The 72,089-nt window shown below is 40.2% G+C and overlaps 1 long non-coding RNA gene across 1 annotated transcript; it reads left to right on the forward strand.

The window, feature by feature from the left end:
- Nucleotides 1-28,824: 28,824 nt before the first annotated feature.
- LOC123619091 (uncharacterized) lies at nt 28,825-45,269 on the forward strand. The gene is made up of 3 exons (XR_006727629.2): nt 28,825-29,232; nt 38,969-39,075; nt 44,601-45,269. It is a non-coding gene; the product is annotated as an uncharacterized LOC123619091 (long non-coding RNA).
- Nucleotides 45,270-72,089: the final 26,820 nt, after the last annotated feature.

The raw sequence follows: 72,089 nt of genomic DNA on the forward strand, positions 1-72,089 counted from the left end.
GAGAAACATTCTAATATCATTATCATCACCTGTTTATTCTACTTACTTATCGTGAGACTAAATGAAAAGTTATTTGAGCACTGTACAAAAAGGTCCCTTCACAAACTCAAAATTTTACTACTAGGGATAGAATTATTTTTCTTTCTCAAATTAAAACTTTTTTCAAAACACTGAGAAGAGAGGCAATCTATAAAGTCTTGAAACCTCAAGTTTTTATTTTTGGCATGTCTTAGGTCTGCTTATTTTTTTTTTTTTATATGTTATGACCATTAGGGAATTGGAAAAAGGATTAGAGAGCCTAAAAATACTATAGGCTTATAAATCCACTTAGCTTGAGAATGACTTTCCAAGGCAACTGGCCATTCCAAAATAAATTTGCAAACACTATCCTTACCAAAAAAAAAAAAAAAATTAGAATTTGGCGCAGTAAAAGAATTTGGGCCATATCAGCTTGTCATTCCAAATTCTAAAATATTTAGTCTTACTTAAAGATAAATAGCAACAATCGAACTTAAGCAGCTAAGAAAAATAAACATACAACTTCTTGAAAATGCACAAATAACTAGATGGTTTAAAAAATGTTATCAGAAGTGTCTTTACGACTAACAAGGTCGAAATTAAACAGTGACCACAGAGAATGTTTGTTTCTGGTGTATCGCTGTCCTGACAGGGTCTGTCCATTCTGAGGGGAGACGAGAGTCCGCGTTCATGACACTTGGGAGCCATGGATGGAGAGATCCCAGCTGTCTGCCAACCCGAACCTGGCAGGTCTTTGGCAGTGTGATCAACAGCATGTACTTTGAGATAACCAAGACTTAGGGAGAAGGTAAGATTTGAACTGAGCCTTATAGAATGGTTGGAAGGGATTCTATTATTTACTTCAGCTGCAATAATTTTCCTTCTTCCCATCTCTCCACCTTCCCCACACCACCAGCTTCCACATACTTCAAGGTGATCACGGAGACAGGTGATGCTAGGGGAAGTCAGTTTGACTGCGGAAGGCATTGACATGAGAGTGAGCAGAACAAAACCAGGATCGAGGGGGACCCTGGGACTGATGATCATTTCATGAGTTGACCTTGTCTTTCCCAAGTTACTTGATTAAACACACACTCTGGAACTCGCCTCAAATTCAAATCTCTCCATTGTCAACTGTTACCTGTGGCCCTGGGGCATGTGTCTGCTGTTCTTTGACAGGGTAGTTTTTACATTTGTAAAAAAAAAAAAAAAAGTCATAATTGCATTGTGTGAGGCTAGATGATTTATTATTAAAACAATTATTGTTGTTTTTTGTTTGCAATATGCCAAATACATTTCCCTGGGAGATAGTTTTGTTTATGCCCTAATATTTACTTTGCATTTAGTGTCTTGATAAATTCAGCTATAGCCACGGGTGTCACCGACCTATGTCTTATGATACCCTATTAAATCTTAGACTTTTTTTTCCAAGTCAAGAATAAAAAAAAAAAATCTCAGGAACCTCTATTTCTGGAGTTTAATTGAGTAATCACTTCAAGGAATATCTGAGGTTGTTTTGTTTACTGGAAATGGCTTAAGAGAAAACATTTAAGACATATTTCTTTTCGGTTTGCTATATCTTGCCAATATCCAGCTTTCTCCAAATGAAGATTTATTCTCCATAAAAGCATTAATAACTACAGAATTCAACCAGAGTGTAACAATTTAAATGATTGTTATGAAAGGATATTTGTGATAACATTTTTAAAATCCAAATTTCTAATCATTTCTTGTTTCCTTAAAATTCATAGTGTTTTTGAGTAATAATAATAAAACTGGAATTTTTGGTTCTCACCACAAGTAATGATACCTCAAATAGGAATTATAGTATGTAAAACAAAAATTTTGAAGACACTCTGAGTTTTAGAGTGGCAAAAATTTTAAAAATCAAAATCTTACTGGGCTGTTTTGACTTCTGTTTTCTCCCACTGATAACATAAGTATGAAGGAATTGACTGGGTGTGTCTGATGTTACACAACTAGTTAACACAGGAGAAGATCTACTAGCCTTAGATACCTGGATTCAGCAAACAGAACTTAATTCAAAATAAGAAGAACAAGATAATGCATGATTGCCCTTTTTTTTTTCCTTTTTAATGTCTAAGGTTGCTGTTGTAATAACGGTTGTGGTTATTTTCCCAGACAAACATGAAATTTTTCTGGTAACCTGTCCAGCTCTCTGCCTTCAAAGCTGAACACGTGTCATAGACCAGGCTGGTCCTGTTCCTCATTCCACAAACTGTAGTGGTTGGTACAGAGGTGGGCAAGTGACCCAATTCTTACCAGAATTCTTCCCCAAGTTTTTTTGATATTTTTCATTTTTGTTTTTGTTTGTTTTCACTGTGACTAACGGGAATACAATTCTTCCTTCCTAGGTTGTTAAAGCTTGACTCCATGACTCAGGATGAGCAGTAAAGGACTGACCTTGGTTAAAGAAGAGTTTTGTCCTTTGCCCTTGACTCCAAGGAAGTAATCTCTAAACTCGTGCAATGTTCTGCCTGATATTAGCATCTTTGTTTACTTAGGGGTCTTCAGCCAGGCCAGATAGTCTATGTCAACAGTATAATTTTTGGTGAAGGGCATTGGGTCGAGTGGTACCAGCTCAAGTTCTAGAAAGTCTTGAGCTTAAGATCACTCATGTGGGTGATCAGCTTGTCTACAGATGACCAATTCCTAATCAAAACTCTGGACAACACAGCTCAGGTGAGCTTCCTGGCTGGAAGTGTTCTGTGCATGTTCCTATCCATGGTCACTGGGAGTAATATGGGCTATCCACATGATTCCACTGGAACAGGACACATGGAAACTTCATGCTTTTGCTAATTTTAATCTGTATCCTTTCACTGTGATAAACCAGAGCTATGAGTATAATGACTCTTCTCAGTATTATGAGTTTTACCAGTAAATGATTGAAACTGAGGGTGGTCTTAGGGACCTCTCAAACATTCTACAGGGCATTGGGCATATGTGTTCACTGATAGAGGAAGGCTCAGAGAGAGAAGCATAGATAAGAGGTATGATGGATGAATGGCAGGGATAAGAGAGAGAAAATGCTATCATGTGTCTGGTTCTAATTCTTGAGACCCTTGAAGACACATTATTAGTTACTTCCTTCAATCTGTGGATTATCCCAGTGTATAATTATTCAATGTAAAATGTATAAAAATACCTGCTATAAAATAATTCAATCCATCTCCCTCCCCCTCTTCAAATAGTTTATATTGCATTTCTGAAAGGTTTTCAATTATTATGGCATTTTTCAATTTCAGTTATATTTAGCGAAAAATATATCATTTCTCATCCGTAAGGAAGTGGATGTGATTAGTAGTGAAATGGGAAACAAAATAAAGCCTTGAAAGTATTTGCAGACCCATCAAGAACGTTATTGAAAAATGTACTCATTTAAAGTAAATTAATCTAGAAATGTGGATGTCATTTTGACAGATAATTTGAAACCTTAAGTTATTCCTGAAGTGCTGTTAAGAATGAGAGCTTTAAGAACTGAACTTAGTCTAGTCTACTAGCTTTGTACTTTTTGGAAGACTTTTCTGATATATAATTTTCTACATTCTGAGCTCTCAACATTAGTTTTTGAGACAAAAGAGTGAGTTCCATCCCTCTAGGGATCTAAAGTGAAACAGTAGTAATGCTGATCAAAAGAGACTATTTTAAACCCAAAGAGACTATTTTTATAGGAAACGCTACGCTCTCCCACCACTAAATACTACCTATTGACTCACAGAGGAGTAACTTGCAAGTATACCCTCTATAACCAACATGAACATGGAAACAGTTACCCTGTTGCTACTTATCATTCTATTGGTGGAGAAAGGACCACATTCATTAGGTACCAGATACCAGTCCAGAAATGGCAATGAAATTTCCACTAGTGTATCAGAATTCCTTGAGTATTTTGGAAACAAAAGGAACTTCCTTAGATAAGATATCTACAAACATTTAAAGCAAAAATCATATTTGATGTAAGAGATCAGGAATACTCCCTTCAAAGGGAGGAATAAGACAACAAATTCCCCTGTTACCCTCTCTAGATTCTTGGCAGCACCCTACTTGCCTAGACAGCGAGAAAAGGAAATATGAATCCCAATTATTGGGGATGAAAAAATTGTCATGATCATAGACAGTATAATTTGGGGGGATAGAAAAGGTAGAAGAATTTTGGAAATATGATAGAAGGTCAATATTTAAATACAAGTAGCTAATTGTGCCCCTAACTATCAGCAAGGATTAATCAGAAAATGTATCCTTGAAAGGACTCCATGCCCAATATCCACCTGGTGTCAAAGAATAAATTTAAGAAAATAAATGAACAACCTGTGTGGAGACTATAATAACTGAGAGAACACAAAACAGACTTAAATAAATGGGGATATATTTCACAGATGGGAAAATTCCTAAAGAGATCAGTTATCCCCAAACGATGCTAAAATAGTCATTAAAACCTCACCAGTTTTTTGAGTTTTTTGGGGTTTTTTGTTTTGTTCTGTTTTTTTTTGTTTGTTTGTTTTTGGGGTTTTTTTGGTGTTATAGAGTTAGTCAACGCATATGGAGCTACCTCATGCATCTTGAAGAATCAGGGCCCAAAACAGCTCAGGTGATTTTGAAGACAAAGAATGAAGAAGCAGCAGACATCCATTGGATAAGGAATTATTTTAAAGCTATCACATTCAAAATAGTGCTCTGGTGATAAACAGGTAACAGGATAAAATCCCCAGAAACAGACCCATACAGACATGGAGTGTGGAAGAGTGGTGGTCTTACAGTGGGCAAAGGATGGGCTTTCCACCCAAAAGAAAATAGATACAGATATCTTATACATATACAGATACAAAAACCTTCAGATACTAAAATCATGAAGCAAAGCTTTAAAATTCTTAGACAAAAATGGAAGAGAATGTATTTATTACATCATGAGAGGAAATATTTTCTTAAACACAGGAAGTACCAGTCTTAAAAGGATTAATGAATCTGATTAAATTAAACCAAAACCCTTCTATAAAAACTCTTCTCTTTGTTTATAGATACCCCCAAATATTTTTTAAATGCTCTACTTTGAGATGACATGTTTTAACACTTATTAATTCATATCAAGAATGTATTAGAAAGTTCTACTAGTTCATCAAAGAGAAATAGTCCAGAGAAAAATGAACAAAGGGTATGAAAGGTCAATCATGAGAGAAGAAATCTGAATCAACAAGAAACATTGGGGAAAAAATGCACTCTTTCCCTTTGCTTGGTAATCAGGGAAATGCAGATTAAAATGACAAAGACAGGTTGTTTCAAACTCATCAGAGTGTCAAAAAATTTAAAAAAGAAGAATCCAGTATCACCAAATATTGGAGAAAATGTAAAGAAAAGGGAGTCTTCATATACTGTTGTAGGACCTGTAAAATAGAACCATCCAGGTGAAGAATAATATGACAATATGTAACAAAGCTGAAATATGCAATCATTGTGATCAGCAATTTCACTCCTTTATGTATACAGAAGAGAAAACCTTTCCATGTGCATCACAGTGTATGATAGTGAATAACTGGAAATGACCTGAATGTGTATCGACAGAGGAATGAATCAATATGGTTTATTCTGACAAGGAATATTATACAGCACTAAAAATGAGTAAGGTAGATCTCCCAGTAGTTCATCTATCTCTTACACCGTCCATTCTCTCCTTCCACCACACTGGCTGCCTTCCGGGGATTTATATTAATGTTTCCTCTTTTTGGAACATTCTTTCCCCTAGACATCCTTGTGGTTCATTCCTGGGATTTATTTGGTTTTCTGCTCTCATGCCACCTCCTTGGAAAGATCTTGTGTGAAGACACTATAGCACACTGCACCTCCCCGACCCATATCATCCTCTGACCTCCTGTATATGATCCTGGTCTTCTCTTCGCCCTACAAGAAGATAAGCTGCATGGGGGCACTTTGATTTGTTCACAACTGTAGCTCCCTTCCTAGAAGGGCATCTGTCACTCAGGTGACAGTGTGTAAGTATCTGTTGAAGCCATACATAGATGTCCAAGGACATTTGGAGGTTTCTGAGCTCCCTTCGTGTGATCCCCATCCTCTCTCACTCTCAGAGTTTTCTGTGGCATCAGACCCAGCAGACCTTCCTTTCTACAGCAAACCCTCTCCCAGGGCACTGGATGAGCAGAGAAATGAGGGGCTACAGGGCAGCCTGTGAAACCCTCCATCTTCTTCGCTCCTCCATAGCTTGCTCTCTGGGTCCTTCTGTGGGGCTGCAGTGCACGTGGACAAATGATTCATCTAGGAACCAGGCTGTGCCCAGTCTGAGGGTCCTGGCTGATGGCACACATGGGAGCACGAGCAAGAGAAAAAGCATGTGATCAGATCCCAGTGAACTTGTCTGCTTCACCATGAATGTTTTGCACTACCATTTATGTTGGAAATGATCATCAAAAGCCACAGTCTAGCATGATGCTGACATTCGAGGGTTGAGAACAGAGAGTCATTAAGTTTTAGACAAGAAGATGATGCTCAGTGACTGCTCTTCTCCAGGGGGTGTCCTTCAGGGCACTGCAGGGTGCTGATGCAACTGCATCCCGGGAACCTCAAAGCCTCCTCGCCTCTCCTTTGACCAAGGGTTCCCCTCGTCTTCTCTGGGGTTGGCTGGAACTATGATCGCCTTGTATTCTTAAGTTAAATCATTACATTTTCCTTGAATTACTTGTGTTAGTGGAAAGAATAGAGCCTCTGAGATCAGGTGGACCTGGGTTTGAATTGTGGCCACATCACTTTCCGATCATGTGGCCTCAGGCGAGTTGTTTAATTTCTCTTGATCTTCCCTTTATCCACCTACGTATCGGGGTTATAAGCATCTCCCATCTCTGGGCTTTGGGGGGGGGTGGATACAATGAAATAGCAGTTTTAAGATACCACACAGTTTCAACCTGGACAAGTAAAAGCATACTCTCTGGTCCAGCCTACATCTTCCCTTTCTCTCTCTCTCGGGGTATTAATAATTCTTCTTAGTCTAAATCACATGTGACTGCGTTTACATGAAAGTTCCTTTTGCAAGACTGGTGCTTCGAGGACTTGGTGTTTCCCCAACTAGATGACTTCTTTCCAGCCACATGTGTGAGTGAAACTTACTAAGTGAAGAGCTAAGAATGAAACGGTCTGGGAAGAGAGCCTGCGGCTGGATGTGTGGGATATCCTTATCTGGGAGAGTCTTAAACAAAAAATTAAAAGCTTAAGTCTTCCTTCTGAGGGGTTTCATCACCACCAGTGTTCATCATCACACTGCTGTACCTCTATTAAACATCAACCGGTCTAGAAACTCCTAATCGAAAATGATTGCCTGACAACTAAGTGAAATGAACCAGACGATGGTCACTTCATTTTGATGAATAAGGACACTCACAATCATTAAAGGTTAATCTGAAGTAAAGAAGATTAGGAATTTGGGATTACCAGTTGCACATTACTATATATAAAACAGATAAATTACAAGGACCTACTGCATAGCCCAGGGAACTACATTCAATTTCTTGTAATGAGCTATAATGGAAAAGAATCTGCAAAAAAAAAAAAAATATATGTATATATGTACGTATATGTGTAGCTAAATCACTTTGCTGTACACCTGAAACTAATATTGTAAATCAACTATACTTCAATAAAAAATTAAAATTAAAAAAACAGAAATTGACACATTATAAACTGACTATACGTCAATAAAAGATAAGAAAAAAAGAATAAAAAAAAAAAATAAAGAAGAGTAGATCTTACTACCCTCCCTCATTTTTTTAGAACCTCTGTATGAAGAATGATCATTCTTTTTTTTTTCTAGTCTTAACCTGGCTGAGTTCTTTTCATCCGGAAGTTCCCCTGCTTGCTGTCTCTCAGGCTCGTGCTGTGGGGCGAGGTACACACACATGGGCTTGGTGGAGCTGGACCTGGTTTCAAGTTGTGGCCCTGACACTTAATACATGTGTGACATCACCCACCTTCACTCTGCAGTTTCGGAAACTGAGCCCCAGGGAAGTGAATACTGCCTTTGCTAAGGTCTTGGGAGGATTAAACCAGATAGCGCCTGTAAAAGGTCTGGGATACACAAGGCACAAATAAGCAGCAGTAACTACTATTACTGTGTTCAAGCTTTCAATGGCTCTTCTTTCAGGAAAAGATGGGGAGGGGGAGCGATCACCCTCTGCCTCTTAATTTATCTTAAAGAAACAAAGCAACACAGCCAGCCTAACTCTGGTGCACGAGATCAAGGACTGTGGACCCCTGTGGATGAAGAGATTTTTTAGCAACTTACTATTTTTTAAGCATTGTTGAAGGGTATGTAGATACAGCCGTAGCTTGGTGAACAGGTTGGTAAACCTTATGCCCCAATCTTTGCCTCCTCTTGTACTTTTGACTTTCACCTTGCTCTTTTCCATTGTCCTCCTTTTACCTGCGGAAGGTCCGCCTCCTTCTTCAACCAATTTGGGTTCCTTATCTATAGATATTGACATCTAACCTTCTTAAGATGGTTCTCCCTGGTTTAACCATCACTCCTGTACCATCTCTTAACCTCCCCTAAACTTTGTGTCACCTTGGGCTAAAACAGTGGTTCTCAAATGGGGGTTATTTTGCCCTCAGGGACATCTAGCAAATGTCCAGAGACATTCTTGGATTCTTGGTAGTCAAATTGACACTGCAAATGGTGTCCAGTGAGCAGAGGCCACGAAGCTTGCCGCACATCCTGTGATGTGCGGGACAGCCTCCATCACAAAGAATTATTCAGCTTAAAATGTTAACAGTGCCTAGATTGAGAAACCTGGAGTTAGGGTAAATGCAGACTTTTCCAATCAAATCAGGACATATTGGGGGTGAGAGATAACCCTCTTCACAGTTAAGCTTGGACAGGAGGTGCAAACTGGGACTAGTACTGAAGGCAGACAGGATCTGTGGTCCCCTGTCTTGAGATGGTTTTCTTTTAGACTGATAAAATATTGTCTGTAAGTATTATTTTAGTTTGCTTTCTTGACTTGCTGATGGCCTACGTTATCATTTAGACTCTTAGCTACCCACAGGTAGGAAGTGTAGCCTCTGCACTTCCCCCTCCTCCTTCTAGGACTTTATACAGAGCACTTACTTGATAAACCTTCAATAGGTACATGAAAAAAATGCTCGATATCACTAATTATCAGAGAAATGCAAATCAAAACTACAATGAGGTATCACCTCACACCAGTCAGAATGGCCATCATTCAAAAGTCCACAAATGACAAATGCTGGAGAGGCTGTGGAGAAAAGGGAACCCTCCTACACTGCTGGTGGGAATGCAGTTTGGTGCAGCCACTGTGGAAAACAGTATGGAGATTCCTCAAAAGACTAGGAATAGACTTACCATATGACCAGGAATCCCACTCCTGGGCATATATCCAGAAGGAACCCTACTTCAAAATGACACCTGCACCCCAGTGTTCATAGCAGCACTATTTACAATAGCCAAGACATGGAAACAGCCTAAATGTCCATCAACAGATGACTGGATAAAGAAGATGTGGTATATTTATACAATGGAATACTATTCAGCCATAAAAAATGACAACATAATGCCATTTGCCTCAACATGGATGTTCCTGGAGAATGTCATTCTAAGTGAAGTAAGCCAGAAAGAGAAAGAAAAATATCATATGAGATCACTCATATGGAATCTAAAAAAAAAAATGAACACAAATACAAAACAGAAACAGACTCATAGACATAGAATACAAACTTGTGGTTGCCAACGGGGAGGAGGGTGGGAAGGGATAGACTGGGAGTTCAAAATTTGTAGATACTGACAGACATATGTAGACTAGATAAACAAGATTATACTGTATAGCACAGGGAAATATATACAAGATCTTGTGACAGCTCACAGCAAAAAAAAAAAAAATGTGACAATGAATATATGTATGTTCATGTATAACTGAAAAATTGTGCTCTACACTGGAATTTGACACAACATTGTAAAGTGACTGTAACTCAATAAAAAATGTTTCAAAAAAAACCTTCTTGACTGTACTTACTTATAATCTCTGTTCACAACTGGGTCTTTGACAAAACCTACTATAACCCTTTCAACAATCAATTACGTTAGACACCAAAAAAGTGGGTGAAATGATGGAGAAGAATTCAACAAGTACCACTGCTCAGGATGTAGAGAAGATTCTACCTTCTGCAATATGTAATTCAATGAAATATACTAAGCAAGGTACAATCCCCTTAATTGGTACTCAGTTAAATTACTCATGTTTACTGGAAATGTTCTTATTGCACAAAATGTGCTTCTATTGAATCAGATACAATTTTATTTTGAAAGCATGGTAATACACGTAAAATGAACGAAAATATAAAACATTCCCCAAATCCTACCCAGGAGTAGTAGATGTATAATAAAGATTAGTTCTGTTTGTATTCCTAGTGCATATAACAGTCTAAAAATAATTTCAAGCCATTTAAATTTATTTCATACAGTTTTAAAATTATAGTACAGTCAGTGACAGAGTGTCAGTCTCCAGTGTGCAGCACAATGTCTCCATCGTGCATATACATGCATATATTCATTTTCATATTTTTTCCATTAAAGGTTATTACAAGATATTGAACATTGTTCCCTGTAATTCACAAAAGAAACTTTTAAAAAAGAATCTATTTTTATATATAGTAGCTAACATTTGGAAATCTCATAGTCCCAAATTTGTCGCCTCCCACCCCCTTTTCCTGGTAACCATAAAATTGTTCACTGAGTCTGCAAGTCTGTTTCTGTTTCGTAGGTGAGTTCATACCATACATTTCTGAAGTATTGATTCTAGGGGATATTTGGAGTTACTGAGATGGTTAAAATCGGTTGGTCTATGAGTTTTCCAGGGCTCTGTGACAAAGTACCGTAGACTGGGTGGCTCCAAAAACAGGAATTGATTGTCTCACAGCTCTGGAGACAGAAAAGTCCCAAATCAAAGAGTCTGCAGTTGTGGTTCTGTTCCAGGCCTCCCCTCCAGGCCCTGCAGATACATCTTCTCCCCATGTCTCCTCACATCCTCCCTCTATGTGGGTCTCTGTGTCCAAATCCCCCGCTTTGTATAAGGACAGCAGCATATTGGATTAGGATCCATCCTGTGAAGGCATCCTAACTTGAGTGCCTCTAGGAATAAAGACCCTGTCCCAGATAAGGTCCTTTAGGACTTTAACACATGCCTTTAGGGAGGCCTAACTGATAGTTAAGGAAATGCCATAAAGAGATTATAAGCTAACCTTAAATTTTGTAGAAAGAACTATTTTGTAATGCCTTGCTATAAAGAGAAAACTGGGAGTCAATACAGCTTGGAGATATGTGATGACCACACATTATTGTAGACACTGGAAAATACATTCCAGTGGCTGATCCTTAAAAATATTGTAAAGAACTTTTCTGAGGAAATCACATAGATCAAAATATTAATCTTTCTTCTGAATATCTCAGAATACTTTGCCTGCCTTGGACTTATTTTTTTCCCCTCCCAAAATCTCTCGAGAGGGATATGGGACATCCTCCAGGTGCCGAAACTGAAATGTGTGGAAGGAAGACCATTTGTTGCACACCAGCTTCACTTTCTAAAAGCAGAGCTTAATCTGCTCTCTGCATTTGGCTTTATTGGAGGTCTGTTTGCTTGACTGGTTAGAGCATGAAAAAGATTATGAGATTCCAGGTTTGTTGATCTTTAAATGGATTGTGTTCACTAAATAAGCCAAGTAGGGGTGGATCTTGAGGGAAGCCCAAGGATATTCCAGGCTGGGACCTGAGCCAGGTGAGGGCTGTGGCTTTCTCTCAGGGTGAAACACACCACAAAGCTGCTGCCTGCCCATGGCATCAGGATAGGAAGGGGAAATTGAAAAATCTATGCATATTTATATAAAGATACAGGCATAGATCTTTCAATTTCCTCTTCCTGTCCTGATGTGTGTATATATTACATTATAAAAATATATTCTGTAGAAATATTATAAAATATGTATGTTTTATAGCTCTGTCTGTCTGTCTGGAAAGAATGGTGGACTGGGAGCTGGATTCCAGCCCCCATCCTGCCATTAAACTTCTAAGTGACTGTAGGCAAAGCCCTCAACCTCCTAGGCATCTGCTTTCTCAGCTGTAAGATCAGAATGTTAGCTTGGGTGCCAGGCAAGGCCCCCAGCAACGTTAGAGTCTTAGGGCGGAGATTGTTCCAAATATTAAAAAGCAAAATTTACATGGTTAACCCCTAATGCTAAATCGGCCCTTAAAGAACAGTAATTCTGCCACCTGGCCCTAACCTGGTCGTTACTACGACCTGGGGGATGGAAGGGGAGGGGAGTGGCAAGTGTTTTTCAAACAAATGGAAGAGTTCTGCAAGACACCTAGCGCTCACCTCCTCTGGCCTGCCAGCTGCATCCTCCCTCCCCGCCCCTCCCCTCCCCTCCCCAGGCTCCACTCCTGGAATCCTCATCAGCCCGCGGAGGGCTGGCCAGGACAGCCGCGGGTTTTAGGTTGTGAACTCCAAAAATGGGAGAGCGAAAAAGCCTCTGCACCCAGGGTCTGCCTCTTCTGAACCGTTTCACCGATTGTTAAATGAAGGGAAGTGACAAGGAGCGGGGTCGAGGACTGGACTATTTAAACAGAGGCCCCTTTATCTGCTCCCCCCACCCCCGCAGGGCAGCCACCGCAAGTTATCAGTGTCATTAACGGGGACAGCTGCTGGTAAACAAGGAGGATGTCGACACCAGCGCCTCGGTCAATAGGAATTTCACTTTAATCTGTCCCTTGCTTAAAGCAACACCCCTCTCTTTCTCTCTCCACCGTGCATCATTTATTTATCTCCGTCAACGTGCAGATAGACGGCTGGCATGGACTCCGGAAAGCCCGCTGGGACGGAAAATTAATAAGGTGCTAGGGACATTCACCTGAGGTCAATTGGAGGGGACGCGGAGAGAAGAGAGAACTCGCTCCGGAGTTCCCTGCTTAGCTGGAAACCGAGCCTACATATTTATAAAGGTGAAACTGGAGGGCTGCCAAGCGCCGGCATTTAAGTGATTAACAAATGTTTCTCTTTAAGTGGACACCTCTTGTTCTAAATATATTTGACAAGAATGCAAAGAGTCATCTGGAGGGCGGAAAGGGCACAGCTCCGGCTTTCTCCTGCGAGGCGGCGGGCGGGATCGCAGCCCCGGCCCCGGGCCCTCGCGTCCCTGCTCGGTGCCAGCCGAGTTCACGTCGCCGGCGGGCAGGCTGCCAGCGCCAGCGGCTCCCCGCTGTTTAACGACAATGGATTTACTGCTTCTCTGCATATTGGTGTGATTTTGTATAAACAAGGTTAACACTCCTTTTAAATTAAATGCACCACCTGGTGACTGAATGGGTGACCTTGCCAGCTCTTTTCACCTGGTTCCGAGGAGAAGCCCAGCCTCTCGCTCTGATTTCAACCCGGAGCTCTCGCTGGGAATCTCCATCCCTCCTCATTGAAACTGGGTTTCTGGAGGGAGCGGAGGGATCCCCTCGCGCTCCGACCCGGCCGTGGGAGGCCAGATCCCACGCGGGTACTAGGTGCGCCCAGCAGGTGCGCCCCATCCCGCCACGTTGCACGCGGCGCCGGTCGGATCCAGGCCGGGCCCCGGAACCGCGCGGCTGCCGCCCGCACGACAGCTCAAGGGACCGCCCTGGTCGATCGGGCAGTCGGTGTCACAGGAGAGTGACAGACGGCCTTGCGGGACCCTGCCGAGGCTGCTTCCAAAATAGGGATCTCCAGAGGGGGCAACACCGTGAAAAAGGTTCTTTGTGTCTCACTCTAGCGTGGTATTGATCTAATATAGGGCTCGGCGCTCTCCCCACCCTCTAGGAATTTGAACACCTGGAAAAATTCTCCCGGCTTTACATTTGAGGAAATTTAATGGTGTAAACAAACTCAGCAGGAAGCCCCCTTTGATATGAGGAGGCAGATCTGTGGTGCGGAGCTGAACGGGCTTGAAACGATTTTGCCTGGGAACGGCCATTCCGCAAATGGTTTAAGGATGGCTTGGAGTTGTTTAAGGGAAATTGAGACAGACAGCGCTGTTTTGGGAACATCTAGAAACTCCGTCTAGAAATTTCAAACAAAATAAACTTTAGTTACTCATGTAATTAAAGGCATCTCCTCACCTCCTCCTTGCTACTTGCCGCCTTCTGAATTCGGCAGAATTATTCAGTCTTGGCTGTTTCCCCTTAGCTTGCATTCTGGACGGGGTTTGTCTGCCCTATCGCGTTGCAAAGAAGGAAATCAGACCTGGAGAGGTACTATGACTTCCTCAGGGTCCCGTGATCCAGAATCCAAAGCTCCAAGCCTGGAAGTCCCATGTCGTCATTGCGGTGTTCCTGGGCGTCCTGTTCCATCTACCAGGATGTACTGATGAGCTATAAGCATTGGCTATTTGTTTATATTCTTAGCAGCGTAGAAATAACTGGTCAAATAGCATCTGCTTAAGGTTTCCTTAGTAGCTCAAATTGGAATAATAGGCATGTCTCTGTAATTAGTAGGTGATGGAATTTTAATTACTTAAAGTCTTAACAATTTTATATAAATTTTCTTAAAATTGAATCTGAATTCAGATTTATTAATACCTTTCAATGCATGAGGCAAAATGTGGCCTTTCTTCCAACATCTCCCTAAAGGGTACACTGTGTGTGTGTGTTGGAGCCGGTGTTAATAAAACAACTTAACATTAACAAAATCCATTGTCCATACTCGGTTAAGTGTTGTAGCCTGTTTTTAATGGTATTAAATATTCAGTGTAGACATTACAGGGTGCTTGGTTTTGGGGACACAAAAATGAATAAGGCACAGCCAGGATCTTGATGAGTTAAGGACCGAGGGAAATGTATGTGTAAAGAACTGCCGTGGGTGAAGGAAGCATGCCGCAGAGGGCCGGTAACTCTGGGCATCCCAGGAACTTCTCAGAGCAGGCAGTGCTGCATTCTAGGCAATTTCTTTGTGTTACTGTGAAACAAGGCAGAATAAAAAGATATTTACCATAGCTCATACAGGGACCACTGTTTGCCTGGCATCCTCTAAACCACTTGGCATAATTCTCAACAACCTTATGAAACAGGGATTGTTATCAATCCCCCTTCACATGCAGAGAAAATGAGGTATGGAGAAATGAAGTCACTCCATCGATGTTTCACAAGGAGGGAATTCAAACCCAAGCAGTCTGGCTGGAGACTGCCCGGTGGTGCTGCCCATCCATAAGTCCACGGGCATTGTACTGGCACCGCTATATGTTACTTTATTCCTTTCAGTCCATTTTCTAGGAACTAGCTACCCTAATGGGACATAAACTATTACAAATTATTCATTGCCAGACATTGTTACGGGCTTTATATTCAATCATCTAATTACCTTCTTCCCCCAAACCCTGTGAAATGGACATGTCCTCATTTCACAGGTACTGAAACTGGACACTTCTCCATCATCATAGTCAGAACCATCATCAACTTTATCTTCATCATATTAAATAAACTCATTGAATCACAATCCAGAGAGTCCTTAGAGGTGTAAGATATCCTAGGACAGGAAACATTTCAAACACTCTTTTCCACCTTAAGACCAGATTCCCAGACTTCCGATTGGATATAGAAGGCACAGAAACTGTCATAATAAACACACAGCAAATGAGATAGACTCAGAGAGAAATGAACACCTTTACGGAACAAGGGGGTTTTGTGAAGAGATCAGAGCAGAAACTGCAGGAGGGAATAATGGCTGAGAACGGGGCTGTCAGGAATACAAGAGGGGATGTCTAGCTAGTCCTGAAGTAGCACTTCCTTAGGGAAAATAGATTTCTGTTACCTGCTGGAAGCTGCTCGCAGAACATGAAGCAAATCACTTCTCAATAAAAGATTTTTTTTTTTCTTAGAATATTCGCCGCTGTGACAACTATCCTCCACTTTGTCCCATGGCTCCAAGTAACACCCTCTCACCACCCCAGTAAATATACTTTGGGTGAGAAGATCCAGCCACTTCTCTGAACCTCAAACCAGGTTGAGGAATGAAGAGGTGTTGCCCAGTCATTGTCTGGTTTTGTTTCAGGGATTACATATCATATCTACTGATTTTTTTCTGATTATACAAAAACAATATTATATAATAATAAAGGAAATTAGGAAAACTATGAAGAAGAAAACAGAAACTCATTGAAAAGCCCATTGCAGTAAATATTTTGGCATTATTTCTTCCAGTCTTTTTAGCTAACATACATGAATTTTGTTGAGAAAAATAAAACACACATGATTAGGATCGTTGTCATGCAGTTTTTTCAGTGTTACTTTTCCACTCCATAACATTTTTCTACTGTCAAATAGTCTTGAAATGTGTTATTTTTGAGGATTATGTAATAGTCATTGTAAGTATTTATTATAGTTTTACCTAATACAGATTAATAACATCCTTATTCCTGGGTAGCTTGGTTATTTCTAATTGTTGCTATTATAAATAGCCTTGCATATATATTTTGGCTGCCTTTGTGATTTTCCTCCCTTCAGATGGATTCCTTCAAGTGGAATTATTGGATCAAAAAAATTTCATTTTTGCTGTTTCATCAGAAATATGAACATACATAACATAAGTGAACTTGGAGGGTCTAGAATAAGAAAGGAAAGTGGAAGTGTAATAGAAAAGAACAAATCTGACTTCATATAAGATCTGTTGCTTTGGCTCGAACCCTGTGCTCTGTTTCCTGGGCCCAGTCTTGCTGGTTCTGAACCTTCACCTTTTGTTAAAAAAATATTGCCTAGAGCCGGAAATATACAGAATAGCCCATTCGCAAGGTTCTGAGAGGATATGAACATTTTCCCATTCATATAGAGATAACAAGCTGCAGAGTAGAAAATAACGTTTGTTTTGTTGGAGGTTTACAGAGACACCATGATCTGACCCACATGGACAGCTGCAAGAACAAAGGATTCCAAGAACAAAGAATTCCTACACCAAGAAGTTTGCAAGAACCAAGCATCCCCCTGGTCCTTTTTAGTATAAAAAGAGCCTGAATTCTGACTTGGGGAAGATGGTTCTCCGGGACACTAGTCTGCTATCTTCTCAGTCTGCTGCCTTTCCGAATAAAGTTGTTATTCCTTGCCTCAATACCATGTCCCCCGATTTACTGGTCTGTGGCATGGTGAGCAGAATGAGTTTGGACTCAGTTACAGAAGTGTTTGCAAATTTTGTTGCTACGCTTGTTAACGTCTATAAAAATTATATAAAATTATAAAAAAACATATATACCTTTTTATCAAACAAGGAAAATTAGGCTGAATTATCTTCTGTATTTCACCCTGAGACTTCCATCATATCATATGTTGTCGTCTTTGGGGTTGGATTTCTGCCTTTTGGGTATTAACAAGAAAAAAAAAAAAAGATATACAGTGGGGATGTTAGAGCTCAAAATACCCGCTGTGATTTGGAATCATCCAAAAGGGACTTAGATGTTCTAGTTTGTCAAGTACCCAGTCTCATTTGTATTTTTCAAGAACACAAGATAGGCAGAGCAGCAATTATAATAGCAACAATTAGAAATAACCAACCTACCCAGGAATAAGGATGTTATTAATCTGCGTAACAAAACTTTCACGAGCATTTATTAACTCTGGAGTCATAAGCTGTTAAGTGGTACTCTCAGGGCCAAAAAAAGACGTTATAGATTTCCAAGGCATCTAACTTTCTGTTGCTTCGTGCCTGAATGAATTTGCATTGCTCCCTTGAAGTTATATTTGACAGTGTTCAATATAACTTCTTTCAGTTTGGGAGAAAAAGGACCCAAAATTTGTAGTTAGAGCTCCTGGATTGCCCCCTACTACCTGCTTACCTGTACTGCACTCAAACCCTTCCTCGTTCCCCACTTATCTGCCTGGACCACAGTCTGCTGGATGTTCCTATTAAGTGTGATACCCCATGTTACCTGCCTGTACCGCCTTGCATCCGCTGTGGTGGATTCTCTCTGCTTTCTGCTAGAGATTGGTCAAGGTCACCATGCACTTCACCTCCTCTCTTCTGGCTCTCACCCCCTGCTCTTGGACAAAAGTCACATTTGAGTGGAAAGCTTTTCTATTTAACTAAGGACAGTGTTGAACGGATTTTGCTTGAATGAAATGAAATGGAGCCTGAATTTATCTGGAAGTATGGAATCAGCAGAGAGAAATAAACACAACTCTAGAGAAGTGGAAAAACCATTGTGTATAATTTTGCCATTTTTCACTCCCAGGGATTTGGGCGTTATTTTAAAGAAGCATGTTTTCAAACCTACCGATAATAGAACCAAGCTGTATTCAACGTGAATGGGGCTTCCATTGGGAAAGTTGAGGTTCTCTTTCCATTTTTGCCCAAATAGAGAAGCTCTTCACAGCTCTGAGCTTCTGCCCTCTGACCCTGTGCCATGCTGGAAGATGTTAGATATAATCTCACAGAATAGCCTCTGTCCCTTCTGTGGGGAGTCAGACAGTTCCTATGGGTGTGGGGGTGGTGATGGTGGTGGGGGTGATAACATAAAACGACAGCTCACCAGAGAAACAGCTGCAAATGCAGGGGAAGTATGCGGAGTCCCTCTATTTGTCTTTCCTCTGTCTGTGTTAATCAGGGTTATAAGTTGCAAACAGCAGAATCCACTGTAGCTAGTTGAAGTAGAAAATGGATTTAATGAAGGAAATGAGTGGCTCACAGAATCACTGAGGGGGACTGGAGAACCAGATCTGAGGCTAAGTTTCTAGACATATATCCCACATCAGGCCACAAAATGGCAGCGTGAGAAGACAGATGGACTGGGTCCTTCCTGAGCAGAAGACTTAAAGACCTTTTCTGCAGCCACTGCTGCTGACTACATGGATGGAGGCCAAGCTTGCACTGGGAACACAACTTTGCAGCCCAAAGCCAGAGGCTGATAATGCCACCCATTCCAAGAACATTGGAAGCTCCACCAGGAGCCTGAATCAAATTCTCAACCAGGGGTGACTCATGAAGGTGGCTTCTCGGGAGACTCAAGGGAGCCTGGGAATTTGAATCCTGGTTTCTACACTGGGTTTGGGGGTCATGTGCAGATTCCCCAACTTTGCTGTCTAGCATGCACATTTATTCAACAGGAAGATGTCTTCCCAGTTCTCACTGTGAAACTTGCGATGTAGCAAAATGGCTGAATGTGTGGGCTTCAGAATCAGTCCACTGTAGAGTCACACCCCCTGCCCTGTCTGTTGCTCTCTGACTAAGTCACGTCACCTCTCTTTCTTTCTCATCTGTGCCTCAACTTCCCTATCTGTAAAATACAAATAATACCATATACTTTGGAGGAGTGACAAGAATTTAAGCCAACATATACATAAAACCCTCAGTGTAGTTCTTTGTAATGGAGTGAGTATTCAATAGATGGTGGTCCTCATTTGAATTCCTAGTAATAAGGCTGAAAGTATATGGTTTGAAAAAGAAATAAGAAAAAAAGAAAACACACTTATTATCCAAAGCCATATGTTAACAATAATAATCCCATTAATCACAAACCAGCCTCTCCCAAGCCACCCAAGTTCAACTTAACGTTTGCTATAAGATATTTCGGTTCGCACAGGGGATTATATGGCAATAGCTGAACAATGGGAAAGTTTGAGGTCAGATGCTTCCTCGACTGTTTCCAAAATAAACAGTTACAGGAAGTTCACGCCCGTTGGCATGAAAGCTTGAAGCAGGGCTGGGGGGTGAGGAGGGGGTTCTGTTACTCTAAGTTCTCTACAGGAGATGAGGGAGAGGATCAATACGTGGTTAAGTGTTTTAGCCACACTTTCATTATGTTTGACAGCGATGACAACGTAATACGCACTGAATAAAATGACGAATGCGCACAATTTCTCCCTCTCATACACACTGCTTCTATTTTTCTCCCGAACCTCCTGAGTGAAAGCTAGTCATACCAGAAGCATGCAGAGTGGGAGTTCAGATTGGCCAGGGCCAAAATTACCCATGAATTCCACATTTCCAGAGTTGCAGAGGGGGACATAACTACTCAAGGGGGAGAGAACAAAAAGGCTACATGTTCAGTAGTTAATAGTCTCATCGACTGGGAAAGCCCTACTTGGTCACACATATTTCTTCATTTCTTTATCATCAGGCTGTGTCTCGTTCCCATGATGCGGGCAGAGTTCACGGACAAAGGAGTCAGAAAAAAATAAACAGAGCTAAATATACTTATGTAGATTTATATAATACGGGGCTCAACTTTTTTTTTTTTTTTAATGCTTTTACTCCAGCAACTTCACAAAATCACAGTTAGATGCCACCCAGTTCTACCTCTTGGCTGATCCCCAGATGTTTCCACTTGGACTTGAGGCCCACCAGGCAGCATCCAGATGTTTTGAGGGGGCAGAGGAAGTTCTTTCATTTGCGGCAAATTTGAGAAGTGAAGATTCATTGACTCATGTAATATTAATCTTCCTACACAAAGAATTTGGGACCAAGTTGTTTGCCCACTTTCCCAGTCCCGTGTAGGGTCATTTAACTGGGGTGGGCAGTGGGAAACCCATTTGGCTGGGATTTTGTATAGATGGCACTAAATTCCAAAATACCTACCACAGTTTCTGATTCGCCCTATGCAACTCTTTCTGTTCTTTTAAAAGCTATTTCATAGAGAAGGAGGAAACTTCCAGGCTTTTTGGAAGTGTTTTCTTATAATTTTGGACCAAGTCACTGTGATAGGGAAGAACGAAACTGACTCCATATTGGATCTGTTCTTTTAGCTCTAACCCTGTGCTGTTTCCTGGGCTTAATCCTGCTGATTCTGCACCTTTTGTGAAAGAATGTTGCCTAATGCCTGAAGTATACAGGATAGCCATGCTCAAGGCTCTCACCTTTAAGGGTGTAATACTTTTCCACATATATTGAGATAAAATGTTGCAGAACAAAGAATAACGTTTGTCTTGTTGGAGGTTTACAGGGACACCATGTCCTGACCCACGTGGACAGCTGCAAGAACAAAGGATTCCTGCACCAAGAAGTTTGCAACAACCAACCACAGCCCCTCCCCTTCTCAGTATAAAAGGAACCTGAATTCTGACTTGGGGAAGATGGTTCTCTAGGACTTTAGTCCCCCATCTTCTCAGTTCTGCTGGCTTTTTGAATAAAATCGTCATTCCTTGCCCCAGCACCTCATCTCCTGATTTATTGGCTTGTCATGTGGTAAGCATAATGAGTTTGGATACAGTAACATCACCATCACCATGACCATCTCATGCTTGGTCTCCTGAAATCCTCTCCTAAGATTTGCTCTGGAATCCTGTTTCTCTTCTAAATACCCTCCCGTGGCTGCTCATCTCATTAGAACAGCAAATCTTTACAAAGCAGATCTTGTCAACAGCTTCATAATCTGTTTCCTGTTTATCTCTGATTCAGTTTCATTTCATCTTCCTGCCTCACTGACACCTCCTGTTCCTGGCCCTCCTGCCTTGCTTCCTCTGCTTCATTCATACTACCTTTCTATTACTCATACAAGATTTGCACACTCCTGCCTGGATGAGTGGGTGGATGGGTGGGAATTCTTTCCCTGTTGTGTGTTCCCTTTATCCAAAATGTTCTTCCCTGGATGTTCCCATGGCCTGGCTCCATATTTCACTCAGGTCTTTGCCCGAGAGTTAACTTTTTTGAAAAACCTTCCATTTTCATTCTTGGTAAAATATCAGTGGCCCCCAATGAGTCCCTGATTTAACTCTCTCCTACTCACCATTTCATACTATGGCCTGACATAACAAATAATTATGTGCTTAATTGATCCTGTCTGTCTGTCTCTATCAGAATCTAAACTCCAAGAGGGTAAGATTTATGTCTGTTTTATTTCTTGCTGTCTGTCCAGGGCTGAGAACTGGACCTCACACATGCTGGGGATTCACTCAACAAACACTCGTTGGATGAATAAGCACTGTTATTTTATGGTTATATTCTCACGTGGTTTGTGAGAGATCTGCTCACACTTTATGGACATCAGTGGGACTCTGGTATGCTTCCACTTACAATGCCTGTTTTCCTGAAGAATTAGCTGAGGAATGGAGTAAACCAGATATTTTCAGAGCAGACATTCAATGATCAGAACCAGGACTTCGCTCTTTTGCTGTTTCTTTGCAATAAATCAACATGGGTCCTTATTAAAAAATAAATAATAAGTCCTAGAGATATGATATACAGCATAGTTAATAAGACTGTATTGTATTGTTTAAAGTTGCTAAGAAAGTAGATCTTAAGTTTTCATCACAAGAAAAAAATATTTGTGACTATGTGTGGTGATGGATGTCAATGTGATTGTTTCACAGTATATACAAATATTGAACCATTATGCTGTACACCTGAAACTAATATATTATATGTCAATTACATCTCGGTCAAAAAGGGAGTAATAGACATACCACATCTCTATTGCCTGAAGTGATACTTTATTGCACTTATTTCAAGAGCTGAGCTTACAAGGAAGCATGAGAACATTGCTGGACCTGCACCAACTCCACTGATGGCCTTTCTGGACTTGGGATGACATTAGATGCATGGTTGCTACCATGGAAACTTCTCATTAAAGTGTTATTTTTTTTAACTTATAGATATATAATCTGACCTTTTTTGGATGCTTAATTTAAAAATATGTAACAAACTGAAATCCCTTTATTTTTTTCCTCTTCTTTTGTTGGTCATGCTCTGTTGGAATCCTCTGTACTCTGTACACTATGATTTTACTCCAAGGTTTCTTGTAGGCTCATTCCTCATTGCTCTGCTTTGCCATGAGGTCACCGAGACCTCAAAGTTAGGTTCTCGGTCAATATTTGTAAACCAAATAAATGATTTTTCAGGTCCCAACTTTACAGCATAGTAGTGTGAACTTGCTAACTCCAGACCTCAGTCTGGAGAACAGTCATGCATTGTTTCATTATGAGCCAGAATTTCTTAAAATTTGCTGCAACATGTTTTTGAAGAGTGTGATTGATTTTTTGTATGATGAGATAACAAAGATGGTATAGTGAATGTATACCCTAAAAAGAACCATTTATTTCTGATTTTGAAATTCTTTTCATCAAAATGGTTTCCCTCTCAATAAGATGCATTTTTCTGTGCTCAAAAAAAAAAAAAAAAAAAAAAGCAAGCAGATATCTGTCAAAATCACATGCAACGCCCTCAAGAAACTCAAGGAAACCAAGTATTAGATATAGATAAACTTATTCACCGTGACACAGATGTTGACCTAAATTTCCTCTGATTATATTAAGGCCCAAGAAGGGCATTTTAGACCTGCAACAGACTCGGAAATCTTTGACACTTAAACACACTGACTCAACACCTTCTTAGGCTGGAGATTCACATTTGAAGTTTTCCCTTCAAAAACTGGGAAAATCCTAGCTAGTCACCGTCCTTGGTTGAATGATGCCCAGAGAAAAGAAAAAAAAATTTAATCTTCTTTTCATTTAAACAATTTTAATTCCCCAAGTTAAACAGAGAAAATGAAGATGTGGAATTGAAAGTCTAAGGCCATCCAGAGCTTTTCTGCTGATGTGATGGGCTTGGTGTATACCTACTCAGGTGTCTTGAGTCCCAGCATTTGAATAGTACAAAGTTTACCTCTTTTTCTATTTGGATCTTGATGAAATCAAGGAAGATATTATATAGTCTATTAAAAGAGGGCAGATAATGCACACTGTATTTACAACTTTTAAATGTATATTTTTTGCTGTTAATCATTATAGTAGACCTTAGAATATGCTACCTCTTCCACCAAACAGACTTGAACGATGCTCCCATTTGCTTAAATTGTGCTTTTTGTCAATCAGTTGCAAAAAAAAAAAAATCCTTTGATGGCATTTTAAAGATCTCTTTTGTAGAAGCACTGAGGTCTTGTAATTGGTTGAGTGCAACTAGCGAGTCTGAGAGGATGACCTTTCACCCCAACCCAAAAAGAGCACTCTGGAGAGAGAGGTGTCATAATCTGGGTTTAAGGCTTCTTACCAACATGTTGAGCGCTTGTTTCCTGCTCCACACACAGACCGGGGCAGGAAAGCCCAGCTTTCAACATTAGTTTTAGCTCCCGAGATAGCCTCTACTCCTTAGGATGAAGGAAGGACTTATCCCACATCCCCTTGCCAGGTGGAGACATAAAGCACATGGTTTCTCATAATCAGTTGTAGGAAATTGTTGTGAGAAAGAAAGGGAAGGAGAGACGAGGACTAAGGAAGCCAGAATGCTCACGTCCGGTTTTTAGAGCGATGGTACTGCAACCTGTTAACTCATTTGTTCTTCCCTCTGTCCAACCCCGTCAAGTTCTTCTTCCTGCATCACACGCTGGATCTACTGCTCTGCTCCTGACATTCATCCTGGCATAAAAGTTAACGGTATGTGCTCCCAAGTCCAGCTGGGAGTTAGAATTCCATCAACTCCATGTACCACCTGTGGGACCTTGGGGTCCTATGTCTGGGTTTTCTGGACTTCAGCGTGGGTGTGTCCACAGTCCCTACCTCATAGCTGTGCTGTGTTAAAGAGGGTGATGTATATAAATGAGTAAGCCTAGTGTTTACAGGCTCAGTAAGAAGTACTTTAAAAACATCACACCTCTCTCTGCATGCTGGTTTCCTCAGACTGACAACCTGGTGATCCTACCTGGATGCCTTGTGCACTTAGGATCATCTTTAAAGGCATCAGGACTCAATAGACAATTACTAAAAAGCATGTGAGTTAGCAGATTAACTTATAATTTGTTATACTCCAGTTCATTTCTGGGGATCTAATATTTATTTTTTTTCTGAGCAGGAAATTCAATAACATCACCTACTTTTTACCAAGCACCTAACCTGTGCTGGGCCACTTACTACTAGGTGCTTAGGTATGTTATTCCTAATTCTAATAGCACCCTTGAAAATTGATATTAGTATCTGTTTTTTCCAGTCGAGGCTAAACGGAGGTTCAGAGAGGTTAAGTAACTGACCCAAGGTTCGTAAGTAGCAAGGATAGAATTCAAAACCAGGTCCACCTGACCCCAATTTCTTTGCTCCTTTCTTGTCACTCCTGATATTAGAGCAAGTCTCTTTAGGTGCTACCTGGAAAGTTTGATATTTGAACAGAAATTCTGAAGGTGCTAGGACCAATGACTACGGTCAATAGACTGTCCTCTACTCTCTCGACAAACTTCTTGCCTCTCTTCATCCTTTCCATCCTCTTTTTCAGTCACTTTTGCTCCGCCTTCTTTCTACCAGATGACTAAGCAAAATAATAAAACGAGAGGCAAGTTCTGTTTTACACGTGGAGGTAAGAAGTTGGGATGTGTTGTCTGTTGGAGGGACTTGGGAAAGATTCTCCCAGAATTAAGAGCGTCTACCTGACTGAATAGAACTTGTAGAACTATGACTTCATGTTCATTTATAACTGGTTCCTGAAAAACCAAAAATCAAATAAAGCAATATCCTGATAACTTATTAATGAAAAGAAGAATGTTGCACATAATAAAAAGAAAGGTGAAAAATTCACATTTGAAATGCTTAATGTCAAGCCAATTCTAACGTGCAATTAAAAATAAATTCAGCTTAAAGTCATTCAGATAATTAGATAAATTTAATCTATATTTAACCAGGTCTAATTAGTGTGTTTTTACATAACAATTTCTATAGAGGAAAGACATGTTCTGTCCACTTTTTTTCTGAGTCTGAGGTGGTATCTGCTACAACTCCTCAAATAATTGTTTCTTTATCCCCGTTTGACGGAGAGATGATGTCACCATCAGACCTTTGTGGGTGGCAATTGGGACAACTTTGCAGTCACATGGGCTTGTACTTCCACTTGGTGCCCAGACGCACTAATGTCCCTCTCGACTTCTTCACTTGTTCTTTTTGCCTGTTGACTCTAAGTGTTACGTTATCTAGGTGTATTGTAGCTACAGTTCATATTAACCCCTTTTGAGACTAGAATAGAGTAAAATAAAAATGTACTGTAATAGACACTGTGTCACAGACACTTGTCTGTTACAGGATTACTTGAATTGCTTACACTGGCGCTCTGGATGTCCCTGGTGTGTCAGGTTTCCTGCGGTCGTTAAAAAGCTGGATGAGATTTTAATCCCACGCAGAAGGGATGGTTACGTCGAATCACCTCATTTCTTGAATTTCTGATGCAATGATATAGTCATGGGAACGAGTAAATATTGGTGAGTGTATGTGTGTTCCAGATGCATCTACTGGTAACTACTCCTACTTAAAAACGGCTATTGATCCCAAGTTCAGAGAAACAATTGAGATGATCCCCAAACTCAGGAAAAGTTAAAATACTGCAAAAGATGGAGAATAATCATACCTTTCAAATGTAATATTTTTTGAGCTAAGGAAAAGAGACAATTTAACCACATTTGTCAGGATTTGGGAGGAACCACCCCCCCACACACACAATCGTGTGGTGTATCCTTTTCTCGCCTTTTCAAGTTTCAGAAGTTTAGTCACGAGCAACATCATTAGAACTTCTCTTTCAGGGCTCGTTGTGAGTTTATTTGATGTCCCACTTGGGACATTCACAAGAGACGTTTGTCTGTCCGCAGACGAGCATATTCTGGGGTGTGGGCTGCTGCAGGAAGGCCACCTCGAGCGCAGGCAGTGACTGGAGCAACCTTTGGCTAAGGTGCATGATAAACAAGCATGAGGCAGCAGGGAGTAGTTAAAACATTGCTTGAAACGTTGCAGTGAAGTATAACCATTTATGCTACGACTTCAGAGGATTCTTCCTCTGGAAGCATTCACTACAAGCCCCTGTGAGATGTCAAGAACAGCTATTCACACGTACTTGTGAAATAAAACAAATTTATACTCACACAGAAGGGTGGTGACTCTAAAGAACTAAGCAGGCTGCAATTTACATAGCTAGATACTCACACTGGAAAACAGAAACTTAAACAGAATGTTGATAAAGAAATTTCAAATATTGTTCCGGGTTTAACATGGCTTTCAGCGCTCAAGTCTATGCTGGTATCTGTCTTCCTAAGGCATACAACTCACCCACTTTGGAACCAGAGCGTGATGCGGGTGGATCTGGGAGCTGTTAGCGAAAATTCTCAGGGAAGGAATCAATGGAAAAAATGAATCACTCTTCTTTGTGAATTTCTAATTTTTTTTTAATTGCATAAATTTTAAGCTGTTATGAGTAACAGCTCCTGAATTCATTGCCTAAAGGTAGCTGTGGGATTTGAGGAGAAAAACAGCTATTAATAACAGTGGAACCCTTGAGGGATAAACAACGTCCAGTTCCCCAGTACTTGTGAATTTGTCCAACTCTGAAGCTGGGTTTGAAAACTTTTTCTGAAAATGTGTGCAAAGTTAGAAAGTATTGTTTGGAGAAGAGAAAGAGGGTAACATACTTTTGAAAGATGCAACACAAAGTTATGCCTAGTAGAGTGGCTGTGCTCATTACCCACTGGGAATGAGTTTCTGTTCCCAAACTATACATGACTTGGCATGTTGCTGACTTTAGAAGGTTGGAGTCCAGAGACCAGGCACTGGCTCTTTCTTGGGTTGTATCTGTTTCCGTATACCCCACACTGTCAGCTAGGGGTGGGTGTGCTGTTGGTTGTCAGGAAATGCCCATGTCATGAAACATAATGACAAGGGAGGTGGGATCAACACGAAACACTCACATTTTAAAAAGTCAGTAAGAATTAAACAAGTGTACAATTAGAATAGCAGTAAGACAAGCATTCCAGCAATTTAAAATAGAACACACACCCTTTCTTCCCTTCAGGGAAATGGAGTTGGGGTGTTACATACATTCTCTATTCTGAAACGGACATATTTCTTTCTCCAATCAAATTAAATTAAACTTTAAAAAAAAAAAGTTACATCTGGCACCGTAGGATTCAGTGTTTGCCTTATGTGTGTGTGTGTGTGTGTGTTTTCCAAAAGGTTGATATATTTTCCTTGCCAACCTTTGCATTCAGATGGGTGTTCTCATGGCTTTGGAGCTTTTGTTTGCACCATTAGTCCGAAATCCCTTTTAAAATGGGTGAATTAATTTGGGGGAATTAGGTTAACAAGTCATATCTGAAGTGTGCTGGTTTACATTGTGGTTTGTGGTGAGTTTATGGAGGTTTTGAGAGAAAACTCCAAGTGCTGAAAGCAAACCTTTCTCAGACCTGGTGCCTTTATATAGTAAGCACAGAATTTCCTTTTGTGGTCTGGGGTGATGTGGATTTGGATAATAAATAACCGTAAAAAGATTTCCTGAGGTTGACTGGAAGGCATCATTGACACCTGAAGTGGTTGATTTTGCAGCTTTCTACGGTGGAATCTGAGGCTTTCTTAAAAACACACAAACATATATATATGTATGGAACATCCCTTTATGATCATGTCGTATATAGGCAATAATTACCCAATCCCCTCTTAGCTCCTTCGTTGTGTGGCCCAAACGATTAAGCATCGTTGTTTTGTGTTTCTCTCTAAATACCTTTCACTAACCAGTGTGTCCAACTTTTGGAGGAGCGTGTGACTCCTCAATTATCAAAGACGTTTATTAAGAGTTTGAGCAAGAAACCCCCACCCTCGCGCGCGCGCGCGCACACACCCTGCACGGAAACCCCCTGCACGCTCGCATTAACGGTGGAAACTGTTTTCCATTAATGTGTAATCAAGAAGCAGGCAGGCCATTTACTTTGAAAAATAAAATAAGAAACCCGCCTCCCTCCCTATGTGACCTTCCTGACTGCTCCCCACCCCCCATCGCCAACCTGTTTGTCCAACTTAGCGTCTCAAAGAATCAATTCCCTTTTGGTCCCAGAACCAGGAACAAATCAAGAAGAGCTGGGTGGATTTTTTTTTTTTTTTTTTTTTTTCCGTCGTGAGTTAAAATATTCCAAAAGCTTCAGGCTTCCATTACAGTTGACCTTTCAGGCGTGCTGCAGCAAAAAAAGTTAATTCACTTCGCACATGTGGGGGAGCAACAGGTGGTAGCCAACCACGGGGGCTGCTGGCATTCCTCCGTGTGCAAACCCCCGGCCCCTGGTACTCTGGGATTTACACTACCTCCCCCAGGCCCTGAGTGACAAGCTAATCGGTGCGCGGGGAAGCGCTGAGCTATTGATTCCGCTGTAACAGAACACCACCCCGTCGATGAAACTGCAATGAAATGCTTCAGCAGCGAAGAAAGGGAGGCATTGGACTGTTGAACAACTGCAGGAAATTTGCTGGTAGGTAGTGCGGCAGGAATGAAAAGGCTCTCAGGAGCAGGGCCTTGAAAAGCCAGGTTATTAAAAGAGCCACAGAGCTGGAGTCTGGCTGAGCGGAGCAGCATAGTCAGGGCTCAGTTGGGCGTATCTAAAAGGGGGAGGGCTGGGGGCGGGGGCGGGGGGAGTGCAGCTTTCAAAATTGCGTTAATCCCTCGAGTACTTAATTTCTTTTCTTTTATGGCGGCTTGTAGTATAGCAACAAGTATTCAAGCAGTTAATAATTTTAAACAGTTTAGCTTTCCTTAGGCAATAGAGCTTTAGCCTTAATTAAAATTTTATTTTAGTCGGCAAAATATTAAAATGACATTAGGATCCATCCTCTATGATGGGAAATATATGATGAGATGAATATTTTATTATACAAACTATTATTAAACAGGCTTGAGTTTCACTTCAGATGTTCGAAATCCGGGCACTAGTTCTTAATAATGTTCCGGCAGCTTCCTTCTGAAATATTTTTTATTTATTTTTAATGTTTTTATTGAAGCATAGTTGATTTACAATGTTGTGTTAGTTTCAGCAAAATGATCCAGTTATACATATGTAAATATAAATACATATATATTCCTTTTCAGATTCTTTTCCATTATAGGTTATTACAAGATATTGAATATAGTTCCCCGAGCTATATAGTAGGTCTTTGTTGTTCATCCATTTTATATATAGTAGTATGTGTCTGTTAATCCCAGACTCCTAACTGATCCCTCCGTTGTTCCTTCTGAAATTTTTGAAAGTGACATATTAATTAGAAACAGAGGCCAACTGCTTATGGTATTTTCAATACATGGAGGGGGAGAGCCATAAGGCAGATCTAGGTGTTGGAGTGTTGGATAATTCATTGAAGAGTTAGCCTTTTGATAGAAATAGTTTTTGTGTAACTGCAAGGATGCATCACAAGCCACTGTTCACCACAAGTCACCCAAATAGATCTTGGTCATTCTGGTGACATCTTTTACACCGAACAAAAGCCACCTTGCAGAGTCACCAGAACTGAAGAAGAAATACAGGAGCTCAAACTGATTTGTTTGCAACCTTTGTGACCTTTTATTTACCTGTTACGAAGTTGTGTGTGTGTGCGAGTGTGCATGTGTGCGTGTGTGTGTTTATGTGTGTCTGGAAGTATTTAAGGAGTTAAACAGTTGGGTCTCATTAGCGCATGGAATTTTAATGATAAAACAAATCTCAGAAAATTACCTCCAACCTAACACTAGACTGAAAATAACCATCAATTTTCATCTGTGTTTCCTTCTTTCATCTCAGCATCTAGTGCCTATCACTGCGGCATTGAAGTGCTCCTTCAGACTAATTAGATTAATTTCACTTTCCATTGTGTGCTAGAAGGACACACTTATCATCTCCCTCCCTGCTGAAGTCAATAATTGATTGGGTAGTGACAGGTTGGTAAAATCCTCCTCCTGCCAAGATGAAGAAAGGTCTGGATCTGGGGAGTTACTGAGGATTCATTTTTGAAACTGGAACTGTTTATTGTGCTTGTGACATTGAGGACCAAGTCTTTCAATCTTTGCCATCTTTGCTCTGTGAAGAACTGGCCACACTGTACCTTCTAAATATAGCCAGTGTGGGCATGTGTCAGTTGGGGATGAGGCACAGGAAGAGGAGTAAGGGTGAGCAGAAGGGTGTGTTTTGGCGGGAAGGGATGGGGCGCAAAGGGGAAGGTACGCTGAACCTTGAGGGAGGACGTGTGGGTTTAAGTTCCAGTTCTGCCACTCACCAGCTGTGTGCCTTGAGAGATTTACTCACCCTCAAAGGGACCCAATTTTATGATCTATAAAATGGAGAGGGAGGATTTATTCAATTAATATTTATTGATCGCCTGCCATATGGCATGAACTCTGGTAGCTTCTGAGGATGCAAAAGTGAGCAAAGAGAAGTGGCACGTGTCCTTCACAGGGCTTTGAGTCAACTGGGGGAGAGAGGCATCAGTCAAGTGACACTGATGCAGTAAAATTGCAATAGCCAGAAATAGACAGCAGTCTGAGCGAGTAGAAGGGATTTGACCCATTCAGGGAGGAAAGACGTCGTGAGCTGAGATATGACGAATTAATGTAGAGCAAACAGAATGTGCAAGGGAGGAAGCAAGGCAAGGGCATGGGATTGGAAGATGGACAGCCAAGGATCAAGGGAGCAAGTGAGATAAGGTCACAGAAGTGAGGTACATGGTACGAGGATGCGGCATGGTCAGATCTGAGATGGAAAAAGGTTGGTGGAGAACTTGGAGCAGAAGACCAAGAGAGGAACCAGGCCAAGCTATTGCAGTAGACCAGTCAAGAGATGATGGTTGCCTGCTCTGGGTGGACAGAATGAAGAGATATTTCAGAGACACGATTGACAGCACTTGGTGATGAGTTAGATTTAAAATGGAAGGAGAACATGTCCTCAAGAATGGACCCTTGGTTTCTGGATGGAATGACCTAGTGGATGGTGATGGCATTCGTAGACCGGGAACACTGGGAAAAGACCAGATTTGTGGGAGAGAATTATGTTCAGGACATAAGAGTTTGAGAGGAATTTGACTCATCAAAGAGGGTGATGGGATAATCCCTACAATCTCCATCACCTCTAAAATTCTGTGATTGTCTGAGATGGATGCACCCGAGGTCTTTGTTTGGAAAGTGGCATGAAGCAGTGGAAATACCCATCAGCTTTTCTCATACATGGGGCCCCAATCCCAGTTTGGCTCTTTGCTGTCTGAGTGACTTTAGTTTCATTAATTTATCTCAGCCTCAATTTCCTGTCAACAATTAGGGCAATGTCACCCCCTTTCAAGGTGGAAATGAGCTTTGGAAGTAAAGAAGGCACCATTTCTGGCTTGGAGCCAGACAGAAGGAAGAGCTGAACTTTTAAAATTTAACTTGCTCCAAGGCTTGTTGTTGTGATGAGATGTTCATCCATATACTGTATTTTGTCAAGAAACTCCCATATATTATTCCAGACCAAAGGCCTTGTATTTAAAATTCACTTAATAAATGAATTTTTTTGTAGATCACTGTGACTGTTGTTCTAGGCCCCAGCTGCACTCCATCCAAAGATATTCTGGGCTCTGCATGGGGCTCAGTGGAGTCAAGTTACAGTACAGGGTTCCCCAGAGGAAAATTTGGGGGTTGAATTCTCTCTGATGAAACTTCTTTTTGGTAGTAGCATGCAGGTGAATTACGTTCTCCAGGGGGTTCTTAAGAAAGGTAGTTTCTGGCAGTTGGCTCTGGTGCTACGCATATAACCCCCTCCCCCAACCTCCCGTACAAGGAAACATGTCCCTATGAAAAGTGGACAGAATGATGGTGCTATAGGAAGAAATTTGCTTCTATTTTTGTGAATGTGTGCCTGTGAGAGAGAAAGAGAAAGTTCATTCAAAATCTTGGCTTCTTTACTATTACTTGTTACCTAGAGTATACTTCACAACAGATCAAAAATCCACCATTTTGGTTATTTAATTCAACTTCTCATGGCCACTCCTGTCCTGGCCTGGAGCCTGAGATGACCTGCCATAGAAGAGTGATGAAGCTGAGATCATGATCTCACTCTTGAACTTTCCTTTGGAAAAAAAATGAACAAACAAACAAAAAAAAACCAAACAAACAAAAAACCCACAAAGGAATTTCGAAAGTTTTGAGGATTCCTGGAAACTTACTTTCCTACCACCACACAAAGCTAAGGTGATTATTTCAGCACTCAAAGACTCTTCAACTTTTTACTTTCTAATGTATAGGGAAAAGGAGTCCTGCATTCTGTAAACTCACTTATTCCCCCAAACCCCCAAACATTCTAAATTACCTATATTTCAATTCTAACTTGTTATTCCATCCAAATGCCATATGTGCTTTGTTCATTTAAAAAGAAACTCTATTTAACAAGAAACTATTTTCTTCCAGGCACTTAAAAACTTAGTACCCCTCTCTCCTTCCTTCTTCCCAAGTTTACTTACTTGTTAGCAAATTGGATTACTTTCATCAATTAAAAGCGTTGTGGGCATGCACACAAAGCTAACCATCATTATACATACTTACTTAGCATTGTGAAATTTGCAGGGTTCCCTGCAAAAGCTTTTAAAAATAGGAAGGAATTAATTTGGTTGATACTTGATTACTTTTGTTTACAGGGCTTGCAATCTACCTTAGAGACAGCTGCCTTTTGGAAATGTTAGCAATTTAAAATATTGGAAACTTTGTGGGATGATACAGAGTGGTGATAGTTTGGTGAAGGTGAGGAATGTAAATATTTCCTTTTCAATTTAGCTGTCAGTATCACTCAAATGATCGATACACCGGATCTATTAAGAGGGTCCAATCTTGCCTTCAGGGAGTTTTGCTTTTTTTTTAATTCCTGCTTTCCAGTGAGGTAAGAATGTGCTTACATGAATAGCAGGCAGTTGAAAATATGCCAACTTTATTCAGTGTGGAAAAATTAAATTTGCCATTGAATTGTAGTTACTTCTTAATGCATGCCAATGTAGTTTTCTGTATATTTTAAATGGTGTTGTCATGCTTGTTACAGTCAATTCATGATTTTCTGTATTAATGAAAAACAGGGATGAGAGTGAATAAATCACTTTTTTAGTCAATCATTTGATACTTTCCTGCCAAACGTTTTGAAGAGTCTGACTGATTGATTTCCAGTGACTACCTTTATCTACCTGAAGAGTTGCTCATAAAGTTGTGGCCATGACCACAATGTGGAAGATGATGGGGAACTGAAGGATGTAAAGACCCACCAGAAATTATTCCCTGAACAATAACGGGACAGAAAGACATTGGATGAGAAAGAGATGGAATCTGGCTGCTAAGCCAACAAAGCCTTTTGAGAATTTCGTTCTGATAGAGAAGGAGGATTTACATCAACATTTGGAATTCTGCACTACTTGGGGAATAAATCCATCCTTCAAGTTCTATCCAAGTGTTCTATCAGCACCAAAAGGAAAAAAGAAATATTTGATAACGCTCAAGTTTACTATCGTTATAAAATTTTCCCTTTGGAATCTGCCCTCGCCTCTTTACTATAATGGCCACTTTCCAAAAACACAACTTTTGCTGGATCTCTTGCTTCTTGGCTTATCTCATTTTCTCCAGTCTTTGCTATCCTCAAATGTTTATCCAGTCTCGTATGTTCACCTCCTTATCTACCACTTTGTCTCAGTCAAGTGTCTCTTCTTGTCTTAAATAGGATTGGACTGAAGCTATCTCAGCAGAAAGGAAAAAGGAAGAGAAAGGGGAAAAGGATGGAGAGGGATGGTAGATCTTGGGAAAAGGGATGCACCCAAGGCTAGGAAAGAGGACGGGACCCAAGGTGGCCTCTTTCTCAGTGTTCTCTCTCACTGGCACACGTAATTGCTCACCCCTGAGGACCATCTGAGGATCTACAGTTGGTCCTCAGTATCCCCGGGTTCTACATCCACAGGTTCAACCAAACTTGGATTGAAATACCTCTGATACCTAGGACTGACTCTACTATGCCATTTTATATAAAGGACTTCAGCATCCATGGATTTTGGTATCCTTGGGGGTCCTCGAACCAGTTCCCCGTGGATACCTAGATATGACTGTATTCCATTTTTATGTCTTGTACCCTATTTTTTTTTTTTTTCTGGTGACAAGCTTTCTCTGTTTTTGTGTCTTTTAACTTTTGGGATTGCCCATCTTCAGTTCAAGGCACTCAGAGAGATTAACTTGAATTGTTGGATCTTAAATCTGAACCCTGAGATGATGATTCAATCAACCGTGGCCAGTGGAATGATATCACTTAAATCACAAACATATTGGTGGTGGAGGAGACCTTCCTTGGAGTAGAAGGGATTCCTGAGTCAGCATGCATCCTAATGTGTGTGTCACACACTTCATCCTCTCACCTATGTTCTTGGCTAAAAATATTCCACCAAGAGTGGACTCTCCCATTGGTGTATCTTCAACTAGGCAAACCTATCTGCCTTTCCCATTGCTACAAAAAGCAAAATAAAACCAGCAAGAAAACTGCATGATTACCTCAGTGCACAGGTTTGTTTCAGTCATTTGTAACCCATGTTGATCTGTAATTTCTTGTTGATAATCACTACATTCCATAATTCTTTTGAAATGTCATATAGGTTTATCTTCCACCCACCCCAATTCTACACCACAACTCTAATCCATGCTTTTTTCAGTGCTACTCTGTATTATTACACTTACTTCCCAGCTGCCTTTTCCTGTTTCCATCTTGTCTTCCATTTAAGTCACTTGTATGGGCTGAGTGTTTTGTGTCCCTCAAAACATATGTGTCCCTCATATGTTGGTGCTCTAATCGCCAATGTGATGATATGAGGAAGCAGGAACTAATTAGGTTATGATGAAGTCATGAGGGTGGAGCCCCATGAAAGGGTTAGTGCCCTTATAAGAAAAGGAAGAGACACCAGCGTTTCCTCTCCCTGCCATGTGAGGACACAACAAGAAGGCAGCCAACTTGCCAGCCAGGAGGAGACTTCTCACCAGGAACTAAATGGATTGATACCTTGATCTTGGACTTCATAGCTTCCAGAACTATGAAAATAAATGTCTGTTGTTTAAGCTACTTGATCCAACACATTTTATTATAACAATCCAAGATAAGACATCCTTCTTTCAAATAATCAGCTAAAAATTCTGTTACCACCATGCCACGATAGGGAATGTTTAGGGATTTACCTTTGGGTACCTTGCATTAAATCCACCTTCTTTACTCTGAAGTCCAGGTAAATCCTTCGTTCATTATCTGGTCTTCTGATCTCACTCCTGTGGGCAGGATTCCTTCTCCTGGAGGTTTGGCCACCTCATAGCACTCATGTCCCCACAGATGTCGAGGTTTTACTGAGTCGAATCCTTTGCATGTAACTATTTTCTCTAATGAAAATGATGCTAACTGTGGGCTTTAGATGTATGGTATTAATAAAAAAGCATTTCTGGTTTTGGTAAAATAGTATCTTTGTCTCTATTTCACTGTTTTCCATGACAGCTGAAATCATCAACTTGGCTGATTCATTGTCAGACGAATACCTTATTTAAAAATGGTAGCATTCTAGCTCTTCTGTCTGGAAGCCCACCGTGCGATTGCCTCTCTGAAATCAGCCACATCACCAGAATCCCCTTTGGAGGCAACTAGTCTTTCATGATTATGTGTGAGAAGCTAAAGGAGCATAGAACGTAAATAGACCAGAACCCTTGAAATAGCCCAGAAAGATGCCAGAAGCCCTGCACTAAATCAAGTTGTCTGCAAACAATGGAGAAAAGTGAGAACCTTCATTTGGGGATGAAAATCCATTTAATTTATTTAAAACCACATTCAACAACAATTATGCACCATTCATGATGAAATGTTAACTCAACTACTTTTTCTTTTTGACAATCTCTTTGAGGTTTTATCCACAGAGAGCCTAACAGGTCCTTGGCTTGCTACTGTAAGGCTTAGATGAGCTGTGATGTCAGGGCTGGCATGGCCGATGGCCGCTGCTAATGCAACACATGCCTATCATTTGCTGTTGACAGGCATTAATAAAAACCTAATTTGAGGAAATTATGAAAAACCTGCTCATGATGCAATCTGGTTTATGTTTTGGCATGTGGCAATCATTGGTTTGATAGCCGAGAAACCTTCATTTCCAGGACTTTACGGCCTATGTTTCAATTGCAGACCCAGCCAGAGCCCCTCACCTCTCCCATGTGTTTGATCTAATTGCCTCAAGACACAGCCACGGGTTTCCTTTATGGTGCTGTTGGCTCAGCCTGAGCCGAGGTGTGATGGACGCAGGAATCTAGCATGGCTGTCAGAAGTGGTACTTAGCTATTATAAGAAACTTAATTCTGACCTGTCTATCAAAAGCATTCGCCACGATTCTCCCCTCCCTTTAACTTGTTCCTTATGGCCTCTTTGGACTTTCTAGTGGTGTTAGTAGAAAATTTCCCAAGTCTGGAAGAAGAGCTCCCATTGGTCTCCAGTCTGCAGAAAGAACAAGTAAAGAGACCTAGCGTGACTTGTAGGTACCACTGGCCTTGCCTGTTGCTAATGAATGATGTGTAGATTATTTAAATTTTGATTAAAAGAGATCTTCCTATAAGTGGTGCCCTAGAAAATTTTGTGAAGTTATAAAAAAATGCTGGTGGGAAAGGGTTAAGAAAACTTCAAAATAATCTGGATTCAGTTTCTGGACTTTCTGGACTCTAATGCTGTCTTTTTAAATACTAGACTTTAAAGAAAACAGCTGACAACTTTGCCTCTCCAAAGACGAATTGGTTTTCCTCCCTGGTTTCTGAATGACATCATCAAAAAAGTTCCCAGATGAACAGTGACAGCAAAGAGTAGCCTTAAGCTCGTCAAACAGAGTTGCTTTAGACAAAGGCTGTCCTGTTTCATCTGCCTTCTTTTATTTTTCCGACTTATTAAATGATGCTCTAGTCCATCCTGTCTGTCCTTCTTTTTTTTTCCCTCTTCCTTCCTCCCTCCCTCTCTACCTACGTACCTACCTTCCTCCTTCCTTCCTTCCTTCCTTCCCTCCTTCCTTTCCTCCTTCCTTCCTTCCATCTCCCCATCTTCCCTCCTGCCCTCCCTCTCCTCCTTTCTCCTTTCTCTCTCTTGGTGTCTGACTCTGATTGCTCTTTCTCTGTCATATACATTCCATTTCAGTTAGACGTTTTTAAGAATCAAGTTAAGTCTGAAGACAGCTAAGTTGGACACAGAAAGCAGGTGCTTCTCTGCTAACACTGCAACGCGGGAATGGTTTGCTGCCCCTTTAATTCAGCAGTAGGGCCTTCTGTCTAATTAGGAATCAAGAGTCAACTGAAGAAGAGGAGCTGTTCTCTCCCCGGAATGGTAGAGTGAGTGCTTCCCTGTGTGATGGGGTGGTAGCGTTTCTGCTCTTCTTGTCTCAGTGTTCCACCGCTGGCGGTGTGTTCGTTGGATTCAAGACTTTGTTCCTTCTAAAATCGGAGGCATTAGAGGGAACCCTTCTGGGACAGATAGCATTTTGCGGGAGGGCTTTTTATTGAAGAATAGTTGATATACAATGTGTTGATTTCTGGTGCACAGCATAGTGATTCAGTTATACATATACATATATATATTCCTTTTCAGATTCTTTTTCACTATAAGCTATTACAAGGTATTGAATACAGTTCCCTGTGCTCTACAGTAGGACCTTGCTGTATATCTCTTTTATATGTAGTAGTTCGTATCTACAAATCCTGAGCTCCCAATTTATCCCTTTCCACCCCCTCCCCCCCGGCCCCCAATAACCATAAGTTTGTTATCTATGTCTGTGAGTTGGGGCAGGTAACATTATAAAACTTAGTTTTTCATAAATTATTGACCACATACCATAGAGCGTTAGGGTCGAGAAAGCTGGGATCATCTCGGTAGACTGTCATTTTAAAAAAATTACATAAGTGTAATTTATATGTAAAAATGCACTTATTTAAGTGTCTTATTTAATGCATTGCTATCAATGTAAATGATCAAGATACATAACATTTCAATCACTCACCCTAAATTTCCCTCATGTACTTTCCAGAAGTTTCCATAAGTGGTATTATATCGTATGTGTTCTTTTGTGTCTGTTGTCTTTGACTCAGCATAATGCTGTTACATTGGTCAATAGTCTATTCTCTCATTGCTGAGCAGTATGGTTATAGCAGAGTCTGTTTATCTGGGTATTCACATGTTGATGGATCTTTGTTATTTTTAGCTGTCATGACTGGAGTCACCATGAACATTCCTGTACAAATCTTTGTGTGCCATATGTTGCCATTTCTCTTGGAAAAATGTCTAGGAATGAAATTGCAGAGTCATATGGTAAGTATACGTGTAACTTTACAAGAAACTGTCATCTCTTTTCCAAAGTGCTTTTACCATTTTGTGCACTGGTTCTGACTGTTCCACACCCTTGCAAACACTTGCTGTTTTCAGTCTCTTAAAGTTTTAACCATCCTAGGGTGTGAGTAGTGATATCTCACTGTGGTTTTATTTTGCACTTACCAAATGGCAACTGCTGTTGAGCATCTTTTGATGTGTTTATTATCCATGTGCTTTTGTGATGTCTTTGTTCAAATCATTGTGCATTTTTAAATTGGGTTGCCTTTTCATTATTAAGTCGTGAGAGGTTTTTTCCTAATATAAATTTTGGTTACATGTTCTTTATTATACATAAGCCCAGCAAATATTTTCTCCAAGTATTTAATAGCACAAATCTTGATCATTACTTTTAAAAATTTCTCAGTTATTTTCAACTTTTTATTCTCTCAGATATATTCTATAATGATTTTGTTAAGTTTAGGAAAAAAATAGTTGCTTTGAAATTTTAATTTAACTTGTTAAATTTACCAGTGAACTTGAGAGAAGGTAGACAGGTTTATAAAATTGTTTTCCCTTCCTGTCATATGGTATGACTTTCCATTTATTAAACTCATATTTTAAGTAAAGTTTTATGTTTCTTTAAAAGAATCATGAATATTTTTGTTCATGCTTAAATATTTATTTTAACATTCACTTTGATGTGACAGATTTTCCCACTGTGTTGTTTAACTGTATTTCCTCTGTATTGTCAAACTATTATGTAAGATAGTTGTTCATTTTTTAATATTTATTGCATTACCTGGGACAGGTTATCTTTCAGTAACCACCCTCAAATCTTAATTCAACACAATAAACATCTATTTCGTCATCATGCAGAGCTCTCTGCAGGTCTGGGCAATTCTCCAGGAAAGTTACCTTTCGTGTGTTGACTCAGTGACCAGATTGGATTTGCCCTTGGGGCACCTTTATATCCAAAAATGCTTTCACAATTGCAATTGCCTTAGCCAGGGAAAGGCCAGTTGGAGAACTGAGCATAGGCAAATAAACGCTTTAGCCTAAAACATACATGGGTCACTTCTGCTCACATTTTATTGGCCAGCAGCTTGTCACATGGCCATGACTACCCTTAAGGGAGTTAGGAAGCCAGGCACTCAGAAGTAGAGGAAAATGGAATATTTATAAATATTAATATGTCCTCCATATTTGTTTCGTTGATGAAAATCTCTTATTAGGTATAAGAACATTTGATTTGAGTTTTTGAAGGTTCTTGGTAGTTCACGTTATCTTTAAAAAAATTTTTTTGCCACCTTTTAAAAAGAATGTGATATTGGTGAAAACTTTTTAAATGATTTCAATTAGTAGCAGTGACATGGGGATATTTTAATCTCTTACTTGAACTTAAAAAGCACACCTCAACTGTTGTATAAATAAACGTGAGTTTTGCTATCATTTCACATAGAAAACTGAACATGGAAAGAAGCTTCCAAACACAATAAAAATAACTTGCATTAAAATGGTGTTGAATTTTCCAAGTGACTTCTCAAAATCTATTGCAATAATCATGTACTTTTTCTTCCTTGATCTATTGGTGTTATGGATATCAGTATATTGTTTTATGTTAAGCCTAAATAGACTAAATCATTCCTGATTATTTTTTCTTCTCCTGGGAAATGTACTTGATTTAATGGGATTTTATACAATAATCTTTTTAATAATATTAATTGTTGAGATGCATCTAGAATTGTCCTTTTGTTGTCATCTTTGTTAGTTTTTAGGTGTCAGGGATGTATTGCCTTTAAAAACAAATTGAGAAGTCTTCCATGTTTTTACATGCCCTAAAATAGCTTATATACTATGGGAAAAATGAGAAAGAAATACATCTATACAATCATGTAGGCATCTTACTTAGAGGTTAATCACTGAACTGTTGTCATTTTCCCTTTATCTTTTGTCTGTTTGCATGCACACGTATACAAACCTTTTTAGAATTTATTTTGATGATTTATACACCCTCAGAAAAGTTTCTAATCTTTTTATAGTTTCAAGTATCAGAAAGTTTTCTATATTATTTTGTTTTTTCATTAAAAAACTTTTGTATTTATTTTGTTGTATTTATTTTCTTTTATTCGTGAATAGATTTGACAGTTTTTAGTATATTTTCCCTCAAATATCAATTCTTGTACTAATATTTCAGTTTCACTTCATTTCTTTCTCTAATTTATTAATACTGCCTTAGTTTTATTCTTCCTTTTCTTCCACTTGCTTTGGTTCCCATTTTGTTGCTCTCTTTCTAACTTCTTTCTTTGACTTCATTTTTTCCCATTTAATAACATAAGTGTTTGCACCTGCAAATTTCCTTCTGAATACATCTTTGGCTATGTTCGTTGTCCGATGGTACATAGTCATCCAATGTATATTATTGTTTAAAAAGCTTGTAATTTCATTTTCCTTTCCTCTTTGAAATAATTTGGAGGGGAGGATACATAAATTTCTCAATGATATGCTTCTTATGATGTAACACTTTGTTATTAATATCTAGTTTAATTGTGTGGGTTAATAAATGGAACACACACAGTTTCTATTTGTTGAGATTTTCTTTGAAGTTTAACACTTGCAGAGTTACTTTAAATCAACGATTGTCATGGTTCAGGGAGAATAGGTTTCCCTGAGGTGCTGGTTGAAATGCACGAATCTAGGCCCCTTCTAAAGATGATGATGCTTTAGGGGTGAGGGTTTTCATTTTCCACCAATAATTAATTGGCTCTGGTATAGTTATATTCAGAGAAGTACAACTATAAATGATGGAGTGACATTTGAATAAAAACATTATTCTTCATTTTGGGGGACAAAGTCCTGTATTCTAGAATGTTTTTTTTTTTTTCATTATATTTAAAAAAAAATTCTTAGTAATGACTCTACACATTTGAAAGAAAAGGGGATTTAATATGAGAAATTAGGTGTTTCCAAAATCACTGGAAGCATTGAAGGGGTGGGACTTCGGCTGGCCACCTAGGGAAGCTTCCAGAACACTAAAGAAGGGAGCTGACAGCAAAGCAAATATTTCTGAGTCCACAGCTGCAGCTGGCCCTCAACACTTAGGAACTTGTGGAGAATGGAGACTAGAACCTAGTTCCCACAGTCTAATTTGCAGCTAAAAAGAAGTCAGGGGTCTGACAAAGGTCATCTCTTCCCTTACTGCCTTCCAAATCCTGCATAAGAGCATCCGAGTGACAGAACTAATCCACATCTAGAACTGAAAAGGAATCTGGAAATGAGAGCTTTCCTCTTTCTCCCACTAGAAAGATGATGGGGTGAAATGTGAAAGCATCAATATACAGGTAGAAACAACTTGTGTTAGCGGTGTGGTCATGGACTTGAGTGGAAAAAAAAAGACCACATGAGATACCTGGAAGGAGAAATCCATGCTGTGTTAACAGATGGCTTATGACAGAGATGGATAAGTTAGAGATGGCTTCAAGACTTTGGTCACGGGTTGGGGCAGAAGTCAAGGAGCCATGCTGGGTGTGTGTATAAGTAGAAGCAGATAGTAAATGTTATTTTATTAATTTTGAGTTCAAGTTAACAGAACCATTCAGAGAACATATAGCATCTAATAAAATACCTGAGCCTACCAAAAAAAACAAAACAAAACAAAGCAAAAAACCCATAAACATTTGAGAAAGAAGTAGTTTATACATTTAATACATAGGAAAAAAATATATCCTATATTGAAGCTACAAGAATAAGTATAAAGAGAAATTTAAATTAGATACAGTATCTTAAGTTAAAAAAAAAAACAGGAATGGATGAAAACTATTGTAGAAAGAATTGTATTAGAACAGAAATCACTCATGCTGGGATGTAGAAAACATAGATTAAAGTTTTGATTCTGTTTTTATATGACATGCTACATGAGGAAGTAATTTAATTTTTAATGAAGTTAATTTTCTCTATAAAATAAGATGTAGCAGTTAGCTATTGCTATGTAACAAAATTCCTCCAAAACACATTGGCTTGAAACAATAAGCACTGAGTATTTCTCATGAGTCTGAAAGTCAGCTAGGTGGTTCTTCTGGATAAGACTGGGGTTATAGTCTGGGGAGGCAGCCTGCTGATTTTGGCCAAGCTCTCTCACATGTATGTGTTGACAAACTACAGTCTGGTCTAGGATGGGTTTTTATAGGAAACTAGCATCTCCTCTATATGGGAACAAGCTTGGTTAATTGGCAAAGAAAAGTTTTAAGAGAAAAAGTGGACATGTCCAAGGCTTCTTGAAGATGAGGTTGGGAATTGCAACCCTCATTCTCAGTGTATTTAAGTCACGCAGGGCAGCCACAATTTAAGGAGCTGGGCAAAAAGACCAGGGGGTAAAAAAAAAACAAAAAAAATAACAAACTACAAATGGTAGTTGTATTTAAGGCAAGGGATTACGAGTATTTTTCATATTTCTTCTTTTTGCTAATATAAGTTTTAGAACATTTTTACCTTGAACTTGATTGTTGTAACTAGAAAAATTATACTTTAAATATATTCATTTCTTAGGCAATAAATTATCAGTATAAAATAAACATTAATTCATTTGCAGCCTGATTATCAACTAATGTGACTCTCTGGTTTGAAGGTTTAGCAAAACTGACTTGAACACCCTTTCCTAAAATTATGCATATTATTTGCATAAATAGGTCCTTTTGAAATTTCTCTGAATTCCCAGGAGATTAGGTTCTTTTGATCCTACTTTCTATGTCTGCACAACAGCAGATCTCAGCCACAGTGGCCATTGCCTCATTTCTGCACACCTTGGACCTCTATCTCGTTTCCTTGCTTTTCTCACAAGCAGCATTAACAGTAGGCTTTTAGGAATGCACAGAGTTTATTGAGAGTTTGGGGTGACCAGGGTGGTGTGAAAAATAACTTCACCATATCACAGAGAAAACAACTTAAAATATTAGATGTATTTGTCCTTAAAGGCTCCTCTCCCACACTGCTCTGCCCCGGCCCCAGCCCACGCTCCCCACAGGCTCTCTCTCTGCAACTTTGTTGCTTGAATTTTTCTTCCCCTGCGGGCTCCTTCACACCTTGGCCCTCCCCATGAGGCATCCAATCCTAAAAATTCTTGATTTTTTTCTCATGTATATCAGGTTAGTCTATTCTCTTGTTTTCTGCCTCTTTCCCAGTATACCTTTTGAAAGAGTCAACCTTTTAGCATTGCAACAAAATACATTGCTTTACGTATGAAGAAATGGGGGATTCATTCCAGGAAGAAGTATGTGGTGTTATTCTGCAGGGATAAAAAAAAATAACAATACTCATTGCTATTTAAAATCTTCTAAAAATCATTTACACATGAATTTATTCAATAATTTTTTTTAAGCATCCTCTATCTTCCAGGCACTATGGTCAGCCTTAGGAATTCAAAAGTGAGCATATGCTTGTCTTCATGGGGGCAAGAATACCATCTCATTTCCTAAAGTTGCTGCGAGAATAGGGTATTGCTCTAAATGCTTGTTTTACAATCTTTCCTCAAGGTTTTTATATGCTATTAAAAAAATAAAGCGCATACACCAAGCTCCATGGGACGTAACGCAAGTGGAACCTGAAATCAAGGCGAAAAACCAACAGTGACAAATGTTTGCAAAAGCTCTCAGCAAAGAAAATGATTCATTCATTTTCCAGCCAACAATCTCTAGTTGCTTCCTTACTGCTTAGCAGCAAACTCCTAGAGGCCAGTGTGAATGAAAAATACTGCAAACCATGTCAGTAAACAAGGAATGCTGAAGCCATCAAGTCATCATCGGCTGCCCCCACCCCACAGTGAAGACAAGCCTGCAGCCCGGCCTCTGCAGCCACTCACCATGGTGCACTCTGAGGGGACTCAGAATAAGAAAGGACAGGTTACTGACCCCAGAGAGCTAGGGGCTTGTCAAAGGAATGAATTCAATGAGTCCAAATGTTTGCTTCCTCCCATATATAAAAAAAGCGCTAAATTCTTTAACTTGAGATGCCTGGTTTTCTTTAGTTAACAAGTAATCTTTTAAATGTTCCAACTACCTGGTCTTTTGTTGTAAAACTCCAGTGTATCCTAGCTGCTCTTCGGAGCAGTCCCTGAGCGATCTGAGAGGCTGTCATCTTGGGTTCGAAGGGGTTCGAGTCCTCAGAAATGTCCGCCAAATAAAACAAAACTTTCAATTTTTCAGGCTGTGCATTTATTTCAGTTGAAGCCAGGATGGTTCAGAAGGGGCTTATCCCCTGTTTCCCTGACCTCAAACATCTCTCCGCCAACTCGAGAAGGCAGAATGCGTACCTAAGAAGAAATCAGAGAGTATGAAATACTAAATACTTAATCACAACTATAATTTTGATGGCCATATTGAAAGGGACAAGTCCATGAGGGTCGATGTGTCCCAAGGAAACTTTGCAGAAGAAACAGGTCTTGATACACTTGAGCAATGTCAAAAGCGTCTTGGTTTACCTCATCCTGGACTCAAAATTGGGTCAACTGATGGATGAATAAACTGGACCATATTTATGTCTCAAAAATAGACTGGCCACCCCAAAATGCTACCACAAATGGCTTCTTTCGTGGTTAGCCCTTAATGCTGTCTCACTAAATGCATAAGAGAAACACCTTATCAATTTCAACATGTTAATAATAATAATAAAAACTACAAATTTGTTTGTGGGAGACAGTCAACCTCCAAGCAGGCAAGAGGTTGGTTGGGGGTGGTAGTGGATGGAATTCAATAGCCCATTCAGTGTTGAAATGTGAACACTAAGGCCACTTTTTGGATAAATTCAAGCCAGATTTGGCCTGCAGCTCTCGCTGGGCAGTTCCCAGATGAGAGCGGGGCTTCAGCCTGTGGGGAAGAAGGGCAGAATAATGCCTCTTTGAATGAGTTTCAAAATAGCACTGCAATGCAGACTGACAACTTCTGATGCCAAATGGCCAGGAACACACATAACAGCAGTCTGACCACTAAAGGGTGTGGTTATTAATATAAATTAAAAACCTGAAATAGAAACCAGAATAACCTGGCATCAAAGGACCAGCCTAACAGTGAGACACCAGCATTTTTAATCAAACCAAGTCTAGATGGGACTAGAAATAATAGTTACTTTATAACTGGCAATGACTATAGCTTTTCTGTGCAACATTTAAATAAATAATAGCATTCTGCAACCACATAAAATAGAGTACCCAAAATGGACCCATTCAGTTATAAAAGTGGATACTGATGTAGTTGGATGGAGCTTTTAAGACTACAATAATTTCTGAGCATATCAGAAGGAGGATGGCTTGCAGACATTAGAATTTTTACTGGGGCACAAGTTTCACTATGAAAATCTATGGGAACAGTCATGTCTTTGGTTGAGTTGTCTAGCTGATGAGCTAACACCCAACTCTCAACTTGGCTTCTTTGTGAAAAACGGCCATCAAGGGATAAAGACATTGTAGGAATAGCTGAAAAGGTTGCCAGTCTGTGGTTTAAGGCTCTGTATGAAAGAAACTTGAGCTGGTCCTTTGGTCTGCAGGGCGCAACACCAAATGTATGCATGCTTTGCTCCTGCACTGAATGTCAAGTGCACAAACGCCCCTGCGAGAGACCATCTCTTAAACCATCCTTGAGACTCTTTGTATTAGTCTGCTAAGGCACCGATAACATAAAACTCAGACTGGGTGACTTAAACAGTGGATATTTCTGTTCTCGTAGTTCTAGAAGCTGGAAATCCAAGATCAAGCAGTCTGCGAGACTGGTTTCTTCTGAAGGCTCTCTCCTTGGCTTGTAGACAGCTGTCTTCTCCTTGGGTTTTCACAGGTCTTCTCTCTGTGTGTCTGTGTTCTGGTCTCCACTTCCATAAGGACACAAGTCAGCCTGGATTAGGGCCCACTCTAATAAACTTGTTTTAACCTAGTTACCTCTTTAAAGACCCTCTTTTCAAATACAGGCATGCTCTGAGCTACCTACCAGTGGGCAGGAGTTAGGATTTCAACGTATGAATTCTGGGGAGGACACAATTCAGCTCGTGACGCCCTCTCTCCATCCCTGCTGGATTCTTCCTCCTGCAGGTGCCACCACCTGAAAGTGCACGTGTGTTGGCTTAATTGTCCATCTCTTCCCCTGGAGCAGAAGTGCTCTGAGGGCTGGGCTGCCCTGGCAGCTGGGACCACGGCAGCATTTCCACATGGAGAACATCGTCTGACTCACAAGTGGGGACTCAAATATTTGTGGAATGAATGGCCTTGGATGGACTTGGGTTTCAGTGGAGAGCCAGATACTCGAACAAACAAGGCATGTTAGTTAGCAAACATAGGTATTTGTGAAAGTCTTGAGACATATTCTTTTTAATTGTCAAAGGCCTCTTTTCAAGCAAAGAACCTACACTGTCTCAGTAAAGTTTTATAATCTGTGGTCAAAGGTTCACGTAAACTTGCCAACAGTGTTTCCTTGGGAAGGACCATTCAATATTACTGGAAATATATACCTTGCTTTTTGGTACTAAAATATTTTAGGGAAAAAAATGGTGATACTATTAGAAAGACTTTAAAAAGTGGAATGTCCTTATTTGGAAGCAAAAAAAAAAAAAAAAAAAAAGAAAAGAAAGGAAAAGAAGGAAGATAAAATATATTTTTTTTAAATGTTGCTTCTCCTGAAACCCCAACATCTGGGTACCATGGTCATAAGCCTACTTTCTGTTATCAGTTAACTTACTTCCAGAATCTCCTTCCCAGGCTTCTTTGGTAATGAGTTTTGGCATGTGGGAGTTAATTTCATTTCCCTTTTTGTGCTTAAAAATGAAAAATAAAAAAAGCAAAGGAAACATAAATAAATACCCACAGACCTGTCTTTCATAAACCTGTAGTTCTCCCTTATGTTACATAGAGGTTTCAGGACGAAAAGGCTGCCCTTGTAACACCTGATGGAGGAATTAATCACAGAGCACAGTCCATGAATTAGAGCCATTGTCGAGTAATAAGGATGAACTAGATGTGTAAAATGCCAGCTTTCAGCCAAGGAGATTTTCTCTCAGGACATAGTTCTCAAACGTGAAGTGTGTCAGCCCCGTGCAGATGACTGGACATCACTCCTAGAGTTTCTGGTTCAGTGGGTATAGGGGTGGGCCTCAGAAACCATCCCTAACAGCTTCCCAGGTGGTGCTTATAATTCTCTAGGGCATTACTTTTACTTTTAGGACGTCTCCCTACGAAATCGTGCTGGCATTGGAGAGCTGGCACCTGGCTTTTCTGAAGACATTTTCCCAAAGGCCTAGGTGGTTCTGACAGTTGGCAGAGAGGTTAAAGTAGAGGGAAGGTAGCAATTACACAATGCTCCACCCTCTCCCCTGCTGACATTTTGAGAGTTCCTGCTTTGGAAGCCAAACTACTTTCAGAGCTAATTACCTGGGGAAAGGGAGGGCAACTGCGTAGATATTTAGTCTAAAAAAATGCATCATTATGCCATTTGCAGCAACATGGATGGACCTAGAGATGATCATATTACGTAAAGTAAGTCAGAGAGAGGAAGACAAATACATGATATCATTTATAGGTGGAATCTAAAAAAATGGATACAAATGGATACTTATTTACAAACTGGAAATAGACTCATAGACATAGAAAACAAACTATGGTTCCCAAAAGGGAAAGGGGAGGAGGGATTAAATTAGGAGTTTGGGATTAACATATACACACATTACTATATATAAAATAGATAAACAACAAGGACCTCCTGTACAGCACAGGGAGCGATATTCAATACCTTGTAATGGCCTATAATGAAAAAATAATATGAAAAGGAATATATATATGTATGTGTGTGTGTGTGTATAAATGAATCACTTTGTTGTACACCTGAAACTAACATTGTAAGTCAACTATACATCAATTAAAAAATGTATCTTAGTCATTTTTCCTTAGGATGAAGACTTCCGCTATAACTATTTTAAACCAGAACAATAAGACATGCTTATTGAAAAAACTAGAATGCCCTAGACGTACTTAGAATAGCAGAGTGAAATTTTCTTCCATCTCCTCACTTGAAGTAAATTCAAACTTGAGCTTCCATCCAGGCTACTTTGTTCTCGTTTCTCTTGAAAACTTGTAACACTCAGAAGTATCTCCCTAAATGGTAGAACATGAAAAAATGGGACTTGACCCTGGTGGACCATTTGTTTTCACTGGAAAACAGGGTGCTGATGCTGGAGTGACGTTCTAGTGAGCATGGCCTCCTAATCTGAGACGGAAGGCACATTCACCATCCTATGGAAGATCCAGGGCCCTCACCTGCATGGCACCTTCCAAAACCCGGGAGAGGCGCGAACAACATGTTCATATGGTCACAGGCTTCTGTAAACATTACAAAGCTGTAAGATATTTGTGTATCTTACAAATTTTGTATATTTCCTTCACCCCTCTACCCCCATTCCCTGAACTGTAGAAGATTTTATGCCGGTCCCATCTGGATAAAATGCTACACCTCTCGTAGATAAAATAAATTGGAAGAGGAAAGACTGCAACATTGTACAGTCTAAACTGTACACTCTTTTTTGAAAAAAAAAAGCTCTTTTTTACTTTACAAAGGAAAATAAAAGAAAAACAGGAAGCCCTTTTGGGGGAAGGCTTTTTACTCTCTCATAATTTGTCTTTAATAGATCTATTGCTGTCTATTGAGAGATCAACTTAATGAAGTTATTTGTGTCTCTTAGCTTTTAATTTAATAATTCAAGGCTACTAGCAAATTCACAGATCAAAAGTTCCAGCCTTAATTGGTCACTGGTCTTTGCATTTTAAAGGCTGCTTAATCATCTGAAGGTGGTTACGTTACTGCTGTTAATATAAGTTTCTGGCTTTTTTTCTTTGATTCCTGTTCAAATGCGTATTTTGAGATATTCCCCTGTTTGCTGTCAGTCTGGCTGGTCTTCCAATCCGGTGATGGTGGTCCTGATGGTAACTAGCATATTGTTAACTACTCTATGAAAATGTCAGCATCTCATCTGTGAATTGAGACGGGGAGACTCATACCTTCCTCCCACTACCTACCCACCCTCCTACCCCAGGGATTAAATGAAACAAGTATATTAAGCCCAAAGTCTCGCAAATGTTGGTGTCTTCAAGAATACCAGTTGACTCTGCATAAAGCAGTAGAAGACTGGAATGGGAAGCTAGTCAATTTTGATGTTGATATTATCAGGCCAAAGATGCCTCCTCCACCTCAATTGTTTCTGAAACTAGGAAAAATACATGCACGTCATTTTGCTTTGAAGCAACTTTGAGCAACTGCACTCAGATATAAATCAAGTATTTAATGATGTAAATCCTGAAATCATGGCTGTACTTGTCAATTTTTTACAAAATCAGACTGTATCACATCACTTCTGCTAAAAACGGAAATACTGGTCTCGTCAATGAAGGGAAGTCTACACAGACTTGGTGATCAGACCCTCACATAGCTAACTTGTCTCTTCTGGTCATGTTATTAGTAGACACAGATTATCACCCAGCTCTGCTGAGTGTCAGGCTTGGTATCAGTCAAAATAGGGATGAAAATGATCTTGGCAATTCTAGTACAGACTGCTGTTATGCTCTGTGTATACTGTTTGTTTTCCCTTTGATATTCATCCTCCTCTTTTTACATTAGCACAGAATTCTTACATTTTAACTGAACCTACAGCTGTCAGGAAAAAATTAAGAGTACATTTTTAGCCTTCCATTAAGCTGTGTGGCCATGTGACAAACTTCTGGCCAATGAGGTGAAAGCAGAAGTGTATGCAACTCCTGAGACGGGTCTTTAAAGCAGGGTATGAGGGGCACTGCGCCCTGCCTGGCCCCTGTCTCCACCCTCCGGTTAAAATCAATGCATCGTGGATGAAAATGGAGCCACCATCTTGGACAGGAAGTGACTTTTAGAAGGGAAGTCACCTATGAAACAGCCAAGGGGTAGGAAGGGTGTGAGCTCCTCTGAACCTTGTGGAAGAGGGCCACCACCTCTGCCTTGATTTGTCTAAAATGGGAGAGATCGATGTCCTACTCTTCTACTGTTATTTGGAACTTTTCTCTTATGCACCATAAAACCCAGCCTTAACATATTAGTCTTACTGCAGAAGGATTTGGAGGTCAAGTGTGAACACAGCATTCCAGGAACTTACTTTTGACTCTCAAGAAACTATGAATTTCTCAAAAAGGTGTATTTCTTTCTTAATTTAGTTGTTCCTTAGAATATGGTCACATGGTTACAAAAACTGAAAAATTCTACAAGTCGTACATGCCTTAGAAGTAGTATTTTTACTGAAAGAGGTTTATACAAATACTATGTGAGATTATATGTGAGCAAAATATGTTTAAAAAATAAGGGTTTATGAGATAAAATTATGAAGTTAAAAAATAGACTATAACTGGAAAACTCTTGCATTTACAATCATATGCACCTCTGTGAGTTACCCCAAGTCCTTTATCAAAGAAGGAGGGAATTAAAGAACAAATCAACATAACAAAAATCCTTTTAGAATATAGTATAGAGGCAGTGCTGGCCAGATTATCCCATGGAAATGTTTTTCATTAACTGGTAAGAAGACCATGCTTTTGCACATGTGAAGATGAAGCTTCTGCAGCCAATAGTATGAGCAGAGTTCCTGCTCCTTTCTATTTAACCCTTGTCTTCCTTTGATCGGGTGGTACCAATTTAAATGTCAGCTCTGTGCAAGGGGCACTGGCCAGAGGACAAGCTGAGACCACCGGTTCATCACATGCAAACAACTCAAGGACCATCATGTGATAACCTTTGGTGTTCACAGCTCAGGGAAAGATCTTTACCCAAAATGTTCAAAGTCAAAGAACCATCCCCTGGGATGTGTGCATGCGACACGAAAGCACACATGCACACACAGCTACGTTTGAAGGAAATGAGGACAAGAGAATTGATCTATCCTAAAATTTTCAATCCTTGATTAAAGGCAGTCACATATTAACATACAAACTAGTCATTTGTTTTCCACATAGGCTATAAATGCATATGCCACCGTGATATAATATGAATCTACATCATTTGGATCTGTTATTTGGCGGGACCTAGGAAAAAAAGCAATATGAAATAAAGAAAAATCAAATTTCTAATCAGTTTATGGTCCTGGGGAATTTTATCCAAAGTTATTGTAAGAATAATGCAAGCAGGAAGATACAAAAAAAAAAAAAAAAAGAAAAGAAAAAAAAAAGAAAGTCAGTTAAGTGGAATTTAAGTTGTCAGGCTACAGTGTAGAACTCCATTACCATATCTTTCTTTTTTTTTTTTTAATAGTACTCTCTGAAAAGCACTAGATGTAATAAAGTCAATTTAAAATTTGTTCTACCAATCTTTTGCATCTGTAATTTTCCCATTAAACGTAAATGCCCATGAGGCAAGCTATTTGCATTACATTGCATTTGCAGTCTTTAAAACAAACTATAAATCCCCTCCTTGTTTCATGTGATTGATGCTGTGTGTATAAATACCACCATAAACCTCAAAGGGGGCTAACAGTGACAGTAAATTAAAGTTTTCAAGTCTGGCAGCATCTCAGCACTCCAGCCCTTGATCTTAAGCAGCGTTGTTAACCCCCGCCTCATTGCCCTCCTGAACTCACCTTTTTTTCCCCTTCTTTCCCTCTCTGCCCCCCATTCTGATTTCCTTGGGAAACACCTTCCCGGCCATGCAAGTCACACCAGGGCAGGGATAGGCAGTTAATTAAATCGAGGCTGCAGCGGCTGGCTGGAGAGCTGAAGGCCCAGACTTGCAGCCCTCCAGTATTTGAGATCAAGAATCTCGGGGCCCCTTCCCTCTGTAAACAATGGTCAGCCACCGAGATACTGATTAACTGCAAAACCCCCACGATTAGCTGCTTTCATGGGGATTGTCTTCTGCTCAGCAGCCTTCCCATCGGGAGAAGGAGAAGGCGACATGAGTAGTTGATGGAAACGTAGCAGAGGAACAGGAGGAAAGAAAGGTTTCTAGCAGTATTTTTCAATGTCCATTTATTAAATCTCCATCCTCATTCTTTTAGTCTCCATTTAGAAACTGCATAATTGATGTAGTTGCTTCTGATTAAAACTTAGCGCCTGGCCAAGGGGGTCTTTACTTATATAAGAAGGCTTAGTTGAAACATAAACAGAGCTAATGCCTTTCTGGAACTTAAGAGGACCCTTAGTCTCTGTAATTAATTGATGTGTACAGCTGGTAAATTACTTCTTGTCTCTATCTTGCTGCGGTAGGAATGGATTTGGGGGAAAGCTCAACATGGAGATCCTGGAGAAATCATAAATGTTGACCCCTGACTATGCCTCCTCTCTCAGTGTGTGGTGACTCTTTTCCCACTCGAAGCAGTCAATTCCGTGACCGGCCTCACGTGATCACTCCCCCAAATTGTGCCAGGGCTAATTGATTCAGGGTGCATTGGGGTTTCTCGTTATCTCAAATGCTCCCCATAACTTTTTTTTTTTACATTTTTTTCCCCAGAATAGGAGGAACATAATTGTAAAATCCCATATCAATTTTTTTTTCTAGCTGTATGTTTCATATATGACTTCAAAATAGGAATGTAAATTAGCAGAACCTCACGGCTCATAGATGCAAGATTCTTAGGGGAATGACAAATCTTCAAGGATGGGTAAATTATTCCTCCAGAAGGGAAAGGAAAGACACAGAGGAAAAGCAATTGGGAGGAGGAGGAAGGGAAGGCAGAGGAAGAGAAGTGAAGGCAATGAGACAAGGAAGCTAATTAATTAATTTAGGCTATTAATCTAGACCACATGTCCTCTGATCATCTCAGCATCCATGGGGTATCCCAGGTGAATACTGACAGGGACACTGAAATATCTTTGGAAAAGAATACTTCTCTGGTTTTTCATTTCTTCTATGATCTTTTAATAATCTAGGTGGAAGAATCCAAGAAATATTGACACTAGGAAGAGAGAGTCTGTACCCAAGACAGATTTCTAGAGACATCCTCTCCCCCTTCTCTTCTGAATGACACAGCTGACCAACCGTGGAACCTGCTCCTTCTGTTGCCCAGAAGTCCTCTTCACGAAGGTAGCAGTGTCAATCCATGCAGCCTCGTTACCACCTTCTGTTTTTACAAGTCTTTCTTGTGCCCATTGCAACAAAAGTAAAAACTCATATTGACTCGGTTAAATTTTATTATCATTTCTGCAAGGGACTCTGAACACATTTATAGCCAAGTAGAGGAAAGCTGGAGAAGCAGGAGGAAACAGCTCTTTACTGAGTCTCCCCTATGTGTCTGTCACCCTGTTTGGTGATTTCACATTTTATTAACTTTTGCAATAATCCCGCCAGACAGTCCCATTTTTCTTTGTCAATAAATGGGAAAAAAAAAAGTCTAAGAAACTTGTTCAAGGTCCCCCAAATGGTAAGTGGCAATTTTTTTTTTTTTTGAGCTTGTCCTTTTTTCTCTTCCTTCAAAATTTCTAATGGAGCCTGTTCCCAAATACAAAATGTAAAATCTCTAAGGCAGATCCTAAGGACATAGATGTAGACACCAGGATCTTCCAGAAAACAGCTGAGTCCACCTAATTTTTTTTTCTAATGCTTTTTCATACAAAAGTTTGTAGCCTGATGTAAAGCTCTGGCCATCTTGTTACCGCTTCACATTTCTGCTGTTGGAAGTGAACAGAATAAATTCTAAATTTGGTGGGGGGGGTGTATGTGTATTGGGTATAGAGAGACCAAGACAGAGAATGGTACAGTAGGAGAGCTTGAGAGAAAAGTGCAAGTGTTGGAATGGGTGGAATTTGTTGTAACAGTTAGAAACAGAAAGCTGAAAGCAGTACCTTCAACTTTTGGTCCTCTGTCTTCCCTTCCTCCTCCCTCCCAATTGTTCTTCCTCTCTGTCTTTCCTTTCCCTCCTGGAGGAATAATTTACTCATTTGATTTGCTATTCCCCTAAGAATTTTGCATATTTGAGCTTTGAGTTTCTTTTAATGTACATTCTTATGTAGAAGTCATACAGGAAACGTAAAACTAGGGGAAAAATGATGTAGGATTTTTGCAATTATTTTTCTTTTATTCTAGGAAAAAAAATAAAAAAAAAATATCATGGGGAGTGTTTGAGATACCCCAACACACCTTGAATCGATGGGCCCCTGGCACCACTTCTGGGAGCAAATGCATGAGGTCATTCTCAAGATCTCATGACAGCCCTTTACAAAAATAGGCATTACCTCTCCAGACCTTTCTGGCCCTAATATAAAGGTCCCCAACACAGTTATCCCACCGAGATTCTCCATTCCAGAACTCTTGTCTACTTTATTCTCATTCCCAACTCATAAATCAAAACTTACCCATCTTGTGTCTCCTCTCCTTGCAGGACTGTTCTAGGCTAGAGACAAAGGGAAGACTGATCCCCATTCTAATGCCTTCAAAAAACCAGCTCTTTCAGATGAGTGTCTTTTTGATCCAGAAAATGTAAGGCCCTAAATCAAAGGAAGGACTAACGGTGTCAACACTGAGTCTACATTTATCCGCCTTCACATTACAAGTTAATTGTTCCCGTAATAAAGGGATGTGGCGATGGAGGGTGAGATTTTGAAAGAAATAAGAACATTGTCCTGTGAATCAGCTGCCTGCTCACTTGCTCACTGCCACCAAGGGCTCTTCTGTCCTGTGATTCCTTGTTCTGGGGGATCTGCAGACAATTTCAAGCTCTGAGTGTGAGTCTTGGATGAGTTACCGGTGACTGGAATGCTAATCTCAGGCGCTGGAAAGCTATAGTTTCATGTCCAGTGAATTTGTCAATATTCTTTGATGGCTGGGTACCTTTCATGAATTCAAACACAGAGAAAAGTGATTATCCTTAAGGAGAATACACAGCTGAATAAGGTTCAATCCCTGCCCCTGAGGTGAACATACTCTATTACTGTTTAATGTGAAATAAAATGTGATGTGCGTTGCAAGTGATGGGAATTCTGAGGCAAGAGAGATGGATCCTAGCACTCGGCTTATAGTATCGTGTCCCTTATTCTTAAAGGGCACCAAGAATTGGAAGGTTTTTATCCTTGACCTCAGAAATGTCCTGTCTTATTTAGCTAGACTGGGTATAATAATAAGACTGAAATGTAGAAACACTTAAAGGGGAACATAACCAATTATTATAAATATCTGATGGCAGGGGCCAAATTCTAGCTCAAAGGGAAGTTTTGAGTGCCTGTGGCATGGTTCTTGCAATATCATTGTAAGAAATTGATGGGGAGCACTGTGTCATTGAAAATATGTTTATTTCAGTCGATAGTCATTTAATATTTGCTACCACTGGCTTCTGTTGACTGGATCATGTATCAAAGTGTGGAAGGGATGTGAGATAAAATCTGGGGCAGGATAGAGCTGAGAATAATTTAAAGTGCTATATGGAAGGGAGTTTTTGATTCAGGCAAAGGAAAAGCATGGGTTGGAGTAAGGTGAGTTTTTCCTGAGTAGGGGATGACCTGGGAAAACCATAAGGGTAGAAATCAGCAAACAGGGATGGAAGATGGTACAGTGGTTGACATGCCCTAAAAAGAAAATTCCTGACAAAGATCAGAGAGGTGAGAGGAATCAGAGGGTGTGACTGTTCCTATTTGGAGCCACAGATTGTCTGTCAACCAGAAGGTCAAGGTGATCACTCTGGTCACTTACACGAGCCGAGTGGGCCAGGTGGGGATTGTGGAAAATGGGGTGAGAGAGGATGTGTGGTTTAACTGGGCAGCCACTGAAACTGAGCCATTGGCTTATAGATGGAAATGAAGGTCCCATGTTGCCAGATCTAAATTTTTAAGAAAAACTTAAGAAAATCTCTATTTTCCTTTGAACTCTCTCAAGTTTTAGAGGTTGGCCACTAATTCGAACATTAGACTCTTTCCTAGAGATGCATTATAAAAAAGAAGAACAGATAGGCATGTTCCGATCCTCCTTGGGGAGAGCTCTAGTTTGATTAATTTGCTTTCTCTAAATTTATTTATTTATTTTTGGTCTGGAAGTAGAAAATGAGTGTGAAAAATCCCTGTTGCTATTGTGGGAAATGTGAACTAAATTTCCAGTTTCCCACTTTGAACGATTGGCCAAGTTGTTTGATCTATTTCATTACAAATTTCCTTCAGGAGGAAGATATGTTACGTTTTGCAAATTTAAGCTACTAAGCAGAATAAATTGGCCTTTTTGATTCTACTCAGGTTGCAAATTTTTGTAATTTTTTCCAGTCCTGAATATATGTATTCTTGATGCTTATTTATGTATTTTTCACTACCTGGATTATATCATCTGGGGAAAAACAACTTCCTCTATTTTTTTTTCTTTCTTCCTTTGTATGCAAAACCAGAAAAACATTGCTAACAAAATCACAAGCCCAGAATCTTTTTATGAGTCATATAATCAAACCCCACTGTTGACAGAGAGTCTATAAACAGAGATGATCACGGTTGAAACTCGTACCAAGAAACAGAGTTGCAGCAGATTCTGCTGGGTATCAGGATGCTACAGAACTGATTTCCTTTTCATTTCATCTAAGCATCCATGCTCTTAAACCTTTGGGATTCTGCAAGCACAGCTTTTCCGCTGACCAATGTCAAACGCATTCTCCTTTGATATTGTAAGAGCTCACACACTGTTTTTCAGGAATTAATTGATTGCTAGGGATTACTTGGAGAAGCTGGAGAAAGGGCAGGTGCTCCTACCTGGCTATCACGGAGGCAGTAATAATTGTAATGATGGCTTCCTGCACGAGGATATGTGGCACTAGGTACCCATTTCAGCCCAAACAGATTGCAAATATATCCCTTCTCTTCAATCACCCTATTAATTTGGAGATGCTTAGATCTGAAACTCAGCGTAAGAATCTACAGATCCTACCAATTAGAATGAGCCACCTTGTCCTACTAAAACTGCCACGGTGCTGTTTGCTTTAACAGATAATGATAACTTAACTTCGGACTAATCTTGTCGTTGAAAAAAGAATTAAAATTATAACTCTTCTGCAATCATGATGTGCAGCTTTCTGTAGACTGTGGTGTGCCGAATTTCAAGTAATATTCTTCTGTTGCCCCATATCCCCAGGTTCCGGATAAAAACGAAATGTGCATTTCATAAGAAAATCCCAGTGAGCAGTAACAAGAAAAAGTATTCAATCATCGTCAATTGGTTAAAGCTTTGGGGATGGGCTCGAGCCACCATCTTTTTCTTCTTTTTTATAAGGACACAAATTAAAAAAAAAATTTTAACTAAACTATTTTCTCCACCTCCCACCAGATCGAGCCGGCCAGGGAAATAGATGGGATTATATATTTAGTAGCATAATGTCCACTGGATTGTTTTAGAATTAGTAGAAGCATCATCAGTCACCTCGGCTACAATAAACAAAAATTCTAATCAATGTAATATAAGTTCCTTTAAGCATAACCTGAGGTCATGTAAAAATATATACCTGATATTGTTTCCCCTCCCCCAAGGGAAGAAAGAAAGAGAGAGAGAGAGAGGAAGTATATTTTTCCCATTAAATTTATTAAAAACCTGGCAACACTAGGTCTTTGTGTTATCATGATTTCAATTTTCGGAATTATCAATAAAACTGAAAACAGAACTTGCCCAGAGGATGTTTTCATTTAAACAAAAAATTGAGAGAGATGTATAATTGTATATTTCTCAGGTTTTTAGATAGTCTTTGAATTAGCCTTTTTTTTTTTGGTAAAGTATTTTGTTAATAAGGAATTATATTATGCGACACGTAAATAAATCAGTTTTCAAAAATAACATATCACCCCCGATATGGTCAAACATATTTTCACACTGGCGTACTTCAGTCTGCCCAAACGTAAAACCTCTTCCAAAATTTTGAAATCTAGGAAACACAAACTTGGCTGCCCAAGCAGAGGTATTTTTGTGAAAATCTAGAGTGAAGCTTTTTTTTCCTTTTACCTACCAGGAAACTTTTCTACAGCCAATATTACATCCTGCATACGATGTCCCTCCGAAACAGTTGGGAACTTTCATTCATTCTGATTCTCTGCAAAAGGAATTTCTCTCTGTCTCAGCTCATGATGAGCAGGGGCTACTGAATATATAGTAGGAAAAAAAAAAATTCAATGGCACCAGCAAAGTCCAACATCAAAAAAAAAAAAAAAAAAAAAAAACCGCTTAAAACAATAGTTGTTTAGAGAGCGCTCAATGGGTCCCAGGGCTCCAGAACCTTCTCCTGGGTTGTGAACAATCGAAGATTTATTCGAGCTCTCTGCACACTGGGAAATGAAGACCCAGAAGCTCATTATCATGTCTATTAAAAAGCAGAAACTGGGGTACATCTAAGAAAAGATGTATTACTTTTTAAACCGCACTGCAAACTGCAGACCAATAGGGACTTGAACTACATAAAAATACTCTCAGTTGTAGGGGAGTGGGGAGGGGGGTGGGGCAGAGATTCACTCCCCCAAACAGCAGGAAAATACCATGCCAGCCAAGTTCCATTGTTGTCATGGCTTTGGAGAGGTGGCTCCATCCTATTTTCTTGCAAAGGGATTTTTGAAGTCAGGCTTTTGGTTTGATCAGGGAACTAAGGGCGACTACGCGAATAACTTTGGGGACCACGGTCTAGCGGAGGTGAGGGAGGGTGTGATTAGCAATGACCAGTTAAATTCTAGTTAACCCCAATTATAAACCTTCACCTTTGCTAATTGGATTAATTCGTCGGCAGGCAATATACTTATGAAGTGTACTGGAGCCAAATTTGTGCCATTTTATTATGAGATAAAAATCATGATTGCGGTGTGGCTCGCTGCTTAAGAATGGATCTATAACCAGTTTCTGCAAAGGTGGAACAAAGTTGAATTTGACTAGCAAGTTGGAAGAGACATTTATTACAGCAATTCTCTTTGCAGCCTGGAAAAAAAAAATGCCCAGTAAGCAAATTCTCTCTCAATTAAAAGCTTTCCAAACTCAGGGTTTAATGAAACCTTAATTAAAGTCAATGGAAAAGTCATGTTCAGAAAATATAAATGTAAAGTTACTCCAGAGTGTCCTTTTAATTCCCTCTTGACTGATCCAAGCCTACTGACTGTTTCTGACTCTCCTTAATTTTTTTTTTTTTAGAGTTTTGTGCACAGAGAGACACAAACCAAAAAACCCTGTCGCCTTGTAGAACCATCTCACCATCCAAAGACAAGTGGTGTCTACTTTCTCATTAATATGGTAAAGCAGGTTACCACGCTGTTTCCAACAGTTCACAAAGACTGAGAGCCAAATTTGCCTGGACAGTTTGTTGGGCTCAACTTTAGTGATAAAAAAATATAATATTATGTTTCTAATTCTGTTAGGGAATCTATGAATGGGCCCAGTTTGAATAAAATAAAATGACGATGTCAATCACACGTTTCCCTATGGTGGCAATAAAATTGTTCTAAGTGGTCCAAGTTGGCATGAACAGAGAATCTGTGATACTGGAAAATATGTTAATAGGGCTGCAAAATACTGTGTTTTAGAATCAGCTAAAGGGCAAATAGGTGTCGTCAGCACTGTCTGTCTCCTGGGTGACCAGCACCTATCTACCTAAATGGACACAAGGCTACCAATGTTGTGTACGTACTTCAAAGTACAAAAGAAGGACTGTGGCATTCTCTGCTTTTATCTATTTCACAAAGGGAGGCATGGGAAATTAGATATTCCATAGATACTCTAAGGGAATAGAGGTTGTATTTAGGAGGTCAACCTGTTTTTCCTTTCCTTTTTTCTCTTGTAATAAGGGTGCTAAGAATAGGACCCTTAGATTCTCCCCCTTGACAAATAAAACAGTTCATAGGAAGAAGACAGTAAAAATGATCGGATCATGGAAACTAATGACAGTATACAGCGTGTCTTCCTGTGAGTGGGCACGCACGCACTTGCGCATGCGTGTGTGTGATCTACCTAGGACCAGGGCATCGAATGGTCCTTCTCTATAACCTGAACCAGACCTTGTCATCACCTGTTGACAACAGAGAAAAAAGGAAGCCAAGCGTCGGGATCAGGGTACCATAATGCCTGTTGATAATAAATTATCAAAACAATAATCATGTTTAGCCAATCCCTTTGTGTAAAACTGTTATTATGATTCCAGTGCCAGCTGTCTGAAACTTTAATTTAAGTGCTTGCTGGAGGCGAGACATTTGGAATGCTAGTTTAGAATGTTTTATAGCTCAAGCAATATGTTTTACTAACCTCAAATACTGTGATGATGGTTTAAATGGTGACTATAATTTGTATGTGGGGGCTCCGGGGTGAATTTTGCTTTCCCAGGGAAGTGTCTGCTGCATCAAAATTTCAGACATTTCTGGGCTATTTGGGGGCAGCCTAGCCTAAGGGGCCCTGGGAGCTGCATCTACCACCCTGCAGGTAAGCACCGCAGGTGATTAACTTTGGGGAAGTTGTTTGAAGTTGCTGCAACTGGAATGTTCCTCAGGAACAGAAATGTTTGGTAGAAAACACAGTGCTAGCTGGAGAGGCCATGGTTTACTGGTAGGTGGGTCAGTAACTTTTACTCTGTTCCTTCCTCATCAACCATTCTCTCGACCCCAGACCTTGAACAAGAAGGCAAAACCAAACCCTGTCAGGTTGTCCTCAGCACACAGTCATTGTTTACTATTAATGAATCAGCAAGATGTTCGCATATTAAGAGTAAAGCTATAATTCCATATTAAATATAGGAGGCCCCAGGATATGGCCCATCTATAAGGATTTCTATAATTGTCCTTATCATGCATAAATGATGTGGATTATGAATGTTGGCAATTTAAGGTTACAATTTATCGCTTTATATTAGAATATTATTAAGATAGCATAATATTAATAACATTATTATGTCACTTTAGAATTTAGAAAGCACATTGTGTCCATTATCCCATTGTCATAGCAGCATCTTTGTCATGACAAAATCTCATGTTGCATGGAAGACTCAGGAATCCAGAGTTGTTATACACCAACTGGGTCATATGTCTCCAAAGACTGTGGTCCAAAGCTGGGCATTCTGAATCAGCCAGCAACATATGTAATTTTCAGCTTTTCTCAATTCTTTTTTGATTCTCTGAATCATCAAACAATACATTCAAGTAACTTTCGATAGGCTTTGTCTTCTGTTCACAGGCACTGGACAACCAGTGAGTGTAAGTTCCAAATTTAATTTAGACCACTAATGTCTAAGGGCTGTTTTGAGGGTATGATGGATATTTAATAAAACTTGGGGATACTTTGACATCTAAAATACAACCCAGGTTGTATCTGTCCCCACTATGGAAACAGTGTCATTTAAGTTCTGGAGATGTCTCCTGAAATTCTAGAAGACAAAATCTGTTGGTGGAGACAGGTGGGAGAACAAACTGAAGCTATGGCAAATATCTACTGAATAAATACTTCTCTGACAACAGTCTTTGTCGAGCTGATTGACTCGAACAATAGTGACTGCCTCATAAATTCTCCTGATAGCACTACACATATGTGTGTTGGTCATGGGTATGGTCAGATGCACTCCTGGAAAAAAATTACATATAAGTCATCCCTTAGCATAGCTCCTGGCACAGAGGAGAGAAGTCATACATATTCGATTTACTAATCAACATGAGTACATTTCTTTTTGTTGGAACTGGGGATGCTTACCTCTTGAAATAATTCCAGAGGAAATATGTTATAAAGCAATAACTCCCACTCTTCTGTCAAAGTGTTGGTTTTATCATTTCACATGATTACATATGAATTTGTAGTGGGCTGCATTTGAAATTACTATGCTGAGAAACAAATGTTCTACTTAATTGGCACCTGCAGTGCAACTTTTCAATCAATTTGTGTTTTTTACGGAGGCAAAGGCACCACTTACAGAATATAGGTGGCATTTGCAACGTTAATGAATCCGTGAAAATGCTGGTGTTTCTTAAGAAACGAGGCAGAAGGAACGTATCAAAAGTTGCATAAGCATTTTCTGTCTGTGCAGAATGAATGAGTTGAGTCAGAGAGTTGTAGCTCAGTCAATCATCAAACTGGAGGATGTTTCACTGGAACATCTGATTGTTCAGAAGATCAGAGTTGGGTGTACCCAACTTTTGCATCCTCCAAGTTTGGCACACAGTGATGCCTATGAAGAGGGAATTGGACTCAACTCGAGTCAACTCAGTTATTTACTGAGTTATTTGCATCAGTGATCAGTTTTCACACAATCAAATGGACCAACCATTTGGCAATTCAAAGTGGATATTAATATAGTGTAATATTTGGGGCTGGAGTTTTGAGGGGAAATTGAAATGACCATTTTTCTCCTTCTGTCTAATTTTTAAATTGATTTTCATGCAATGACCAATGTTGTTAATGTTTTTTTAAACTGTTTATTTTATTCTGTTTATTGTTAGATGGTAAGTTGAAGAGTAATTTTGCTTTATTTTAGAAGTGCTTATGTATTTTCCATTAAACAATTAGTTTTTTTATTGCAGTAATATCCTTCCACATGTTTCCACATAGTCACCAAGTTTTCCCTTTAAAATGACTCAAAAATTCAGCCCTCATGTTTCATTCCTATAGCATCTATGCTGGCCTACATCTTTCTGCCAGTATTTGGTCTACTGTTAAGGCCTAGTGAAAAGTCTGCACTCTATTGCTTTTCCCATCAACCTTAAATACCATTTTATCCTTTTTGTCACTCACTCTCTTGCTCAATCTTCTGTAGGCCACTTTTTTCCCCACCAGCTTTGTGAGTAGAGTTCATGCATTCATTCATGTGTTCATTCACCCACTTACCCAATAAATAGTCTATGAGCACCAACTACAATGTCAAGATAGTAAGCATTGTGTGAACTGCAAATAACAAGTTATGGTTTCTAACCCCACGAGGTTTAAACTCTAGTCAAGGGGATAAGACCCATATAAATAGCTTTAGTGTCATGGTCCTAGGATCCGCCTGCCTGGGGTAGAAACAAGGACACTCAACTCATTAGTTGTATCTTTGGCTAGTTTTCTTATCCCAACTTTGCCTCAGTTTCCACATCTGCAAAGTGAGGTGGATGATATTACTTATTTCTAGGGTTTATTGGAAGGATTAAGTGAGAAAATACACGGAAAGCCTTAGAACATCCTGGATTAGCAAAAACACTCAAAACAAGTTAAATAAAATTATTAAAGGGAGGAGAATAAATAAAGAATAATAAAGAATTCAAGAAATTTTGAAACAAACCAAAGGGACAGAGGAAATGTGGGAGCTGAGATCTTTGAAAGATCACAGAGAAGGGGGAAGCTTTCCACAGGTGGGTGCTTACAGGAGACCTCCTGGACACAGTGGTGTTGGAGCTGTGGCTGGAGGGATGGATCAGAATATGATTGAGAGGTGAAGTCTGAGGCTATTCAAGGCCTGGACTGAGCCAGTACACTTTCCTGAGGAGTACTCATCACTCACTGCACCAGGTCACTCCTGCGGGACGGTCCACACACTACTTCCTGTGGCCTGGAAGCCCACAGTGTCCCTTTATCTGGCTTACTGCTGGGCTTTCTAGAGAGATCTTTGTTGAGTGGAGAACATTCAGACTTTATCAGGAGTCACTGCACCCAACCACCTTCTCCTTTACTGACCTCCTTGTGCTGCTACATTGCATTGAAAGAAAATGCCTGTGAATGTCCCATTTGACTGTTAGTCACTTGAGGTCAAATCCCCTGTCTTTGTAGGTCCAGCACTGCCTGCCATAACGTAGGGTCTCAAGAAATGTGTGTTGATCTAAAGAATATCACAAGTAATCGGGTTATCACAAAGTCATGGTGGACTACAGGACCCCATAACCTGGTCTACTGTGTGCTTTCCAGTAATTCTGTCCCTTTCCCAGGCCATGACCATTTACTTTGTAGTGAAGGTGGCTCTCTGAACCCCACTGTCAATTCCTTTGAAATTTCAAGAGAAAACTAGTTTTCTTCAGTGAGATTTCCTATGTGATTTCGCTTTGGGTGGGTCGGCGGGGTTGGGGGGTGGGTCATCACATTTTAATGTCAGAGAGTTTCTTCTACTGGAGGAATGTTCCAAGGTTTACCAAATTTTAATTGGCTTTGAGTAAGACTCAACACGTCTAAACATTGGGGGTGGAGGGCAGTTTTGGGGGAGCCTTCGTCTCTAGGCAAAGAAAAGAGTGAAAGACAAGTGAAAGGGTTCAAGGGTTCCTTGCCTCTTGAACTCTTCTTCTTGCCTTGCCTCTTCATCTGTCCTGCTACACTAGAGAAAGACAGCAACTAGCTTTTTAAACAGTTTTTACTCTGATATTCACACGTACACACACACCTATCTCAAAAGCATGAAAGATTATTTTGAAATAAGACCAAAAAAAACCCCTTTTCTGTCTCTGTTATATTTTAGAACCAAATGGAGTTCAAGTACATTTTTCATGCTTACTTTCCTTTCATATAATGCATTAAATAAGTCACTAATGCCTCTCAGACAGAGTCAGAAATTGCATTCCTGTAACGGAGGTCACAATCTCATTGAAGAGTTGTGATTTGTGGATTGATTTATATCATTTCTTTATTCACTTCTTTTTCATTTATTTCTTTTCTTCCTTGACCCAGAGAAGAGGCCAACAACTAATAAAAGCCCCAGTGCCATTGAAACTTGGGATGCATAATACTGGCCCACATTAGCAAGTTGAGAACCCTATCTCTACACTGTTGAGTAAAAAAATTATAGAATAAAAAATAAAGAGGTTATCAGTCATACAATTTGTCTTCTCTGGTGATGCAGATTAAATGGTTATAACTTTGCTGGACTCCAATCGACTTGACATCTGTCAAAAGGTTGGGGTCATCTTTCTTCCATTAGCAAGGGTCTCCATTTCAACAGTCCCCTCCATGCCCATATTCATGTCAGGTATAATTGTCTGCTTCTTGTCAATCTTCCCTGTGAACGCGATCAGCAAGTGCTGAAACTCATCATCTTTCTCTTCCGTGTGTTGCCAAGAGAAAATGCTGGCTCTTTTCAGGGACACAAGAGCCAAGAGTCAAAGGGAAAGACAGAGCCTGGACCCCTTGTCATCTAATGTTCTCTTTTATTTAGTTTCCAACTCAGAAGCTTCCTATTATGCCGACCTCTAAGATACAGAATGGCTTTGCAACTAAGATGCTGTCAATGCTTCAGCTCCAAGGTTCCATTTGTGGGCATGATCTGTCTCACCCTAAACTGTTTTGGTAGACGGTAAAACTTCCAAACGTGCAAAATGAGGCCAGGCACTGCGTGAACATAGTTTGTCTTTGGAAATGATGAGTAGACTTTTGCATCTAGTTTCAGTGCAGAGAAGGGCCCCATTTTGATATACTCGACCCCTTCACCCCAGCCTTGGCTACAGTGCAGCTGTGTACGCTTAAAACACACTTGTGATAAACCCACAAATCATGTATCTGTTGTAGACTTCAAAACGTTGTGGGCGAAGGGATGGAAATACAAGTTCTTAATCCATACTTCTTACTGATTGACTGATCCTGGTTCCTTCAGAAGGAACAGGAGGCTCTATGTGAATCGATTGTCCCTTCCCTTCATATGTGGGATCGAACTCCAGAGTTTATATTAGATCCTCTCTTTTCCCCAAAATGCATGAATCTGAAAATCTTGTTGGATAGTTACTAAATCAATAGCATATGATAAAGGGTGTGGTTAGAAGAGGAAAACCACATGTCCAGTTTGCATTTTGAAACAAAAGGCTGACCTTTAACCACGAGAGCCCCCGGGTACTTCTTACCCAGAAAATCTCCCACTAAATCATGTTCACACTATTTACGAATGCTCTGTGCTTTTTTTTCTAAACACAAAAGCAAAGTCAAAGTGGCTGAAGAATCCTTATCTAAGCAGTTCCAGCGAGTAACTGTACAATTTACGCACGATATAGGTTTTTATTCATGCGATTTCTAGGCTTATTCCGATGTGTTTATAGTTGCATTTGTATCTTTAATTCATAGAGTCAGTGGTAAGAAATGAATAAAAAAGCTTGGTGGAGGCAAACATAACATAGCTAACAAATATAATGTTTTTCCCCCCATTGGTATAGGAGAGGAAGCCCTGACATTGACATGATACATTATTAAATATTGTATTTATTATTATATATTAAATATGTATTTGTTATATGCATATTTCATATAATATGTATATGCATATGCATATATCAAATATGCATATACCATACTGTATATACTATATATATGTAACTGTATATGTACAGGTGCTATATATATCACTTAATTAAATACATATTTATGTTTAATAAAATATGTAATACATATTGAATAAAATATAAATATATATGTTATATAATACATATTTGAATAAACAAGTATCTTTGGTGAAGCATATTCCAGAAAAACAATGGCTGCTTGACACTGGGCAAAAATTTCTCTTGGACATGAATTGCCGTGAATTATGAGTGGTGTCTTTCCACAAGCCAGGATTCCCCAACCATGATCCCCTTCAGTCCAAACACATATACTGTGTTTTAAAATTATTCTGCCACTTCTGTTCGGTTGAGTTTGTTCACTGCCAAATCACTGAGTCATGCCCCCTTCCTCCTCCTCTGAAGTCTGTGCCAAGTTCTGTCTCTGAGGCAAAGCAGAAATAAACACCTTTCACTAGCTCTTCAGTGTCGTGATAAAGTATGAGGGCACCCTCTCTCACTATCTGCAGAGCAAACTCAGAAAACATCCCTTTCTGGATTTTCTGCTTTTCTCATTCTATTTTCTCCCGGAATCTGTTTGCAAAACATTTTATGGAATTGGCAAGTTATTTGCACTGCTTTTGCACTGCAGTCTGCCTAATTCAATTGCAATTATTTGTAAACTGCCGCCATAACTCTTTCTTGGCTAATGTCTGCAAACTGTTTACTAAACAATAAACTTAATCATGCATTCATTGTTGCAAATGTCTCCAAATGGCTTCAGAGTAGAGCTGACTTGACATTTTTGCCTATTTGCAAAGCCACGAAGGAGGTTTTCTGAAGAGACACTAAGTTCTATAACATTTAGTCGGTCTACTTCCTGCACCTCCACTGACCTGTGGCAAATTGGGATGGCCGCTCTTTGGGGTCAGCCGATGTGCTGTGGCAATGCTGGTAGATTCAAAGCCACCTGGGATGGAGATAGTGCACTGGTCGCAGTGAAGGATGAGAAAATATGACAGCATGGCACAGACAGTGGTCAGGTTAGAGAAATATTACACGAGTATTCACTTAACATATTAACCAAGTATCTGTTATATTTAAAGACCCTGCGTGAGACTCTTTGAGAGGTGCAGGCTGTGAAGACAATGGCTCTGCCCATGGGGAAGCTGATGGGATGTGCCGATGAGAGAAAGGGGGGGGGGGGACTCAGAGTGCTATTAATACCAATGGACAAATTAAGATGACAAAATTATTTGGGGAGGCAGGTGAGAAATATAGCTTACAATATCTTGGTTTGAGCCAGCAACAGCCTAATTGGGCAAAATAGTTTATCAAAAATGTTTAGTCTGAAATGGAGCATGAGAACACAGGGAAGGGCTGGTGGGAGACACTGGCTTGGGAGCACTGATTATAGGGGTGTGGCTGCCTCTGTGAGAATGAGCAGGGTTTCTTCTTGAAGGAGGTTGGAGAGGACAGGCAGAATCTTGGAGTGGTGAGTAGGAAGATGAAAACTTAGTGAATGATAAAGGAAAGAATGGTAGAAAGACATCCCAGTTGTTACACTGTCATAAAAATGATGGGAGCATTTCAAGAAGACTGGGGTGGTCCAAGGTCCACTAGGGGGGCAGGGCTGCTGCAGGTACATTGAGAACAATGAGAAGAGCCTGCTGGGTTTGTGATGAAGTAGGGCTAGAAGATCCAGCTGAAAATGCTGGGATGGAGGATGAGGGGCACTGAGGAAGCCAGTGTGAGCACCAGGAGATGCCCGGGTACTGGAGAATTCCAGCTGTGAAAAGGCGGTAAAGCTAGGTAACAACCAGTGCAGATTCTACAATTTGCCCATTTTTCACCTCCTCACAATCTTGGTTCAGGTCATTTCACCTAAACCATCCTAAGTCTCTGCTTATGCACTTACGAAATGAATGAGAAAAAAACAGAGCGATCGGAAGATAACTTCCATACATTTTAGTCCGTGTCTGTATTCATTGCGGTCCATCTACCTTTCCTCTTGTTGCTCTGAACAAATGGTCTAAACTCCTCAGCCAAGCCAACCTCTTGTGTGCCCACGTCCCATCCAGCAACTTCCCCCTCTCTCCCGCACCCCCATTTCCCCTTGTTTGTACATGAACACGCTAATTTGTCACCCTCCAAGGACTCCACGTCTTTCTCCAGGTCCTGCTCCGTCTCTCTGTCTATCCTTTTGCTGCCTCCAATTCACCTCTTTCTGGAATTCAGTCAAATCAGCGTCTCACACTTTACCTCCTTGCTGAAACAGCTCTTATCAAGGTCAACCATGACTTAAATTCCTGAGCCAGTTCAGTTCTTGGTCTACACATTTGATCATTCCCTCTTCTGGTTTCCAGAGCACCACGTTCTCTTAGTTCTCCCCCTATATCACTGGACACTACTTCCATCCAGTTTCTGGTATCTCCTCATCCTTCTGACTTCGAAACATTAGAACGCCCCAGACACTGGTCTTTTGACTTCTCATCTCTGTTTGACTTCCTACCTGATTCCAACCTGCCTTTGGCTTTAAATGTCACCTAAATACTGATGCCTCCAAAATCTCCAGCCTGGACTTCTACCCTCACCTCCAGATACTATGCCTCATCAGAGGCAGGGTGGGACGTTGACTAGGGGACTCTCCCTGGGTGGGATGGGGCATAGGGACCGTGTTTCTCAGCACCAGCTGATGGGAGGGATTCCCAAGTCAGGGGAAGCTAAATCCAACAAGCTGATCAGAGTTAAAAGATAAAATGGGTCATCAGAACCAAAGGTTCAGAATTAGATCAAGGAAGAACCATGGCTGGTACTAGATTCCTGAGAAGGTAGTATTTAAGTCGAGTGCGAAGCAGACAGGGTGGTAGATTACTTTCAAAAAATTTAAACAACAACAACAACAACAACAAAAACCAATCAGCAACATTTCTGATATAATGGAGAACGGATTCTAGGCCTAAAACCTAGGCTCTAGTTTTGGCGTTTAGATGTAAAGAAATACGGAGCATTGACTATACTGTGTGTCCCAGCTTGAAATCATATTCATTCAGTCCCAGGCACAAAGCTCTACCCGGCGTAACCAGTTCTGACCCAGTATGAGTGTCTGACTGCAAGAGAGAAGTTGACGTCAGTAAAAGCTCTGCAAAGCCGGAGTCCTGATTGGCCAGTTCTGTGGAGGCCTCATCTGGGAAACCCACCACCAGGTTTCCCAAGCCATTCCATTTGGAATCGGATATTTTCCTCTCATAAAACTGGCCACAAATGCAACTCATAAAGTGCCCGGAACAGCTCTGCCAAACCAACCAGAAAGCACAAGCCGTCTTGGCTTTCTGAGAATGCCTGCTGTATATAATGAGAAACATGAGCCTCCCAGCCTCCACATGCAGGCTCCCGTCGGACGGGAACGAGCACTTCCTCCTCCCAGAGCATCCCTTCCCTGCCACGATGGCCACCAGCACATCCTCGCGGGCGCCCAACCGCAGCTTAGAAACCACCGCCTGTAGGTTCTCACTGGTCCCCAACTCAGGGGGCAAACTTCTGCTCCGAAAATGTTAAAAGTGCGTAATCCAAGGTCATTTTAAAAAACGGGACACTTACTTGAATCAATGTCTTCTTGAGGCTTTTGAAAGGTGCAGCAGGCATAAAATTTAATATTGATTGTTGGGGCGCATTCCATTCCCCCTTTCAGAGGCATTTCAGAATGACAAACAATCTGTTTTGACCTGTGCTGGGCTCGTCTACTGGACATGCACGGGTCCCGGGTCCTCTTAGTGGAGCTGAGCTTTCTTTATTCTGTCCACTTCTCTCAGTTGTTTCTCCCCTCCTTAAATTTCTTGGTTCCCGCTGTCCCCTTCTGCTCGCTCCTCTCAGCTCCTGTTCTAATTTCAGCCGTCATTTCCCCTGCTCTCCCGAGTGCGCTGAGCGCCTGTTCTAATTTTTCATGTCTTCTCCCAGGGCCGCCCTCCTTTCCGTCTCTCTGACCCTCTCCTGCTCGCCTTCCCTTTCCTCTGACTCTTACTCTTCCATGTCCCATCGGAGGCTTTGCCTCGGGTTTTGCAGCAGCTTCCGTCCTCTGCATACTGTTTAACGCAGCCAAGAATAGGTGTCCGATCGGCTCAGCATAAATCCCAGACTCACAAGAAAAACAATCAGATTTTTTTTTTCCACGTTCTTTGAAACCCAACTCTGAATCCCATCTCCCCTAAATATTTCCTTCCCCACCCCCTCTTCAAGATTCTACTTGCAGTGGGAATTAATCTAAGATGATTTCTTTTTATATTCCTTGGTTGACAAGGGCAAAATACCGGGAGTTGATCTGAGAACTCTGATTCCGCTCCAGTTCTGCTCCAATTTTATTTTCTGAAGAAGTTGTGACGGATCAAATACGTTCCACGGTGAGCCCATCGTCCATTCCAACAATGCTTAAATGGATGATTCAGTTAAGGACATGTTTTGTAAAGTGACATTTCTCAGGGGGTCCTTCTCCCCACTCAGGTGCGCAGAGAAACAATGTGAACGATTTGCATTATTCTCAAACTGTCTCATCCAGGGTGTATATTGGCAAACTATCTCGGTGGAAATTTGAACACACTGGTCTGTCCGAGAAGGAATGAAATTCTCAACAAATATGGTGCTGGGACACAGAAAGGAATTCATAGTTACCTCGGATATCCAGACTGCTTAAGACAAGGATAGTAGGAGATTCTTCTTACCCGTTTGTTCTTAAGGGCACAAACCCTCCTCATATAAATTCTCCCAGCTTTGGGGATCTGAATAATTCCATATTAAAGAATATGCTCGTGCCCCTATTAAAGATGACAGAGTCTGGGTCAGGAGACATTTTGATTTCTGGGTTATTATCCGAGGCTGAGGGCATCTTCTGGAC

This window comes from Camelus bactrianus, chromosome 27 (genome assembly GCF_048773025.1).
Source record: "Camelus bactrianus isolate YW-2024 breed Bactrian camel chromosome 27, ASM4877302v1, whole genome shotgun sequence".
NCBI classification, from domain to species: domain Eukaryota; kingdom Metazoa; phylum Chordata; class Mammalia; order Artiodactyla; family Camelidae; genus Camelus; species Camelus bactrianus.